This window comes from Sprattus sprattus, assembly GCF_963457725.1.
Source record: "Sprattus sprattus genome assembly, chromosome: 5".
NCBI lineage: Eukaryota > Metazoa > Chordata > Actinopteri > Clupeiformes > Clupeidae > Sprattus > Sprattus sprattus.
The window spans coordinates 41,399,921-41,463,089 of NC_137924.1; the positions used below are offsets into that span (position 1 = coordinate 41,399,921).

Below are 63,169 nucleotides of genomic sequence, written 5' to 3' on the forward strand. Positions count from 1 at the left end.
GCACACTTTTTTATTACGTTGGCAGGGTTATTACGTTGGTGGGAAGTTATTACGTTGGTGGGTGTTACACTGCTGGTCACATTTCTGACTGGGATTATGTGCATTGCTAAAACCGAGGATATTGTGTCTCATGTGTCTAGGCACTGAGCATAAAAAAGGATAAATCTTTTACCATAATTGATTTCTGTTATAAAAAACAACAGCAGTGAGTGAACATTTCTTTTTCTGAAAATGACTACTGGGAAATTTCATCCTAAATGCTAAGCATTCCCCACATCAAGAAAACAAATTAGCTAGGAATGATTCAAAGAAATAATATTTACTCCTTTGTAGAAAAATGTGCTGGAAAGAGCTTTGACAACCTTGAACTGCCTTCTCTAAAATGTCTTACATGAATTATTCTAGATACTTTCTTAACAGTCCCTGATTTACATTGGGCACCTTTAAAGGACAAGGTGCTTATTCCATCCAGCAGGTGGCAGCAAAGCACATGTTCGGTACAGACTAACCTTAATGCAGCCACAGTGCAAGAATCCTATGAGTAACTATTTCCTCCAGGTCAAAATCACATATTTCCACACACCGAAATTGGAGTGACTACGTATAATACTGCCTTCTTAAGGTCAGATAAAACTCTTATAACTATATAATAATAATAATAGTAATAATAATAATAATAATAATAACAAATAATTTTAAACATTTTTTGACAAGCAGCACCCATCTAGGCCATGAGAAGTAAGGCATGAAGCAGGACCTCAGTGGGAGACTGACAAGAGCCTCATTCTTGACGTCTCCGTAGGGAAGACTCAGTTTGAAAGTGGAGCGAGACCCATGCGAGACAGTGAGAACTATGAATAAAAGGCCCCGCGACAGAAACCCTTTCAGTGCCAAGGCTACGTTCAAACGCCACTGCACTCTGCCAAGCACAAAGGATTGCTTTCGGTTTCTTTGGGGAGAAGTTCTCAAGTTCACTGTTGGCGATGGCAAGCACAGGTGTTGTGTGCGAAGGGATAACGATGAAGTGAAATAGACCCCTCTTTTCCCCCAGGGTGATGGTTGTTTACATTAACGGATGTTTCTACCCTGCTGGTTTTCCAGTCATAACAATTTGTGCAAACATGGGCAAGCATGATGTGTGCGTCGAATCACAAAATGAGGAACACCTCAAGCTAACTTCTCCAACTGTAAACAAAATCAAGACCAAAAAAATTTAAAATAAACAGCAAAAAACAGCATGCTCATTTGGCACATGGCCTCCCATACAGTTAGCTGCCTCAAGTTGACCTCCCCAGAAGTGGGTTTGGTTAGGAACAGTACCTTTGATTGCACACAATGGCTTGGTATGTCTAATCCTGACGAGCCAGTGTGTATCTGCTGAGGACGAAGGTGACCTAAGCCTGGAAAAGTAGACAGACAGTCAGCTGCCACAGGCTAATCTTTTCCTGCCCACAGAGGACTGCGGCACACTGGCCTGCCTGGCACACAACAGCCCTTTGAAGGCTGAGATGCCCACCTGTGCTTTACAGCAGCAGCCCCGTCTTTCACCCCCTGAGAACTGATCTGATGACAGGAAGAGGAAGGATGAGTCGGTGAAAACGTCTGTCACCAGGGTTGTAGCATCTTGCCTGTTTTCAGATCAGCTCACACACAAGCAAAATGGGGACAGGACTACAGCTAAGGAGAAAAAGACAAAGATCAACTTCCTGTCAACTCACAGTTCCTCCTTCTTAGTTAATGTAAATGCCATTTTGTCCTTTTTCTTTTCAGATGAAAAGTGTTCGACCGTTACGCGCCCGCCCGCATGGTGCATGCAAACGCATATAATTACGTGTCGGCCATTTTCACAGTGGTATGAAGAGGACGAGAGTGATACGAGTTCACGATAACCAGCAACACCTGGAGAACTCTCAGGCCCATGCAGGGACTGTGCGTCTACACGTCTCTCTCTGGGAGAGGGAGCGGGGAGGGAGCTGGGCTTGGCTGGGGGATAGTGTACATCTACACTACAGGGAACGCTTTCACAAAGGCCAATGTTCATCCATCTTGGTACCCCTCAAGACTAACCTTGATCCTCTTACAGAGGACGATAATAAAATAAATAAACTTGGCAAAGTGAGGAGGTAAGGGAAGGGGAACAGGGGGGAAGAAAACGAAAAAAGAAAAACAGGACTGGTACCCAGTTCTAAGTGCTGTCGGTTTTCCGAGGCATGGAACTGCTTCCTGCCCCGGAGATTCATGCTGCCCACGGCTTTCAGCATGTACCTACATAGACATACTGTCAACAGTCCACGCTGTACCATCATTCGGTTTCTGACCTTCTCAGTCCAACTTGTCCTTGTTGCCATCTATAGTCTCCTGTTTCACCTCATGACTCTCCGCCTCTGATGTTCTTTCCAGAACAGGGGCTTCTTCTTCTGCTTCCACCCCGGAATAACTCTCCTTCTGCGGGCTAGAGTCTCCATCCCGCTCCCTTGAGCAGCAGTCAACCTTGGGGTCGACTGCCCTCTCCTTCTTCCTCTCACTCTGCCGGGCCCACCGGGCATCCATGTAGTTGCCGAGGTAATCGGAGTTCTGGTATATGAGCATGCCGGACAGGGTGAGGGCGGCACCGGCACAGCTGAGCCCCGAGAGCTGGCTGTCGAAGAGCAGCTGTGAGAGGAGGAGGTTGCCCACCACGCTCAGGTTGCCCAGGATGTGCAGCGTGACGGCGGAGGTGAGCGTGATGACGCAGCAGCTGGCCAGGTTGTAGAGCACGGAGCCCAGGCAGCTGAGCAGGATGAAGAGCCAAAGGTGGCGGTCGTAGTGGAACGGCGACTCCAGGACGGCCCAGTTCTCCAGGGCCAGCGCCGCCACGGCCAGGATGCAGAAGCTGGGGATGGACATGAGGTAGAGGAGGAAGACCGAGTTGATCTTCTCCTCCTGAAGCAAGATGCCTGGGGAGTGGGGGGTCAATAAAACCAAGATGAGACAAAATACACTTGTACGGTTGAATTTGACACTTGCCGATGTATAATTACTTTTAGTTTGCATAATGCCAAGAGGAAAAACTAGGCAGTTCATATTGTCTACATAAATCTGAGGATTTATGGCTGAACGGGAACACTGTCAAAACCGACACGTGTTCTGCCAAAGTGTGCCACAGAAAGTAAACAACTCAGGTCTTTATGATTCCAGGGGCGAGCCAAAATAGAGCTCCTTAAACATGACACTATCAGGCCGACCTACATGAGTATTTCAGGCTGGCACTGAGGGAGAAACACACGTGCAAATGAGTCAGACCATATGGGGAAACTCAACCGGAGCACTCTATGAACCACTGACCAAAAATAGCAAAGGAACCGGATTTCAAAAGGTTTTGAAAAAAATACGCCCATCTTATGTTCTAAATCAAAGCACCATTCTGGCCTTTAATAATTAGGTTAGATTCCAGTTACTGGCTTCAATGAATACTGCATTGGTATGAAAGCGGAAAAAGGGGTTGAATACACAGCACTGATAACTTAATGCAATGTACCCTGTACCACACACGTCACAAGTCATTATGCAACTAATAAGGACTGAATGAACCAAACAACCTCAAGAGTATGTATGCATTTCAGTTGGTAACTTTTAGCTCTGGTATGTAAGAGGGCTTTCACTATGTGGGCTAAATTATAAGCAGAAATTCAGTTAAATTTAGCTCGTAATTCTCCTAATCTATGGAGCATAATGAGGGGCAGCTTTCTTCAGTCCTCAGATTAGCTGGTTTTCACCTAAATAGGATAGTATTATGGAGAGAAACTAACAGCCAGCTGGTTCTTGACAGTTAATCAGAAGGCGAGCAAAGCTTAACTAGTTAGTGTGACTAGCATTATGTTTACACATATATGATGTCACTGTAACAACCTGCTGACGGGCCACAGTACAGACAATTTTTTCAGAAATGTTGTCAGCATTTTAACTGATGAGACCCTTCAGAAAGCACTACTTGCCAAGCCTAATAAAATCGCTTATTCAGTTACGTGTCATTTCACTCAAAATTCAAACCTCAGCCAAATTATTTTGGAGGAGGCCATTTAGAAATAAGGCCCAGCTGACACTCATTCTATGAAGTAATACGGAAACAACAAAGCAACTTGTACGTAACCTTCTCCACTTATCAATATGCTATATTAACCTGTTAGTATTTGGCAATACAGGGTAATTAAGCCAGAGATTGGAGCATTAATATGTCTAGAAAACCAGCCGAAAGCAAGAGCTGTTGTTTGCCCACGAAGACAGCTGTACCCGATGACTCAGGCGTTACTGAAATGTTCCAACTATGGATACGCCTACCACAGTGTGGGAAGTTGTGGCAACAAGGACAGTATGAACTACGTGAGAAGTCAAAATAGGGCTGTGATCTCACTTCGGAAATGATGCAATGATTTTTTATTTTCGTTGAGAAAGAAAACGTTTCAGTAGTTTACAGAAAACGTTTCACTATAGTTAAAGTGTAGACCATGACAAATGTTTTCATGATGACTAGTTTTGTTGTGTTTACACCATCACTAATGTGGACAAAGCGTACCGTAACATTACATACCGCTATGTGTAGAGCTCAAGGCATCATTATTTGACTGATACATGTTAGGTAATTCATTTATACTCACTCTGTTGAATGGACTTAACGCCTCGTAGCATCGTGGCGGCGACAACGAAGAGGCAGCCTGTCTGATCGAACTGGACCTCACCCATAATGCTGAATGAGGCTCCGAGGCAGATTGGCATCATAGCGGTGTATTTTATAATATGGTGATGTTTTCCAAGGATCAGGGAAGATATGGCCAGAGTGAAAATTGGTGTGGTGGTATAAATCATCTGTGCGAAAGACAACTGGACATAATTGAGCCCCAGGTTCCCAAACGCAATACTTGCGCAGAAAGTCAAACTCAGTAGAAACACCTTGAACTTGGCACTGGCTGTCAAGTCCTGCTCAATTCCTCGGTGACGGATGAGTTGCAGCTTGATAAGTCCGTAGTCAACCACTATTGCGGTGAGCATGTGCAGTGCCGATAGAAGCAGTGGGTACCTGAAGTTGTACACGGCAAATATCCATTTGTTTAGGCTGGATATGGTCGTTCCCGTCACGAGCCACACGAAGACAGCGGATAAGAGGTGCAGCATCTGGGGTGGACTAGTCCCGGTGTCCCGCCGAGTCGCCTCACATTTAGAGAGGCCATCAGTGTTGATCATGTTTTTTGCATCTTTGCGTCTGTAAGGTAAACACATCCTAAGTTCATATCGCAAAAACAGTACATTCATTTTCGACAGATAACAAAACCATCAACACTGACTAGGCTGCAGTAGTCCCTCTGATACCCTAATCTTACGGTATCGTTATAGTCCTTTAGCAATCACTCTGCAGTTAAGATACTTCAATCGTCACAATTTTAACAAAGTTCGATTCAAATCCTGCGTCTCAGAGACCGCCTTTCTTGTTTTGAAGGTCTGGCTGTTGCTCAGAGGTGTACACACATATGTTCCCTCTTAGCGGCAGACACGTGTTATTGTGTGCAGTTAGGCGCTGTTTTATAACGACTTCTCCCAACATTTGTCTGGGCAGGCGCGCAGTGACGACTGGATTGCTAGGAAAATTACTGGTCTTTCCCATTTGCTCTACGACTGCTCTCGTGATTGGTTCAGTTCAACAACGTTAAACAACATGCTCACATGAACACGGTTAAAAAAACCACAGCCACGCCAATACATCTATAGGCTAGCTATATGAGCCACTACCCTAAATGTAGGAAATAGACTTGACTGTCGTTTTCAATGACGTCGCCTGAAATAGACGGGCAGTATCCCGTGCAGCGCCCTGCTGTCTTGAATAGTGTTCGTGTATGGGCTTGGGATCCTTAGTTTTTAAGGCTAGCACAGTTGGCGGTAGCCAACACAATTCAGAGGCGTACGGTAGATATCGTCCTGATTTCTCGTTTAGTAATTGATTTGATTGAGCCGGAGTTACCACATCACTAGAAAAGATAGACAGAAAACAATCACGTTACCAGTCATTCTTCGAAGAAAATACGGGAGACCTAATGGAGGGTCTATTCGTAATCACAATTTCAGGATTCCAAGCGAAGCGTGTCCATAACACTGCATATTATTAAACCACCAAGTTCTGACGCAGGGCTGAAGACTGCTCCGATTGGAGCTAGCGTAACATTAGCGAGCTATCAATACAAACAATAACGGGCCCAATGAACTCGGTCTATTCCTACAGCCCATCACATGTTAGTCTTGGTAAGGTTAGCTTTCAGTAAACAAAGTCCCATCTGTTTTCTTACAGAGGTCACCTGAAATGGTCGATTGTCTAAATCGGGATACAAACCCAGACAACAACCCATGAAAAGAGACACCGATGTTCAACCAGGCAGCCAATTGACAGCTCCGCATGACAAAAATACACCTCTCAGCAAACGTGAAGGACTAGCATACAAAACTATTCACCATGTAACTTTTATGACGTTATTAGCCTACCTCCATATGCGCTTCTGAGTAATGAACACCTTCACGCACATACATCAGCTTTTGCTCTCGTAGTCTCAATTGTTGCCAGATCCTCTCCAGATCAGCTGTGATGCGTCACCGCGTACAGAGGCCGATGTAGCCCATCTATTCACTGACTCTGTGACCTAGCGCCAGCATATGGCAAAACGTAGGTCAGCTACGAGTGCAAAGTTCACAGATTTAAAATTGTTTTCATGTAATTTACATGTCCACAATTAAAATTCAAGTTAGACAATCGGGTTACGGTCCTTGATTATAATCCATATTTTTGTCGAATTCAGACAAATTCTCCTCGCGTTCCTCTAGCTATCAGTCCTGTGTCGTTTGTGTTTACAGTTTTTCTCGATTGCTAAAAGTATTTTTTTTTTTTAAAGCATGACTTGTTTTCTCTTTACTCTAAACACAAATCCCAAAACCACTCTCACAAAATGCAAACCCCTTTATATCTCCTGCAAAATGCTACTTTGCTTTCAAAACACTATTATGTCACCTCAAAGGGGTATTTTGTTTTCAAATGACAAACACAGACCATTATATGAGTAGATATTCTAAGCATTGATTGAACACTGATGTGCTCAATGAAAAAAATATTAATAAGCTATAGCAAATGTTAAATATAAAATGAAAAACAAATCCATAAACTGTAAGATGTTATTCGTGTCTGCAGGAGAGCAGCAAGACATAACATGTTTTACATAAACAGGCGCGAGATTGGTGTTTTTTTTAACGCATGGCACATTTTCATGGGAGCGGGCACGCGCAGGACTGAAACATCCATCCCGTCTCAACGACCACCTGCGGGATTTTGTTAGCGGGAACGGGACGATACGTGAAAGAGTCGAGCGGGGCGTATCGGGAAAAATATCAGAAGCCTACACACTGTAACCTGTAAACCTACATAGTTTTGCGGGAGCAGGACAAGATCTATGCTGGAAAGGAAATGAAAAATCCATCCCGTGCAGACTGTAGCCTTCAAGATAGCACATCAATAAACATCTTTCCAAAATCGCACCAGTTACTTTTGTGGGCGATGTTTGCGATGGCATAGTTATCTATAGGTTTATTGGTTAGCCTATCACGGTAAATACTTGATTATGGTTGGATACACTCTAAATCTTTATGCACGTGTTTGTTGGGCCTTTACCTGCTTTATCGGGTTCAAACCTTAGGCAAACATACTAAAACTTTTCGACCAGCTTACCGGTTCGAAAACGTGCGAAATTCAAGTAAACAAAGAAACTTTGCACGAGAACACGGTGTTCGCTGTGTTATCGGAACAGGCCACGGCAAGGTGTGTGCATCACACCTCAGTGATAACTCACAGATAGAAACTTGCTGTCATTCTCTATTCTCATCAAAGCCAGCCATAGACGACCTATGAGGTTTTTTTTTTTTTTAAATGTAGCTTTACATAAAACGACTAAGACCGATCTAAAGAGCTATTGTATTTGTTTTGAACTTTGAGATCTCTCCAGTTGCTCTATGTGCGACGGTGAAGCCTATTTACCATGCAAATACGGTTTGCTGCTTGCAACCATTGCACCAGCGTTCCAACTACCCCAGACGAGATAGGCCTACGGAAAGCCGGCCCTATAAGGACCGAGTTCAGTTTGGTTGAGTAGAGTTTACGAATCTTTCATTTAGTAAACGTACTAACCTTGACTGAATAGAATAACATTTGTAATATTAACAGGGACTCTCTGAATGGGCGCCAAATGTTAGGGTTGTTCTTACAACCCGTTTGCTTTTTGTTGGTCGAGAAATAAAAACACATAGGCTACCGTTTAGCTCAGAGTGATAGCAGTCGTTGTAAAATGCGCTGTTTCATCCGCATGAGGAACGCGAGTTATCTGTGAGACCGTTATCCCATCAAAAAGAACTGCCGACACCATCATTGCCCAAGGGCAGAGCATTCAGCCCTCATAACAGTGCAATGAAAAAAACAAATGTCAAGTTTTTTACTCCTAACAATTAAGAAGTAAGCATAGGTAATAGTTATGTTTGTGGTTGGAGTTGTGGTCTGTATGAGGTGATGTGTCCTCCTGTGGCCCTAACACCTCATACAGACCACAACTCCAACCCTTTAGCTGACTGTGAGGTGACATGTAATTGAATGTTATAGATTTAGATCGTTATATATACAGTATATATATTTTTTTTACTTTGTGTAACTCAGACAGTCAAAATAAAATTGAAAGAACAAATACAGCATGTGTAGGATAATTTACTGATAAGATTTCCCCAAGGCAAATGTTTCAATTGAAACATGCAGTAGCTTCAGAGCCAAGCTCCCCAAGAGTAGTGTAGTTCAGAGGTCACCACAAAATGTCTGTCAGCATGATTTTGACAGGCCTGCTATGGCTGAAGTTTGTTCATTTCCGTGTTAATCTATAAAGTTGATTGATTTCCGTGCTACAATAGTCTTGGGAAACTGGGGATAAATGTTTTCAACAGAGAACCTGCTTCAAAACAACACTTTAGTGATCACATAACACTCCAGCACACAAATAATTTACATTTACAGATGTCATTGCATGTTTCTCATACAAATGTAAGAAGTAAGTCTTTTCTTATATAACTTTGGTGAAATTAATTTACCTAGATAAAATGCATATTAACGATCACTCTGTTCTCAATCTATATAACATTTTCTGAATTTGTAATACCATTCACTGTAATCAATTTCAAAACACAATGTCAGATGTGATTTAATATACCACGTGAAAGTGTTTTACGTTTTCTGAATGTGCTGAATCACAGTGTTTTTTTTTTTTCATTTTCAACTGTGGTGCTTCACCCAAAACAGTTCATATGTATTGCAGCCACACAGATGTTACACTAATGCAAATATGGGAGCAGGCCCAGAGAATTGCACAATTGTGTCGTCCAAGTACGATATGAAAACATTCTTACGTGGATATGAGGACGTCTTTTAACATTCACGCGAGAGCTTGGATCTGAGGAGAGCTGAGGCAGCAGGACCTCCGTCAGCAGCCTCAGGCATTCACACATTCCACACTCTCAGCTAGCTGCTTCTGGCCGTGCAGTATATGACTTGTACTGTTTTTCAGTTGCAGTGAATTAAGGTTTAAGTAAAGTGCTTGCAGCTGTCATCTACAACTTATTTTCATGCAATATTTGTTGTCTTTGTCACACACACACACACACACACACAAATGAAAAAAAAGCACAACCATACATCCTAAAACCTTCACAGACATACACACACACACGCACACACACACACACACACACACATGCACAGGCACACGCACACACAAACAGTCAACAAATCAGTCACACACACAGTTTGTGTTTGTACTGTACATACGTAAGAGAAAGCTAAAGAAAAAACAACACAGAAGTCTTTTCTCAGGTGTTTGGAAATGTGTTTGTTTCGTTGGAAGTGGTACGCTGCTTCTAGGCCGGGCCCAGTCATGTTAAACACACTCACACAGGCCCAGGATCAGCTCTCTGTGCCGCGGTGTCCGAGTAACTCCATGGCCGCTGCATGTGTGGCTCCTCTAAAAGACCTTGGGGCACTGGCTCCAGTCCTGGCTGTCTTTGGCCTCCCAGTAGCCTCCCCGGTAGACATAGCTGCTGTCCCCACTGTCAGGGTCTGATCTCTTTTCAAACCAGAGGGGCAGGTAGCGCTCGATGTCTCGGCCTAAGGGTGCCAGAACAGGGACGCAATCAAAGGGTTGTTCCTATGGACTGTAGTGATGCAATACCCACTTGGTTCTGTATGACTTTAAAATGGAAGAGAATTACTTGGACTATACAAATCACTCTATTTCCACCAACCCCCCGCCCCCCAAATACACAAACAGTCTTTCTTCCCCTCCCTCTACTTCTTCCCTTCTTACCTTCTTCTACAGCCAGGGTGGTCTGCGCTTCCCTCTTCCGTCTATCCAGCCTCTGACCCTCCTCCAGACGCTGTTTCTGGGCGTTGGCTTCGTCCCAGAGCCCCTCCTCCATCAGGCGCTGGTCGGGACGGAGGCGGCTGTCAGTGGGAGCCACGGCATCCTCAGGCTCGTTCAGAGTCAGCGCCATCGACGAGAAGTAGTGCATGTTCTCCGCGTTCTCTCTGGAAAGACAGTTAAAGAAGGCTGAACAGAGATGGGGGCAGTGTGAACTCTCTGACGAGGATTGTGGCGAGATGCTATAGTTGGAATTTCCTGGAAACAACATGGATGCTGGTTCTTGCATAATATAACATACTTAAGGCAGAAATGAAAGCAGTTTTTGCAGAAATAGTGTAGTTTTAACAATCATGAGAACAACTTTGGAGGCCTGCTTACGGAAGTGGGTATTTCTTCCATAGTAGTTTAGGAGGAAGGGTCTGGTACACGGTCTTCTGCCTGGCCTCAGGGCCTCCACAGCCACCACTTCTGTCCACAATCTTGGCATATTCCATCTTATCATCCCACGTGCCTGACAGGATATAGTGGGCCGTGTCCTCAGCGTCCATCACTACCCCAGTCACCTGGAAGGTGGGAAGGAAGGAAGGAATAGAGAAATGAGAATGCAAAAGGACCCAACATCATAGGGAAAGTCATACTAGTATGATACTGTTTCCACAACTCCCTCAATTACTCTTCCTAATATCTGATGCCAAAGGAAGGGGATGACATTATTGCTCATAGGTCAGCAGTTAGAGCTCAATATGTTAACACAAATGCACAAGTAGGCCTACATACAGGCATACATACATCTGGACATAACAACAGTTTTTGCCTGTGGGGACATAAGTGCTTTTGGGATCTTTGTGATGTTAGGCATGCATGTCGCTGGTTAAACGGGTATATCTTCATTCTGTTGTACTTGCAGTGCTATACTCTGAGAGGGCTGCACTTTCAGGCTCTTGTCGGATCCCAACGTCCTAGTATATATTTATCTGTTAAGAGTTTAGTGTGTTGTGTTATATGATGTGGTCCTGCCATCTGATGTTTATGATGGTGGAAGGGCATAAGTCATTGAAGGCCTGTTCTAAAGACAGGAAATTAAGCTTGTATTGATCACCACAACCACTGCCTGGTCTCCCTATTTCTCTCTCTGTCACACACACACACACACACACACACACACACACACACACACTCACACACATGGATCTAATTCATTTCGAAACACTGTTCTGACTTAAGAATGTATTAATGAAGTGCCTTGCATTAATAATTAACCTGAATGAATTATGTGCTTAGGTAAGCAGGATCATGGCTTTTCTGTGTTTCTGTGTGTGTGTAACTAATTATTAGGTGGTGACGCCACTAAGTTTGTATATATGTAAGAGCTAAATGCGTAAGAGAAGGAACTTTTTGTCCATGTTCGGGTGAGCTCAGAGTTGATAAGAAGGGTCGAAATATGCTTGTTCGACCCTGTGAAAAACTGTCATCCTTGCATGACAGATAGCGCAGTTGGAATGACACAGGAGTACTTTTAGTCGAGCTCAGCTATTATTGCTGACATTAGAAACATTTATGGCGTCAGAATTAGATAAATCTGAAGTATATAAACCCTGTTTGTGAAATTGCTTTACTCTCATCTTTGTGCTGTGAGTGAGGACGACAACTATATCTACAACCCCGGAGTCCTGAGATCATTTGAATGAATTTTCACCTAACATAAACAAACACATACACACAAACAAACAAACACGCACACACACACACACACAGACTGACCTTGCGAGGCGAATCCCGGGAGAAGTAACTGTAGGGGGAGAACTTCAGGTGGCAAGTGTCCTTCGTCCGATGATTGACTATTTCAATGTCTCCAGACTGGAAAACGAAGACAAGTAATACATGTTTGAATCATGTTACTGCACTCATCCCATGTCAAAGTAAGTAATACAATCATTGTTTGTGGTTATAGAGAACATTCAATTCCTTTTAACATTACTGTGTCATTTTGAATTTCAAGGTTAATAGTGGGACATGGTAAACTAATTCCAGCACAATTGAAGTAGATGTTGCCCTTTTTAAAAGACAGTTGGCTCACTTAATTCCATTGGATTATAATTAGGGGTAATTCATCTAGACATTTATCCAGTGATCAAATTGAGAAGTGATCAAATTTAAGGGTATTTAAGCGCCGCATGTAGGCCAATGGGCCTGGGCCTCATTAGCAAACAGCATGAGCTAAAACCAGCCACAAGGGGGAGCTGTGTGAAAACAAGTCACTGGAGGCAGCTGGAGACATGGTGAATCATGTCACATACTAACAGAAAATTCTACACATGCACGCAAATACACACACCTACAAGTTTGCCTGCATGTGAATTGCACTCTCACTCTCTCTTGCTCACAAACACATACACACTCTGGGAAAAAGAGGCATACTTGGTCAATCCAAAGCTTCCCCACGATGATGTTATGCACTGTGGAGGTGACCTTGCCCCAGACATAGTGGTTTCCACTGGAGTGGAACTGCAGATGGATATAGCCTGGAGTCAGGCAGAGGAACAGAGGGCAAACAATTGGCGAAAGCTTAGAAGCCGCACATTGTAACTGCATATTTAAATACAGAACCCAAACATCATGTGGCAATCTACATGTCCCATTGTTAGAAATGTACTAAAAACACCTTTACAGTATTGTACCAAAAGAAATAATCAAAAAATCACCATCAAATATCCCCAAAAAACAACTAAAATAAATGATTTATCCATAAAAAAAAAAAAAACCTCGTGGCATGACGGAGATGTATTTCCCCCGGAACTTGCTGTCAATGGTGATGTCCTGCCACAGGGTCCAGCCCCGCTGGGAGATCACATGATGGGCTGCTGCTGGGGGGTGGTGGCTAACCTGCAGAGGACAACATAAGGTCACCACTAACATGATCTTCACACACGCATGCACACACGCACACGTGCGCACAAGCACAAAGACTATGTTTCTGTATGAGAGTGCATGTGTGTATGTTTTGTGTGCACATTGACTGCACATGTTAACGTGTACGAGTGAGCATCATGTTTATTTCTCCTGAACACACGTGAACGTGTGCGTGTGTGTGCACACACACACACACACACTCTCTGACCTGCTCGCAGAGGGAGCGGTAGCCGTAGTCCTCGAGGCGGTCCAGCTCGTAGGTCTCCCCCAGCAGGGGGTTAAAGGGCTTGCCGGTGCGGTGCACTGTGGTGGAGTAGGAGGAGACGGAGAAGGCCGACACCAGGCACATCTGCTCCACGGAGGAGGAGCAGTTGGCCGCTCGGTCCAGCAGCTCGGAGTACTCCAGGTCCTCCGTCAGCCTCTGCAGCATGGACAGCGGCTCGTTGAAGTTTACCTGGACAGAAACAAGCGTATAGAATGGAAAAAACAATTAGTGGCTAAACATAAAGAACATACCTTTCCATACATTGTTGTCGATCATCTTGTCACAGCTGCAGTTTTGGGGGATGTATAATTACTTAAACTGGAGAGATATTTTGCCTTTTATATTATGTTTTCTAAATGTGTATAGCACGTATTAACGTCTTACTGTAGACCATGCTGCTGTTAAAAGTAGGGGAGAGGGGAAATGACAGAGAAAGACGAGAGAGATAGATGCACACCCACACATGAACACAGAGAGCAAGCTGCTTACGGGCATGGGGATTTTAGACAGCTCCTTGCCAATGCAGTTCTTCATGATGCTCCAGAGGTTGAGGGAATAGTTAGGCTTGTCAGGGATGCAGGTCCGTCGGGCTCTGCGCAGCTGGCCTGAGGACTGCAGACACACACACACATACACATTCTGAAATCAAACTTCACAGCAAAGGCCAAACACTTGGTGGAAGTAAACGAATCGTCGCCATAGAGATTTTGCCTGGATTTACACAGTGCAGTTCCTGTTGGACTGCAGTGCTTCACTTAGAATAGTTAGCATATAAACAAACTCCTAATGAGGTGCAAATGCATTTTATTTAGATTCAGGGGAAACAAATCCTTGACCAAAAAGAGACAGTGCGTGGGTATAAGTCAGCATGAGTGAAAAAAAAGAAGATGCTGGTGACTCACATTCTCTTGATTCCAGTCGGTAGCTAACACTCCACTCATGCTCTGTCTGCTACTTGAGAGTCTGTGATGGGATACACACGGTTTAGTGGAGTAAAGCACTCTGAATCACACACACACATGCACACACATGCACACACACACACACACACACACACACACACACACACACACACACACACACACACACACACACACACACACACACACACACACACACACACACACACACACACACACACACACACACACACACACACACACACACTGGCTGAAAGGCTGGGTGCTGTCAGGAGAGAAATGTCCTTGAGATTGAGCAAATTTACTTCAAAATCCTCCAATGCGGTCCCACCTGTAAAAGCGTTACAGAGCACCCCAATTCTACTAGGTCTGAGCTTCCGTTTGCTGTTAGTCTGATGCCTTAATTCGGGTTATTCCTGATAAACTTAGCTGTAATTGTTCCTCCTGTTCCTTCAGAGAAACTCTTGTGGCTCTGTCGGCTCCGGGTTCTTCCCCTGTGACTCACCTGTGCTGGTTGTGCTCTGAAGAGGTCACTGTGATAAAGGCAGGGGACTCCTCCATGGCATCAAAGAACTCTGTGTTCTCATCGTCATCACTCTCATCCCCCTCGGTCTGCTCAGCCCCCTCTATGGAAAAACACACCAGTAGAGGAACGCAGTCAAACCTGTGTGTTGGTGTGATTTCACACAATACGGGGCACGAGGTCATGGCCCTCATGTGTTTTTTCCCATCAAACATCTGGATTTGCTAAAGAACGCAATTCCTGAGACATCAAATAATGAGCTAAAACAGCATAGTTGGATTTTACTTTTTCACAGCTTCCATTAGGTTCTAGAGTCTATCTAGTTTTTCTAGAGTTGAGTACATCTCTTATGGACTGAGGGTGGCAAGACAGCTGTGTGTGTGTGAGTGTGTGTCCTCCACCTTGGCGGGTGATGGGCGGGTCTCTCAACGCCCGCTCCAGGCAGTTGTGCTGCTTGGCCAGCTGCTCAATGGTTTCCTCCAGGTGGTGGCGCTGTTCCCTCTCGTGCTGCAGGGCTCGGTGCCACCGGCGGCTCTGCAACTCCGCTAGGTCCAGGAAGTCCCGGCATGCCTGAGGAGCAGGCAGGGAGAGACAGGGGGAAGGAGAAGGCAGGGAGAGACAGGGGGAAGGAGCAGGCAGGGAGAGACAGGGGGAAGGAGCAGGCAGGGAGAGACAGGGAGAAGGAGCAGGCAGGGAGAGACAGGGGGAAGGAGAAGGCAGGAAGAGGGAGCAGGCAGGGAGAGACAGGGGGAAGGAGCAGGCAGGGAGAGACAGGGGGAAGGAGCAGGCAGGGAGAGACAGGGGGAAGGAGCAGGCAGGGAGAGACAGGGGGAAGGAGCAGGCAGGGAGAGACAGGGGGAAGCCTTAATCACATTCAAGTCCTAAATGCTCAGGTATAAATGAGTATGGATAACCCAATTAACAGTGAGGGTGCATATTAAAGTTGTTTGCACTCTGAGAACTGAATCCATGGTGACAGATGGTACCTTAACCACTATTAGGGTGATTCACCACTAGGTGCATGGACAACATCCAGAAAGTGGCTGGTGACTGGTATGTAGTGCCATAAAATAATCCTTCACAGCTGAGTGGATTTTCCACATGACTGAATAAACAACAATATGCCCTTGTTGCCTAATTGTACGGTGAATCTAGTTACAGCACTCACAGTGCGTACAGCACAAAGCCTCTTAGAGCTGCTGCAAGCAAAAAGTCCTGCAGCCACCTCTGTTCGGAAGTCCGCAGGCAGAGTTCCAGAGGCACATAATGCAGAATCATTGCGAGAAGGTTAGGTGAGGGCATGGGCACAACCCCCAAGCTTACGCCAGTCAGCCTGTGCCAGGGTACTCACGTTGACCATGGCATTGCAGGTGATGCGGAAGAGGGCGGCCCGCTCGTTGACGGCCTTGAGTTTGTCGCTGGTGCCGTCGGTGGGCCCGTGCAGCTCCTCGAACTCGCCCAGCGAGCGCTGGAGAGCGGCGCCGTGCTTGCCGATCAGCTCGTTGCACGTGCTCAGGTCCTCGAGCTTGCTCACCAGCGTCTTGAGAGCCCCTTGCGTCAGGGTGCGCTCTGCCTGCGAGATGGGACCCTCGTCACCCGAGTCGTCTAGAGCGGAGGAGAGAAGGTCACAAAAATGCAGATAATGTCATCGCATGTGAAGCTGAGGAACTGAGGCGCGATATTTACTTTGATGTAAAAACACTGGTAGTGGATTGGACGATCATTTCAAAATCATAGTAATTTAGGGTGTCATTGCATAGGGGTACTGAATCAGGCTGCATGTCTTTTGGTGAAGAAAGGGTTTCTAATTAAGTATGACTAGATTCTATACCAGATTCTATTTCACACTGTGTGTCAGATTTGTATCATTTAGGGTAGTGTTAGCCATCTTTGGTAATTTCTGGATACAGATGAAGCTGCAATATTAAGAAAAGCTGGCAATGGAATCCACCATACACTTTGGATATAAGTTGTGTCTGTGTAAGAAGCCTTTCCTTTCAGAAACACCACTTTTCAACTACAATGCTGCAATAAGCCCCATCATTCAGATGTGTAGAAGAAAAAAATTGAAGAAAGATTGCAGTGGTAAACAAGGGCAGAAAACACCCATGTTGTTGTCTGCTCTCATTCAAGCAGAGACCCCCAGCCCCCCACTCCACTGTGCACAAATTCTGTGAATGAAACATGGTTGCCTTGGAGACACAACACCACGCAATAAGCAGGCTGGACTATTTTTAGCTGCAGCGAAAAAAATGACGCATTTCACTTCCTCCCTCCCTCCCTCCCTTTCCTCTGTGAGAGCAGCACAATCACTAGGAAATGCAGCACACACTTAGAGGGAAGGGAAAAAGAGAGATGCATCCTTGGACCATATTATTAGAGACCACCAGAGTGTGGAGAGAGAGCCGCAAGCTACCTATTAAAACAGCAGGGTGATACTCCAGCTGTGGATTGGCACAGCCTGCATGAGTCACTTAACCATGGTGGGAAGTGATTGCACACTCAGCTTTACAGGTAAAAACTTCAGTCTCTCTCTCATTTCTCTCTCTCTTTTTCACACACACACACACACACACACACACACACACACACACACACACACACACACACACACACACACACACACACACACACACACACACTCAATAAATATGCTCTTGAATACTGATCAGCATTAATCATGTTCTCCCTGATGAATGTAGTCTTCCCCTTTCTGGCCATTTAAGACTCGCCCAAAGATATTAGAGAAGAGTACAACAGAAGCCACATGGCGTTTTACCTACAGTGTGATCCACTGACCTGGAGGATGGGCATCAGCTGTGCATGCCATAAAATGATGCCTTCACAGTCTTTCCATAGATCTATGACAGAGTATAGTCCATAACATCAGACCATGTTGTGGATGGTCACCAGTGGAATAGGTTCAAATGCCCCTGGAGTCATGAAACCTATTTTTTTCTATGTTTGTCTTTTTACTTAAGAGGGCCACTACATTTGGGAGCAGAGGTGGTGTTCTACATGAAAACAATATGGAAAATCAATAACTGCAGATTAATTTGACCTTATTAAACAGCCCTCAACACAACTGCTGAAAAGTCTGATCACGGTGAGAAAGTAACAATATAGATTACATCAACACAGTAATGACATCACACTGATACTGTGATGACATCAATAAGAACACCAATTCATTGTATCTCCCAACTTTCCCCACAAAATAACGATCTGGGAAATGAAGATTAGTGCGGTCTTAGAGGAATAAGAGTACAGACAGACAGGGAGAGTGAAAGTGACAGAGAAAGGGAGATTCTTCACAGCTGCCTCAGTGGTCTTGTGACCCATATACAGTATAACCAAGGGACAGTGCAATCCTGGTCTCGTTCCACTCTCAGTCTTTCACACGATCATTGCTTCAGGTGTCTACCCCATGCGCAGACCTTAAGTCTTGCAAATGTCTCAAGGGGAGCACGGAAATTAATCTGGCAAGAGTTGAATCATGCCTGCAGGGTGATTGTTTATGTCTTAGAGATAAAGAAAGCGAGAGAGAAAAAGAAAGAAAGTGTGTGTGTCGGGGGGGGGGGGGGGGGGGGGGGAGGAGAGAGAGAGAGAGAGAGAGAGAGAGGGAGAAAAAGAGAGAGATAGCTGTTGATTTATACAGTGCCAAGATTGAAAACACAAACATCACTGATGAGAGGTCTCACCTTCCTGAACCTCACTGTGGTAGCTGCATGAGTCATCTCTGACTAACTCTGACTACAATCTACTGTCAGAAACGTCAAAATGCATAAGGAATGATACAGGGAAACCACTGGGAAAGAACAAACTTATGTAGACAGTCTTAAACTATAAATGAATAAATAAATAGGCACATGGTTAGACAGACAGATGGATAGGTAAACATACATACATGCAGATTGGTAGATATGGTAGACCAATTGGTAGACAGACAGACAGACAGACAGACAGACAGACAGACAGACAGACAGACAGACAGGCAGACAGGCAGACAGGCAGGCAGGCAGACAGACAGACAGACAGACAGACAGACAGACAGACAGACAGACAGACAGACAGACAGACAGACAGACAGACAGGCAGGCAGGCAGGCAGGCAGATAGATTGATAAACAGACAGACATATCTATAACTAGATAGATAGATAGATAGATAGATAGATAGATAGATAGATACACAGACAGACAGACAGAGACAGAGAGATTGATAAACAGACAGATAGATAGATAGGTATGTATGTAGATACATAGACAGATAGATTGATATATTGATAAACAGACAGATAAATAGACAGACAGACATACAGACAGACAGACAGACAGATAGCTTAACAGATGATCCATGGAAGTGCCTGCTTATGTTGGCTAAACAGACTATCCACTTTAGTACCTCTAATCCAATAAGTATGAGGCCCTTTCACAATCATCTGTTATCAGCCTTGTTAACGCCCACAAAGAAACACATGTGCCGCTTAAACTAAAAAAACTCCCTGGCCAGCCACCACAAATCAGAAGTTTGCTGAACCCACAATAGCTCTTGCTGTTCTACCTTATCTGTGTGTCCTTCTAAAGGTAGAAGCTGATGCTTAATTCTCCCCGATTAAACAATAGGAGTCCTGTCCAGCTCCGAGGGCCAGACGACTGCAGATTTGATGGCATAACTGCAAAAACAAAACAGCCAGTCTTCAAGGAGCCGTACAGTGCCATAAGCTGCCTTTCTAAGGCTGCAGCGTGGCCAGAGAGAATGTTAAACCATCTAAATAGATTTTCACCCTTCAAATCCTGCCGAATGACATACCTGTAATCTCTGAATGTATTTGGCCAGAGAAAGGAGCAAGGGGAGGTTGGCTAAAGGAGGCAGCAATACAAAAACAATGTGGAGAAACACAAGCTCAGGATTGACTCAGACACAATTTCTGTATTGGTAGAAATTCTCATAGAGGACAGTGATGAAGACTAATTAGCCAGAAGGTTGGCTATAAAATGCTTTAGCATTGACAACAGCATTGGACTCGAGATAGCATGTACTGTAATAAGTGTTGAGCACAGCTGTATATTGACACAGAAAATATCAATTAATTGACATAGTAGAAATTTTAACTTTCAGTTAATGATCCTGCTGATAATCAAATTATATCATGTGCAAATGTCCTACTGAGACAGACAGACAAAACACATGCAGTGTTGTCTGGCTACAAATACACACCCACAAACCAAACCAGAGACCTCCCTCAAGACTATCCAAATGACAAATATAAGGGGGAAAAAAAATACTCACAACAGAGGATCCTTGTGGCTTTCTGAACACTGGAGAATCTGCTGAATGAACGGTTGGAGGATTGCTTTCTCTCTCTTTTCTTCCTGTGCTCTCACTTTTGCTCCCTCCCTCCTTCTCGCTCACTCACTCACTGCTTCCTCCTCGCCCTCCCTCCCTCCTGCTCCCTTGCTCGCTCCATCTCTCCAGTCACCTTCATCTGCCCCCCCCTCTGTGTTCCTCTCATTCACAAGCTCACTACCCCCACCCACCAAATCAGCTCCTCGTCTCTTCCGTCACCACGAAATAGGTGGAGTTTTATGTAGAAAGGCCATTTTAACGTAGTGTGATAATTCCTAGACAATCAGTGTAAGATTTATGAGAAATAAAATGAAGAATATTAAAAAGACAGAGAGAACAAAATACAGGGTGATAGAGATGGGGAGAAACTATTTGTACACTTGATGGGGGAAGGCATGACACAAACAATGTCAAATATATAGTTCTGTTTGGCCTGCTTTTTTGTTAAGAGGGCATTGTCGTCAAATATCAATATATAATATCTCACCAACTCTCACTGGCTTATTGTCAAGGAATTGTCACCCTGATAGTCTTATTTTGTTAAGAGGGCGTTGTCGTCAAATATCAATATATAATATCTCATCAACTCTCACTGGCGTATTGTCAAGAAATTGTCACTCTTATAGTCCTATACACTCCAAGTAAATTCAATGGCAACAGGCAAATGATAAATATCACCACCACAAAGCTTAAAATATCTACCAAATATGTGGACTGTGTAAAGAATGAGCAATTATGAAGCATGGCTTTACAACATTGTGTAGAATCTCTCTACTCATAGCAAGAAATAAATGCATTGTTAGAGTGCCCTCCTGTGGTGGACAGAGGTACTGACACGAGAGTAATCCTCCAACATCCAAAAGGAATTGTTATTCCTCCAATTTTCTTCCTGTGTCTAAAAATAGTCTCTGCTTCCGGAGTCAAGGTTAGAATAGATTATGGATGCAGCATACATGTGTCTCTATTACAGCAGTAGTCCTGTCCCGTGCAGGGTTGCCTTTGAAGGGCAAATAGAGTATTTGAGGCCTGAGAAGGACAGAATGCTGACTGTGTCATTCCTTCAAGTGCAGTGATACAAGAATAGGATGTCTGTAAACATACTAGCACTGCCTTTTCCCAATTCATGATCACTGTCATTTGTATTTGTGATTTCTACTGATCTCATACAAGAATAGGATGTCTGTCTGTAAATATGCTAGCATTGTCTTTTCCCAATTCATGATCACTTTGTCATTTGTATTTGTGACTTCTACTGATTTTCACTTGTTTGTTGGCATGACAAGATACACAAGCAGAATGGCCACTTATCTCATGAAATCATAAAGCCACGGTTTCAGAGGTCTCACCTGAGTGGTGCATCATGTGAGTGCTGTTAGCTTTGGCCTGTTGGAGGGCAGAAATCCAGCGTTGACACTCCCCCTCAGAGCTGGCCTTCAGGTAATAGCTCCGCCCACCACTGCTCAACACCAGATGGCAGTGGTCGCCCACCTCGATGTGCGTCGTTGCCAGGCTGAGGGTGCCACGACAGGTGTGTGCCATGTCTGCCTGAGTCCTGCAGGATAGGCATGCACACGCACAAACACACCAGGGAAGAGAGGCATCTAACTAGTACTACTTCTACAGACACACAAAAGTATACAGTTACTTTCTAAGCACAAAAGTGAGCTTGCTAGGCACACATACACGCTCACTTCTTTATTTCCAAATACAATAGCACCTAAGCATACACCCAATGCTGAGATTATGCAAAGAAACCAGTACTGCTGGTCGCAGTATTGTGCAGTCTTAATTAATTGTTAAATGTTAAGAAGCAGGTGCAAGAGTAACGATCCTATGGTTTGAGAGCTTGTTATATTTATACATCATACTGTCATGTTAGATCCGACTTCTCAAACCAGCCTCACCACACAAACACAGCAAAACTACAGCAATACATACAAACAATGACGCACGTTATAGGCTACACTATAAAGAAGCTGATTACTTCCCCTTCAACACGATATACTACATTCAATAATTGGTAGGCCTATTTCTGTGCCAGGAATAGGATACTGCATCATCCAGCTACGACCAGGCTTGGCCACGGCTACTGTTCTCTAAATGAGTGGAGTTTCTGAAAAGTATGCTTGAAAAGCAAACATAAACCATACAACAATAGCTTGGGAATTTTCTGTAATGCTAAGACTGGGCGATGCAACTTTCTAAGTTTTAATTCATTTTCAAACGACGAATATTCAAGGTTATATACGTACAAGGCAGCTACAATGATAAGCACATAACATTATGCTAGCACACATTAAATAAATACGTGACCTCTGAGAAATATACGTTAGCAAGCTAACCCCAAACTCAACACTTTGAGATCTGTATATGACACTAGCAGAGCTAAAATAGCCTCTTTCAGCTATCCTACCTGTAGTATGACAATAGGCCGTTGCTAAGGACGAACCACCGTCGCTGATAGCCCTTAAGATAGTTGGTCCACTTGAAGAGCCATCCTTTGCAGGTCCCTAGCCCCTGAACTTGTGATCCTGATAAGGTAGGAGATGGCAAGCTCTTCCGTGGTTCGCACATTTTCAAACGATACTAACTAGCTAAATGTAACCAGCAGTGGATGCAACCGCTGTTCCCTCACCGACACTACCGAGCTGCAGGGGAACACCTGCTCTTCACGTTATTCCTTTGGTTTATTTTAGGGAAGCCAAGCAAGGCAGGGCTGACTCATCGAAGGAATCAAACAGACAGAAGAACGCCCGCTTCTGCCCCATCCTCTGGTTTGATAGGCGGGCGGAGCCTTCAGCTAGAAAGATGGAAAATGTATGGGACTGGGAAACACGGTATGACGGAGTTTGAAAACGTTGCGAAGTTACGGTGGGACGACGCAGTCGAAGTGACGTAGGCGCACAACTGAAGTGATATGCGTTATCCTAGCTAAACGTGATAAATACCGAAATGTAGATTATACTGGATTTTGAGTAAACTGAATGAGTAGACATACGTCGCCCCCCCCCCCCCCCCCCCCGCAGATGTCACTCCATTACTTACGCCTGCAGGCTATTGAATTTCCTCAACGATTAAAAATGTAAGTCTAGCGGTGGCTGTGCTTTAATTACCACACAGGCCACTGCAATAACTGGCGAAGAACAGATGATGGCGGTGGTGTCAAAAGGTGCCGCACTAAGTGTCGATGCTGAGGGTTTTCTTTTGACCTAGGCGTCACCAGAAGGCAAATGTAAACATTTACCAATGAACATGAATCCATCCAAATGCATGTTCCCGTTTTGACATTTCTCTAATCTTCCTGTTTGCACATAAAGCCCAGGTTACCATGTGGGTGCCATCGGTTAGCACAGAGCCTACAATTACAGATGTCTAAATAATTTAGTAATGGCCTGCAACATTAACGTCCCTTGAGGTCTCAAATTACCATATCCTAAACTTGAGGGACAACATGGATTGGTGAAACACACCAAGGACATAACAGTTCCAATACTTTAGGTTCGCTGACCTGTTTACAGATGAAAATGCTACCTTTTCAACCTTGTATGATGTATGACGTTACGCAACAGCTTTATTGAACTCCCTCAAATTAACCTTTTTGTGAGACGGAGCTTGCCTGAAGACTGAAATCCACTTAAGACATATTTATATAAATCACACAATTGAAACACAATACCATTGAATGTTACCAAAGAGAAGACTGCCAACATGGCCTGCAAAGAATAATTCAAGTCAGGAGGGGACAAGGCGACATTTTAAACGCATGTTGACGATTTTGTGTTTTGTTGGACCATACAAATGACATGGGTATATTAAAAGGCAAAACACTCCAAACTCATCTTTGTCATTTTTATTGAACATTTTTACATAGGAGATGAGTAAAGAGAATGGTGAATAAAGATTTAAAAAAAACTGCTTGGGACAAAATTCCACAAAATACATCTTCCAGAAATCTGATTTGCACACAGAACAGCATGCACCTGCCACTGGATTTACTAGACGTTCTGCACCAACATAAAAAGACAAAACTAAACGTTTTAAAAAAGAAAAACATAAAATACAAAAGGTCACTGTAGACTAGCTGCAGAGCTGACAGTTCCCATACTAACACCTGTTATAAATATGGAATTCTGTGATAAAATCACTTAGGACAAATCCTGTGGGGATTTTTACAAGCGCAGATTCTTCAGTAGGGTCTGTCCCGTCGCTCCTGGCGATGCTCTCCTCTGCGAAAACAAGCGTGAGGTTTTTCAGTCTTTCAACCAGACGTTGTAAAATGCAACACCTCGCCACTACCTGAGATTCAGTGACATACTGAATTACTAATTTCAGATTTGTAATGCTCAGGATGAACCTGTCAGTTTGGTCCTGAATGGAAATTACGGTGAACAGAATAAAACTCTTCCAAATATTTCTGAGGTGCTTCTCCACGCAGACAGCAAACTTGCATGCATTTTAGATATAGTTTTAGCAACCAAGGTCACACTCACTTCATGTCCATCATCTTGCCAGGTGGCCCCATGCCTCGCCTTCCACGACCACCCATGTCGTCCATTGGAGGTCCCCCTCGCCCTCGGGGGCCACCGAAACCGCCCCGGTCCATCATGCCACGCCCACCGCGGAATCCAGGACCACCTCGATCCCCTCCTCGCCCCCTGAATCCACCTGGTCCTCCAGGGCCTCCTGGTCCACCGCGGTCCATGCCACGACCCCCTCTCATGCCAGGGCCACCACGGCCTCGATCACCACCTGATGAAGGAAACAACACTAAGAATTGTACTCATTGACAGCCTGGGCGATTAACGTTTCATTTAAACCTGCTGGAATTAAACTACGTGCCTGACCTTGACTTCAAATTCAACAGACCAGAAAAATCTGGGAAAGCCAGACATCCCCAGCCACATCCAATTACTTCAGCATGACTGTGCCTAAATGTAATGAGTGGATCTGGCAGATTGAGGCATCCTGTCTCTGCCACAGAGACGGGGCCGGAATGACTCACCTGGAGGTGGGAAAGGAGGGGGTCCAAAGCCCTCTGGTTTGGGAGCTTTGCACTGATTGCACTCAGTCCTCCATGCAAAGTTCTGGTTGCCACAGCCCCTGCAAACAGCATCAAGGTCATCATTAGCACATCAACGCAAATCATTCATGTAAGTTTTATGTGAGAGAGATTCAAGGAGCTACTTACGCATTGGGGCACTGCCAGTCTCCTGCCCTCGGCTGCATGTTCCCACCGGTGGGGCCACCTCGTCCCATACCACCACCACCCCCACCACCACGATCCCCCCTTGGGCCTCCACGGGGCATAAAACCACCACGATCCCCACCACGTCCCATGCCGCCACCACGGCCCATCATGCCTGTAGAAAAGAAATACTAAATTCAATAACTGTCCAGCAGTTTCCAACTTTCAGACCACTCTTCTTAAATGTCTTTTTGGAGGTTTTAAATTTTATGTTTAGTGAATATATTTCTCCTGAATGACCACGTGTACACTAATATAATAGACTTTTAAGTCAATCTCTGAGGACAAATGCATGGCATCGTGAGCAACCCATCGCATGGTTGCAATAATAAAAAAAATGCATTAGTACCGGACTCACCTCCCCGTCCCATCATGTCTCCGCGGCCTCTCATTGGCATCTGCATCCCCATGCCCATCATGGGCTTCCTGCGGGCCATCGACACCTTCAGCTTCTTGCCTTGGAAGTCCTTTCCTGCAGATAAGGAAAATAAGTCAATAAAATGAATTAATGCGAACGTAATTAATGCGAACAACTTAAGACCGAATAACAAAGTCAATGTGACGACAGTCACATTATTTCTTAAGGTACTGTAATCAATTAATCCTCAAAGAATAGCTTACCATCAAACCACTCCACTGCAGCCTTGGCAGAGGGGGGTTCCTCATAGGACAGGGTAGCATCTCCTTTGTTCTTGCCACTGTCCTTGTCTCTGTAGATGTTAATGGCTGGTAGAGCAGTGCGCTTGTTAATCTGAAAACAAAAACACGCCACAGTTCCCGTTAGACACCATATACCAAACTCTACTATGACACAATCCCAACTACGCAGAATACAGCATTTCTGAGGGCATTACTTCCAGTACAGTCACCCTTACCCTGATGATACCGCTGTGCTTGAAGAACTCTGCCATCTCCTCCAGAGTAGCACCCTCCGTCAGGCCTGTGATGTAGATGGTGCTGTTCTCAGAATCATCCTGTTCTTCGGGTCGGCCTGCGCACAAAGAGCACTGTATAAGTGGCAACTTCGAGGCTGTGGATCACGGCAATTACTCTAAACAGTGTATTTTATTACAGCTTCAACAAAAGATGTGATGACACTTACCATTGTCTGAGTCAAATCCTGGCATCCAACGAGCAGGAGGAAGAGGGTGGAGAGAAAAAAAGGTACGTTAGTTTGCACGTCTGCTTCTCCCATCAACTGGTGCTCTACAGCTCCTGAACAAACATTAACCCAAGGCACACTCCTCTTAAACTGCTTTTTTAAATTGATATAACCATGAATGCCATAACCTTGACATTTTCTGCAAATGCAAAACTTGAGTTAGGAGCTACTCAGAGATGACTACTCAAGAACCCCATTTCGGTAGTGTGCCATAGTTCTAGCAAGTAAATGCAGAAATATAAAAAACAGTATGGTTTGAGACCCATTGGACAACCAGAACCCAAAAAAATGGAATCCACACCAGAATTTTGTCAATGTGATTAAAAAATGAACAAAGGAACTGACTATATGTGTGTAGCTTTGTTAACCAGTAAGATTTGTGGTTGTATTTGGCAGTACATTTTTCCTTTTTTTGTTTTGAATGCGATTGGTGTCAGAACAAAAAAATACATACACCGTGTAATTTTGCGTACCAGTTCCATTAAAACACTGAGGTCAATCTGTGCTAGAACCCCTTAGTGAAAAAAGGCAGACTATTGGCCGGCAGTAGCCTTTTTAAAATTGTATTTGAACCCCCTGAACTATAACAATACCCATAATATCAGTGATGGACAAAGAAACAAATAAATCAGTTTGCAAATCTAGTGTATGCTCTTGTAACTCATTTAAACTTACCACCGGGCTTACTGAAGCCACCTCTGTCTCCAGTGATGCTGAGGGGAGTAAGCGAAGATATGAAGGCGATATCCCTTTAAACAGCCACTTCTGGACCACAATGATAGGTAGGGGACTGAGGCGACCACACTGCTAATACTAAACCCCCAAACCGGGGCCTAGGTTACCCAGTCATCATTTGACACTCTTAATTCACAAATATACTGGGGTGGGGTAGTGAGGTTTGTAGTTGGCCCTGTGGCTTGTCCCTCTCTACATACATGTTTGTCATCAGGTGGTGGCTGTACAGTTCTGGGGTTATGTCTATGTTTGTAAGGAGAAGGGGTAAGGGCAATCTTTATTACCAAAGGGGGAGAACAAAACCCCCACACTTTTCTTTTACAGAATTAGATGAGGTGGAATTGTTTCAGAAGCAGCTCTACTTGCATGACATCACCGCTAGAGCAGCATAGGGCAATATGATCCTGCTGCATGAAGCACATAACCAGTAGAGGCGCCTGCTGCTAAGTGCTAGGGGCCTAAGAGGGTCACGTTAACATTGTGTTAAGGAGGAACACATTTCATAGCATTCGAGATACTTCTGAAACAATTGGTTTACACAGAGCTGTTACATGCAGATCATTCAAATGAAAGACAAATTAAATACACCATTCCTTTCTTCTTACAGATTTTTTTCAGCAAAAATAACAAAGTATAAGTTGTGTTTGTAGCAAAGTCCCATTAATATAAATTACATTTTTTTTTTTAAACAAAGACAAAATATGTGAACCACATTGAACCACACTTTCGAACACCTTTCTTCACTTGTTTAAATGTTGTCCCCTCTTTCTCAAAAGGCTGCCGGCCCACACTCAAACTGAGCTGTGGTGCTTGTAAAAGTATAGACGTGTTTACATGGCTCTCACTTTGTTACCTGTAGCATATAAATGCGACAAAGCATGTTAAAGAAAAATGTTCATAATACACTCACAAAAAGACAAGCAATCCAGTTTATGTAAAATTGAAATCCACAGTGTATAAAAATCATTGCTGTACCCCTAACCTTTGTCAGGGGGAAAGGAAGGTGAATGCAGTGAATAATAAAGTGTTGGTACCAACCCATAAACAATTCCTTAACCCATTCAAAATACAACTATATATAAACTACCATACACTACACATTTCAGTTATAACCATCTAAGATATGGAGTTACCATTATGCCAAAACCTAAATATTTTACACCACCACTGCATTCACCTTCAAAAGCAACTCTTATAAAGTTCACTTTCAAAAATACCCCACTGAACCCCAAAGAACCATTTATTATAGATAACTTGAGATAAAAATGTGTACCCCAATAAAAGAAGAAAAAAAAGACCTCAGTTTAGTTCAATCCCACCCATTATGTGAAAAACGCAGAATTTTAGGGGGTGAAACCATAATGTCTACACCTTTGAAAACACAAGACATTGTGTGTTTTTGTGTGCTCTTTCTATGTGTGGTCTGCTTGATACTACATATTTAATTTACCTTGGCCATTACCTCAGGTTTAGGATTCTACAATTTAAACATGGTTCATCTCCAGGTCAATTATACATATGTAAACCTTGGTGGTAGTCAATATCTAACCAGAGACCCCTGAAAGGATTTTTGCACTCCATTGAAGTCTGTGAGCACTTGTTAATCTTCCGAGTTAAGTGCCACTATAAGAGCAGTGACTGCACAAGCAGTTTCTACATACTCCTTCTTCCAAAACCCTTCAATTGGTAAAACATTTTTAAAAAGTTATTCCTTTTTGAAAAAGATTTTGTATGTACTAACCCAGAACAAAAAAAACTGAGAACCTTAAGTAGAAATAATAATAATTAAAAAAACCTCCCATCCCATTAATGTGACTCAATACCAGGTCTACCATCTTACCTTTAGCCATTCTTGGGCAGGGCTGAGAGCAAAAACCTCAACAATTTATGATAAGACTTGAAAAATTGCCAGGGTGTCTAATCCAATTTACCGTGGTCCATATAAATGAATAAAATTGTATTCCATTTAAAAATATACCATTCTAGTTGTAGATTGTATTAAATACGGCTACTGTACTGTTATAACAAATCTGATGCATTACATGTTTTAATGATTAACTTTGTAATTTGTTTGTAGTTTGCTCTCAGCCCCATGCGATGGCTTCACACTGCACCTTTGGGAGAGAAAATGTGAGGCTGAGAGGGCCAGACGAGCACTTACCCCATTCCTCCTCGGTTCATGCCCCCTCGCATGCCTGGTGCTCCGCCACGCATCATCCCGCGGTCAAACCCCCCACGGCCTCTGCCCCGGTCCCCCCCACCCATGCCACGGCCCTCCCCATAGCCACCGGGCTCCCCGCCTGAGTAGCCACCTCCGCCCATCCCGTTGGAGTGATCCTGCCTGTAATTACCTGGAAGACAGGGGACAGTTTTCCATTAATCCTTGAAGGAATTTACAACAACAACAAAAACCAACCACAACAGTAATGGGGTACAGTTACTCACTGTATTGGCTTGGTGGTTTGTAGTCGGTCTGCTGGCCGTAACCTCCTCCTGCTCCGCCCTGCTGACCGTACTGGCTCGCAGGTGGCTGGCCGTAGGAGCCAGTGGGCGGAGCATAAGAGGGTGGGGCCTGCTGCTGTGGGGGTGGGGCTTGCTGCTGCTGGTAAGCTCCATGCTGGCCATAAGATGACTGTTGGGGGTAACTACTTTGCTGGGTCTGCTGAGAATAAGCACTCTGAGGGGGCTGCTGGGAGTATGAGCTCTGATCGTAGGCAGACGGTTGCTGGCTGCTGGCACCGTAACTGCAGAAGGAAAGCAAGACATAATGTAATTTAAGTTTCTCTCCTGGTGTTGATTAAACCCATATAAAATCTTTGTTTCACAAAAGGACATTTTAAAAAGTTGTTTTAATACTACATTTTGTTTAATCCTGACATTGAATGCGGGAACAGGAAATAAGCATAGCTAGTTCTTTTGCCAACATTGCTTTAAATAGGGAAGGGTAAGTGTGCACATACACTTGTGCTGACCTGGGAGGTGCTGTTGATGCTGCCTGCTGGCCATAGGCAGGATAAGCCTGTTGGCCCCCATATCCAGACTGGGCTCCATAGCTTGGCTGGTTGGTATTGGTGGTAGAGGAGGCAGAAGCGGAATCATAGCCCCCAGTTCCATAGGACTGCACTGGCTGCCCATAGCCCTGGGGAGCCGCAGGAGCAGCATTGTATGCAGCTGAAGAGAAAAGAACCGCAATAGTTTAAACATTTTTTGCTATACAATATTTTTCAGCCAACAAGAGAGAAACATCACACATAAAAGTAGACTTGACAATAAGTGACAAACTTCAGTTCAGCAGTTTAAGACCGAGGCAACCAATCCCTTTAAAAGTTCCTCCGAAGGGGGAGACTCACCAGTAGCTGCTGGCTGCTGTCCATATGAAGACCCATATGCCTGCTGGGAGTATCCACCTGAAGTGTTGCTTGCTGGGGGGTAGGTAGATTCAGCAGGCTGGCTGTAGGAGCTGTAGCCCTGCTGCTGGCCATAAGCCTGCTGTACAATGAAATTCCCCAGTCAATAAAACATCCCAGCATTTTCTCATTAACATAACATTTCACAAGCTATCGTGGAATTCAAAAAACAAAAGGCAACATGGGCAACCTACCTGCGTGGCCTGCCCATACGGCTGAGAGGGCTGCGCCCCATAAGAGCCATACCTATAGCGAAGAGGAATCACCGTTAACTCTACAAATGAGCATGTTCTCCTTTGCAAAGGGTTTTTATGTGTCTATTAAACAAGCCATCGAAGATATTATGCTTCACATTAGGCTAATGCTAAACATACCTTGAAATTATTTCAGACAGTTTGCTTAATTTTTTTTTCAGAATACTCACCCTTGTTGGCCCGCAGGCTGACCATAGGAACTGTAATCTGTTAAGGAGGGAAATGTAGACAATAATTCAGTCCTGAAAAGGTCCAGAGTGAAATACACTCACTAGCCCTTTCTTTGTAACTTTGGATTTGGCGGGTTGATAAAATGTAGCAGCTGTTTGGATTTGCCACCGTCACATTGGCGAGCAGTGTGCTGCAAACACCACCAGCAAAATATGACCACTTCAGTACCTGATGAATGCGGGAAGATTAGGTTTGTTTATTTTGAAAATAAAGTGTACAATGGTAAAGGGGAAATTATGCATGTCCTTCGACTGCCTGCAATCTTGGCGATAATGTACCTTTCGTGTATAGAGTATATCTACAATTGAGTACGAATGCCTTACCTAACCTTTCAGGCTGAACTTGTACACAGAGCTAACTGAACACGTTTTCTCTTCCGGGTTTGTATGAAAGCACATAATAAATACATCGCATTAACCAAGAACCATGCGAATAAATTCATTCCCATTCATTTCATCTCGACACTAGTCGATTCCCAGTTAAATTTCGCCAGGCTAAATGGCCTCCAACCTCTATCTCGAAGTCAAAGAAAGTCACGTGTTCGCCCGCCATTTCAGTTTAAACACAAGCCGCTCGTGTCCCAAGACACAATTACCACCTAAATATTTAAGCATGAATATAGTATTTTACTGGGTATACATTCAATTGAAACGAGGGAAGCATAGCAAACGCAACCTCTTAAATAAGTGCCGTTCTTAATGAAAGGGTTCTTCGTTTGCTAAGACCGGTCAGCCATTAGACAAATCAACTAGCCCGGTAGCTAGCTAAAGTCACTTTTTGCTAATCGATAACAAACAATAACTCCATCTGCTATGCTCGGTAATTCACACCATACATATGGTTTTTACAAACCAATAGCTCACGTATTCTTTGCCAGACACAAAATTCACCGCTTGCTTGAGCGTGCAGCTGATATATCTTAACAACTTAGAGTATCCGGTTAGCTAACAAGCTAGGTAGTAAACCTGGCGTTCCTATGGCTATGGTTCCCCCATCCCCCATCCACACGTATGCAACTGACTTGCATTAGCTCACTAACAAATAAAATGGGCAAATACAACTGCACATCAGAATCACAACACTCAACTTGAAAATTAAAACTTACACATGACAACAGATTAAGCAATTGTGTTATATTCAATACATCGTCAAAAACATGCGTGTAAAAGCCCTATTATGCTTACCCGCAGCAGACGCCATTTCGCGTGTACTCTGAGTGGCACAACTCAAGCACGAGCTTCGCGCATGCGTAGTATTTCCTTGGACTGTACCAACAAAAGCAATTTGATATTTTATCAATATATCTTAATACTTAATTGTAGTGTGTAAAGGCTCCCTCATATATCAGAAAATATCTTATACATTAGCCTAAAATATACTATCATTAAGGTGACACTGAGACATACGATGTGAAAACCTAAAATAAAAATATGCTGGATACACCCACACAAAAATGAATTCTTCCAGAAGAGGTAGTGGCCTACTCAAGATGGCCTACTTTCGGCCGGGTAGAGGGTAATCGGGATTATTGAAGACCCACAAATGTGTGTCAAACCACTCAATTTGCTAATCGGTGGTGTTTCAGAAGTTCAAATAGTCAGAGTTCATCGTAAACACATATGATGACAGTTCATTTAAAAATAATTTGGAATTCACAGCATTGTAACAACAAATTACATTAGATTTTTATTATCACAATTACCCTCTGTGTCTGCCGGGTTATGCCACACAAAAAAAAGAAAATCCCTCAAAATCCATAGGTTGCTTCAGTGTTTGTTTTACCCTATTACGTTTCGTGAACACTGCCATTTCCTTTGTGCAAACAGCAAAATATCATGTTTTTAGTTTGCTTCTTTTGAGGTGTACAGTCAAAATATGGCAATCCAAAAGAAACTTCTTCATTTTCTGAAGTACAATCACATTCAAAGCAGAACTGAAGCCTGCCCATTAAATAACAGGTAGGCCTTTATGGCACTTACTTTAGAGTTTGATATGACCACACAGAATAAATACATTAGCCTGCACCCCATTACTCCATTATTGTCTCCCACATAGAATCTATTTGGGAAATAATCGAAATATTTGTTTAAAAGCGAAAATATTGTAGCAATCTAAAATTCTCTGAAGAGTATGCCATATAATTGTGTGGCAACTGACACCAAAACTGTTGACATCTGGAACAGCATTTGTTTATCTGAACTACTGGAGATAATCATTTTCCAAATAAGCTTGATATGGATGCTTCTGTCGAAGGCGATGGTGCAGCCGGTGGTCTTAAGTATAAAATGTCTTGATGGTAAAAATCTGCAGCATGGTGAGAAACCAACAGCCTTAACCATACATTCATGGCTCACTGTTCATTACAAAGACCAATATCACAGCAGTCCATCTTGTTCAAAGACAGAAGGTAGCAGAGCAAAGTCAAACGGAGCAAACTTGACTCCTTGTCCACTGTAGAACTTGTTCTGAAACTCAACCCTGAAAAAGAGAATAAGAGGGGTCGTGAGGTGACATTAGCATACAATTGGAAGAGTAGAAGGAACACCACATTCGCATAAAGTAGTGCGATGAGAACTCACCAGTGCAAACGTAAAGCATGGAGAAAGGCAGAGAGTCCCTCCATGATCAACAGGATGGAGACAGTGAGCACAGAGAACACAGTAAACGCTGGCACAAGAAACAGCAGACCGATCCTGGTGGAAACCCTGAAGCCTACGCGTAACACCATCTCCCACAGAACCTCAGACAACTCTGAAAACACACACACACACACACACACACACACACACACACACACACACACACACACACACACACACACACACACACACACACACACACACACACACACACACACACACACAGGAACACAAAAAGAACATAAAAATATGCAAGATTAACACACTGCTCTGCTCCAAGGGTAGCTGTTCTGATACTTGTTCTGAGAATGTCTGGGCTCTCTCAAAGCATTTTATAGAAGCTGAGGCAATGTTGATAGCACTCTGTCAGCATCATTTAATTTAATTAACTGGTGGATGTTGGCACTCGACTCACGGGCATGGGCCAGACTGAGAGCCCACAGGCGCAGGTAGGAAGCCGTGTTGGAGATGCAGCCGAGGCAGTACTCGATGGTGTGGATGGCCTGGTTCAGGAACACGTCCCCAAAGTCAAACTGCTCACAGCAAAAGCAACACAGATGGACATTAAGATAATGTTTTCTTTTATGTCGTTCATCATTCTGCAAATAGATGATTTAGTCTCTGAAACACTATGTACAGTGCATTCATTGGTAGGTCAGCCAAACACTGCAATAGTCTACTTTTTTTTTTAAATTCTTATCAAGTGTAATTCTTATCAAGCTGAAACTGTGTGGACATTGATACCTGGCGCCAAATGGCAGTATAGGAATGCAGGCTTGCCCAGACAGCAAATTAGGAAACACTACCTGCTTGGATCCCCCGTCTCTACCAGACATGTGGTCACCGAGGCCCTCCTCCTCATCATGAAGCATGGATGGAGACAGATCCTCCTCACTCACACGCCGAACTCTCTCATAGCCCTGAATGCCACAAACGCACACATCACACATAAAGATACTCGGGCACAGAAATAGACATGTAACCGAAAGAGATAAACTCATGTCATATATGGTAAAGGTCACTGGCACGGGACTGACACGTACCCTGTGCGCTCCAAGACTCTTGCCTCCGTGATGGAGCCAGTAAAGGTAAAGAGGTTTCCCTAGCAACATCACTGGTACTGCCAACAGAGCCACTATTATCAGAAAGATCTGAAGCCCCATCTACAAGAAACAGTCAGAACGTTAACGATAATTTGCTAAATGGATTTGTCATATCCACTAGGTTTTCCTTGTTTTTATGTGTTTATAAATATATAGTGTTTTCTTCCTGAAACCTTAACTGACCTGGCCAGGATAAAGGGGTTTGGTGCCACTGTCTTGCATCAAGAACATGTTGATGAAGTGGATCAGGATGCTGGGGGCGGAGCGTGAGTTCTCTGCAGAGAAAGCCAGCCACTTATAAAGGATTAGGATGACCAGGTAGCCAAAGAGACAGAGCAGGAAGAGAAGTTCAGGCAGGAAGAGCAGGTAGATCTTATACTTCTGTCGCAAGTGCCTGGAGAAAGACAGAAGTATACAAATAGGTATCAGGCTATCCCACAGTATAAATTCTACTTGTAGACAATTACAACAGTTTCTTTAAATACAAATGTGAAATGCTAACTATTTTATCCATCTTCTATTTAGCTATGCCATGTTGCCTTTTCTACAAAGAATATCAAGAACGTAAATAAAGATGAAGTGCATGTAAATGTATGTAAAGGTTTATTTAAACTTGTATTGTAAGACTCACAGATAGTTAAAGACACTTAACACCACCCCAAAGCTCATGTGAATGACTCCCAAGATAACGGACATTTTCATCTTATAGGAGTTCAGGAAGGACAGACGATTCACAGCTAGATTCCAAATCTATGGACCAAACAAAGTACAAACAAAATTGAAACCATGCCTTATTTTGTTATCATCTAAACATAATCAGATAAAAAAATGTAGGTTGCAAAACTGGACAGGAAAAAATATAAAGGATGTGCATTACACATGTGATTGTATATACCCACCGGATCTATTCCAAATGGATACGGTCCATTGAAAACCCCAGATATATTTGGATCGAGAGTGAGCAAAGTATTTGTTCTCAAAGTTTCATTCCTGACGAGAAAAGGACAAACAGTTTATTGGAAGGTTTGCAATGACCACCTATGCACCTATTCCCTTAAGATGCTCCATGCTATCACACCAATGAATGAACAATTTGCAAATTTCTATTTTCAATATGTATGTTTTTCCCATGTGTTTTGTCTTTGTGTCTGTGTGTCTGTGTGTCTGTGTGTCTGTGTGTCTGTGTGTCTGTGTGTCTGTGTGTCTGTGTGTCTGTGTGTCTGTGTGTCTGTGTGTCTGTGTGTCTGTCTCCATGAATACACCAGCATCTATGCTCACATCCACTGCTGCTCTGTGAACATTGCTTTGACGCTCCAACTTGAGCCGAAGATGTTGAGGGACTTGGAGAAGCAGTCATTGTAGATGAGTCCCGTGTAGATGGAGAAAAGCCCCATCATCAGGATGATGTAGCGCCCGTCAAAAAAAGTATTCCAGATCTGAGCAGAGAAAGCAAAACAAGAGACCATCAGTGGTTAATCCTGCAAAAATAGACAACCTTTTTTTTATCTGAAAGAAACAATCTGCCCATACGCATGCCCAAATCAAGAAGTAACAACTGAAAGAAAACAGTTTGGGAACTCATTTTACAACTAACAGAAAGCAAAATCCTCAAAAAAAGCACGATAAGCTTCTTACCTCGTTCCCTGAGCGCCCCCGTTTGTGGTTCTTTTCGCCCAGCACCATCCACAGGGCGAAGAGAGCCATGATCACCCCATGGCCAAGGTCTCCAAACATGACAGCGAAGAGGAATGGGAAAGTGATGATGGTATAGGGAGCTGAGGGACGAAATACAACGACATTACAAAAGAGTCACATCTGGTTTCTTCCGTCTGAAAACCAGTCTTACAGCATCGCTGCAACACTAGAGTGGGACTTCAGATCCATCTGGAGGTATTTGATCTTTGCTGTGGACAGGGACCCCCAGGGGATGTTATAGTTGTTATATGTTATAACTGGATAGAAACCCTCTTTTTGGAATCATGCTCATATTAGTTACATGCCGTCAGACACAGTGTTGTAAGGAACCAGATATGACACTCCTGTTTTTAAAAAACCTCTGCCACAGTACATTAACAGGGGTCAAAACGGTCCAGAATATGGCTAAACGACATAGGCGGTATTATAGATGGTGTTTATGTTAAAATCAAGAAGATCCCCAGTGAGCCATTTGTATTACACAAGTTCATTTGTCCATTGTACAATAGCCTGTGAGACTGCCTTTGCAACCTTCCTCCCCTATGTACATGCTACTTAAATGGGTCAAGTCTTTCAGTTGACTCACAGAAACAATGGCCAAGAGACGCAGGGGAAACAGGCCGATTGAGGGAGAGAGAGGGAGAAACAGGGTGAGGAAAACTACTGATTATCAGGCGACACAGCTGGGAGTAAGCAGGGGCTGTGGAGGGAAGAGATCTTTTGTGCCACTGTCATCACAAGCTTTGCTGATGCAGTTCAATACATCAGAATTGGGTCACTGTGAAAAGAAAGTGTCCTCAAAAGGAGATGTGACTTCATGGAACTGGACAGATTACAAAGTACTAAGCCACATGTCTCTGTGCTGCAGTGAAGGCATATTTGATTATTCTATTCGATTAAATAATGACAAGGACAGAGGTTTCTTTAAGGAACCAGAGCCTCAATTAAGATTTTAAATTTAGCGGTGTTAAAAGGGGTGCTTAGAAAAAAATCCAATGAGAGATGGTCAACAACATAAAAAGGTTAACGATTTCAGATAACAGCAAAATCCAGTAGGAATTAATTCACTCAATCCTTTGAATGTTTGTTAAACGTTTGAAATTCGTTGTTTGTTAAGCTTAGGAAACTGGCAAGGACAGAAACTAGTGAGTTAATATCAAGACAAACATAAAGTGGACTGTGTCAAAACATACATTTACTGTTTCAATAATAAAAACATCAGTACGATAACCCTAAATGCCACCACATTCCTTTGCTTGCAATTCAGAATCAACTGAATTTAACCCATCCTTCCCTTCTCCCTTCCATCTTGTAGCATCAGTTAACTCACCTGGACTTGCTTCTCTGTAATCTCCAACTCCATAAGCCTCCACGATGCTCTGGAAGCCTGAGGTGAACTTGTTGCTTCTCAGGAGGGTTGGAGGTGTATCATTGCTCGGGATGCGATTAACAAACGACGGAACGGGGGCATCGCCTTTTCTCTGAAAAGTGAAAGCCATAACCATTCAGGGGATGAGCAGTGGAGGTTCCATGTTGATTGAACTAATGAGGTCTCTGTGCAAAAAGCTACACGAAATTTTAAAGCATATTACAAACAAAGAATACAAATTGCCTCTTTTACATGGTGATGGGGGGGGAAAGGGATATAAATGTCTGTATGTGTGTTCCATTTGGCTCGCTTAACAAAATGGCCGCCAATTGCCAATCAAAATTCAGCAGCAAATACATTCCTATGTGAATGGCCGATCTTAATGACATTTTGTAGGGTTATTCATAATGGCATATATAAGTTATTAACCCAATTCCAAACAAATCAGCCATAAGATGTTGTTACACCAACATACATGTTGCTGCATGTTTTTCTCTGACATGATTTGGTCTATCTTCACAATTTATTTTGTCTTTAAATCCTTACGTTACATATACAAAATTCAAATGCTTCACCAGTTCAATGGGTCAAATCATTCCAACTTTCTCTACTTGGAGAAGTTTGCACAATCTGCTTGGACCCCGATGATCACTGCTTGCGGCTGTATTGAAACGTATTATTATGATCGTGTATTGCTCCGTTCTGTTATAAATGTCATTACTTGTAGGCCTATAAGCATAATTTTTCTCTGCATTTAGTATGGCTTTCAAACATACTCTTTCCTTCAATTTATAATCCTACATTAATCTGTGCACATTTTTCAAAACTTTGTAAATAAATGGCAAGTACAGTTATACAATGAAGCTCATATTGCTGCTTTTGTATACACGTAAATTTACTCAAACTTATAAAAGAATATATATGTTATCAATCCCAATCATCCATATTCACTAGACTGGTCTTAAAACTGTAGAACGTAACTCACAGCACATCCACAAACCATAGTTCCTTAAATTTTCACTCAGAATAATATATATATATAAAACAAAACTATTGTTGTCAGAAATGTAATAATTCAAGATAAGAATAATTCAAGAATAGTAAATATCTTATTTCACTTAATTCTTGCTCATTCTCTCACTTTATGCAGCAGTAATATTATACACGACTATGCGGTATGTTTAGTATTTGTATGCATGATTGATTTAAGCAGACTGAATAGCTCAAATGAATGATATTGTAGAAATATAATAATACATAAAAAAAAAAAAATTAATACGACTATGAAAAAGACTCAGCACGGAATTTTAAATACTAAAAGTTCTACATATGAATTGCAATTAAGTATATTACAAATGTTTATTTCAATGGCAAAGTATTTGAATGGAGAGTGAATGGCTGTGGTAGTCCCTCACCGAGCCTTCCTCCAGCGCCCTCCTTAGCTGGGCCAAGTCACTGACTGGGCACCAGACCTCTGCTATTAGACACTTGTTTGTGACATCGAAGCTGCAGAGGTTAAGGATGTGGTAGATGGCCTTCATCTTCTTCACCTGCACCACCCAAGAGTAGGCCGTCTCCGAGGCTTTGAGCAGCACTTGCTTCAGGTAGTCGTCAGTGCGGTGCAGAACCTGGGTGGGGGGATGTCATTTCAAAGCTGTCCAAGTTTCTCATTGTTCACATGGCAAAAGTGTAAAAAATTCATTCGCAATTAAGTCTCTAAAGGGATAACGTATAAAGCTAAATTGTACTATTCACCATAACACATTACAGGAGGTTGATATGTTTGTTAAAAGCAGTATATTACACTAAAAGAATAAAAAACATAAAAACTTGCAGCACAAACACAGGGTCATCTTACATTATGCAAGTCCTGAATGCGTGTCTTCAGGCTGTCCATCACATCTGCCCTGTCCTCATCAGACTCAGGGTGGGGGTAGAGGTGACAGTGGTAACTAGGCAACAAACCAACAGAGGACACCTGACACTACATTCTTTATGTTACGACATTATTATCTACACAAGTGGAAGCTGCTGAGATTTTAAGGTTATTTACAAAATAGATCACTTTTTTCTAAAAATATATATTTTTTTTTAAAACACATTGCTCATGCATCATAGATTTACAGGTGTGAACACCAAACACCATCTATTTTTCAATTTGCTTAAAATTAGTGTCTAAAGCTGGATATGGCAGTTAGAAATCACTCACCAGTCACATATTTTCTGAACTTTTTGGCCAATCTGGTCACCCCAAAAAGAGATCAGGAAGACTACATTTTTACTGATCTCACCCTAAAACCAAACACAGAGAGAGAGAAAGATAGAGAAATAGAAATATATATATATATATATATATATATATATATATATATAGATAGATAGATAGAGAGAGAGAGAGAGAGAGAGAGAGAGAGAGAGAGAGAGAGAGAGAGAGTGAGACACATAATAAAATCATTCAACTCTTTCAAAGTTTAAACGTAACACCATCCGACAATTTCAGCATTTGACACATCCTGCCACAAAGAACATTGGGAGATGATCTTTGTGAATGTTCTTCTTGCTTTGGTTAGTGTTTTCTGAATGTTCTACTTGCTTTGGTTAGTAGTAGTTTCAAATGAGGTCTCACAAATGCCACATTCTCCTTTCTGTCTTGTTTTCAAATGATTTGGCAAGGGGGACCTTGAATGGAAAATAGCTATGGTCCATTTGGTGAAAGAAAAATTACATGGAAACCTCTTTATAAGGTAGAAGACTCAGTTGAAAATACCAGCTCAACAACACTGTTACCAACCGTATCTAGATCAGCAAGGCTCTCATCCACCTCGGCGTAGCTGACAATGGTGTAGCCTTTGCACACCCTCCACAGCATGCGCTCAAAGGCCTCCATTTTCCCCCTATGGATCAGGCCAGACACAAACCTGCAGCACAGGGAACCACAGGGAACCTCTCAGACTGGACTTGGGCATGGGTTAGTGAAAACCTATAACCTCCATCCAGAAAAACAAACATCCTTTACTTTGTAAAGTAACAAGTGTTTAGTTGTTGCCCAAGGGTTCGGCATGAGATGTACATCATGTTTTGTTCAGGTTCTAATTTCCGTCTGTCCCGCTGAACATCGGTAAATATAAACAGTCATGGACGTTTTTCTCTGCTTTTTCGCGCTGTTCCAATGCAAACAAAAGATAAACATGTGAATACCAAAGCATTTGTAATTGCAACCATTTTCTGCGAGAAGTGGTGCATTATCTGCCAGAAGTGCAGGGATGCCAATAATTTTGCCCATGAATGTAAGCTTTATTCACTAATAGCATAGCTAGCTCTTAATGTAACAAAGCCAAATCCTGCACTCAGTTAAATATGCAGTTATGCGGTTGGTAGGATATCAAGATTTTCTGAAAATTGTCTGCGATAGGCATTCATGGTCCTGTGACCCACCCCAATTTGGCTCCTAGTCTCTGCATGCCGGTGCAGCCGGTCACGGTATCGGTCTCGAGGGCCGGAAACTCCTCATATTGAGGCCCCAGGGCTTCGTGCTGCAACACAGAAACATGACAGAAAACCAGAAAAAACATGTTTACTCAGTGTGTTTACTCACACTCTCATTTCCACAGGACAACTTCGTTCCTCACCTCCCTTCCTTTAGAAAAGACAACACTACGTAAACATCACACAAGTATGGGGCAACACAGGAGGAAGTGGAGACAAAGCTCACCCTGGAGCGGCTGTGCACAAAGCTGTGTGTGATCCGCAGCATGTGCGTGTATTCCGTGAGTTCTAGAAGGTTCCGCTGGAGCTTCTCCTTGTTTCGGGTCACCTCACTGAGCTCTACTTCCAGCCTCTGCAGTTGCTCCTGAGGTAAAAATATCAACCAAAGCGTTATCCATACTTAGATTAATATTTACGTGTCTGTGAATTCCATGGAATGTTGAGAGATAAACATCTCTCAACAGCAACCTACCATGATCTCCAGGACATGCTTGGGTGCTGGAGCCACTGGACTGTCATCACACTCAGGAACAGGGATATTTGATTTCCTGATCTCCCTTAAGACATAACCTGTGCAAAATGAACACAGAAATAAAACTCAGTCATGTGAATATCTCTTCAAACAGACCTTCCATTCGACAGCAATCCCAAATAATTTATGTTTATCCATTCAAAGCTACAGGGGGATGTGCCAGGTTAACGTATACACCCCACTTTCCTTAAAGCAAATCACACATCTACCCCGTTCAGCTTCTGACTATATATACTATATATAAACACTACATATAACTCAACCATCTATCTCCTCCTATACGGTTCTGTGGTGTCGCTCTTACTGGCAAACCCCTACGCTGTCCAACTGTAAGCTCTCAGATGCATATGGACAGATAACAGCACAGGCAGCAAGACAGGCAGCAAGTTAGCTGATTTAAGAATCAAAAGGATAAGAACCATAGACATACCTATATGTCTATGGTTACCTATCTGTATATGTCTATGATAAGAAGTCCATGCCAAGACACTGCTGGGTTATTTGGGTTACTGCAGTGATTAGGGGTAAATTAACAAGCCCGGTAACTCAACATGGCCATATGTAACAAACAACAGCAAACCTACCAACACAACACAAAGTCATCTAGGGTAGAAATCACATATTATTTGCAAAAAAAATGAAAATGAGGCTTTATGTTATAGTGCTTAGCATATTTATAACAGATCAAATTCAGAAGAGAGGAAAACACAAATTTAAAATTAGACACTGTAGACACAAAAGACTTAATCTGTTGTTTTGGAGTCACATCCAGATATGGCTGTAGTTGTTTCCGCTCAAACCTGCTGCCATGTCGGACAAAATAGAGTTGAAATTGAGGTCCTCTGTGAAGGCCTTACCCAGAATCCTCTCCATCTCCTCACACCTCTTGATCTCACTGACAAAGCGACGCTGGAAGGAGCTGACACTGGGGTTGAGCTACAACAGAGGACATTTCATCAAAATGGTGATGGATATTTCTAAGACTTGCTGCTTCAAGTTTTCCTTTTAACCCCCCCACCACCACCACACAGAAATACAGATATTCAAGTGCACACACAAACAACAAAGCCTACTCCTCCCCATTCCCTACTGCAGGGGTTCCCAGAGAGTGGGTCTGGCCGCAAAGTTTGAGCAAGGAGGGCGCAGGCTGAGGGCAAAAAAAACTAGAATGCTAAACTGAATTGAAAATGTTAACCGTCCTAGTGTTCAAAGAATGTTCCAGAAAAGCTATGCAACAACTTCTGTGAATCTGGTTCTTTGGGCTATATGAGCACCACAATCTCTATTGTGGGGGGGGTGTGTCATTTTCAAAGTGGGGCCTATCATGTCAAGTCTGAGAACCAATGGCCTGGTGTAATTTAAGCATGACAAAACAGCCATGACTGAAATGTCTTGGGTGAAAAAGACACATTCATGTCTGTAATAGAAGGCCTTTTTCGCCAATACTCACTTTAGCTGCACTTAATGAGGCCACCTCTACTTCGCTTGGACACAAGGCCTAACATGGATATATGCTGGCACACACCACCATGACAAGTGGCTCTGTCATGTTAACAGGAGGGGAAATATTACATGAAATCTTGTTGCAAGCTGCCATTTATGCAAAGCTTGGCTATGAATTATGCAGAGTAACTGATGGTGTAGCTGGCTTGACTTTAAAAATAGCACTCTTCACTTTGTCCCCTTTCTGGAGAATTCCTATAAATGTGAAGTTGCCCTGTGACCCACGATGAACCCTCTATCTGTCCAGTCAATATCTACTGCTGTAGGCAAAATGAACAATAAATAGGCTTTTAACATCTTAACAGCCCGTTTAACAAGTTTGTGCTGCTTTTTTCCACAGGCAATTGATCCAATTGACTGTCATTAACGCCACAATGGACATTTAGCTCAGACACATATACAACCATAGGAAGGGACAGGCAATTTTCCCTTTGCAAGAGGTTTACTGGTCATTGTGTGCCCCCCTTCCCTTTCTCTCTCTCTCTCTCTCTCTCTAATTTTCTCTCTCTCATAAACGCATGCACACAAAGAGAGAGAGAGAGAGAGAGTGACAGAAAGGTTGCATCCATTGCCTTCATGCGCTACTTAAAAGGTATATTGACAACAAGACCAAAATAATATTCCTCCACAGGAATACGGACTCCCTCAGACCAGTAGAGTGGAATGGCCGATATCGCACTGCATACATAAGTGTCCCACAAAAAAAATGAAACTTATGTAAATGCACATTTCAGGACTGGCAAAAATACTCCTGTAGTCCACTGGTGGTGTTAAAATGGGCTATAAAGACAAGAAGTGTTAGCCTACACAATGCTATACTTACATCTCGGAATTCAACCAGACCCATTTCTCCAAGCTCGCAGATGCAGTCGTATGCTGAGCCGGACTGCAGAAACAACTGCGCCAAGCACATCTCTTCACTCCGAAATCCCGACCCCATCTTATCTCCCGTTTATCAGCCACCTTGCTGACCAAGTCCGCCTTCGGCCTTCCGAATTTACAAACCAGGCCACCCTGCAACCATTACATTTGGCGTCAAACTGGCAAGAATCAATGGCATATTTTGTCACGGAGACCAGAATAAGCTTTGCTGTAGACTCAGTTCGCTAAGAACATCTCTTTCTTGTCTGACAATGCTCAGGCTGTGTCGGCTTCATCAGCCGCAGCCTATATTTAGATGCACGTTCGAAATAGCCTACTGTAGTCGTTCTCTTGAAAATATAACCTAAAATGTTTAAAAAGACTTCATTTTAAATGCAGCAGTGAAACATGAAACATGCATTGCTTGCCAGCGGCTTACCTATCTGACACGATAACAAAGTGACACGCCGTTGTAGACTAGGCTACCTTTAATAGATGTCTAGCCATTAATAGAGGTCCAGGCGAATAATTTCCAAAGCTTCGTGAGCAGGCAAGTAACAAACCACGTTTACATTGCACTTAAAGATTGAAGAAATACTGAGTTTTTACGGTTTCGTATTCCGAAAAATCCGAAGTCATCCGTCCTTTAAAACATTCACTCTGCCAGCTAGTGTCACAGGCGCTCATGGGTTGCCAAATGCAGTCCCGTTGTTCCTCCCTTTCATTGAGCCGGACATGGCCTGGGGAATATCTGTGCGAAGAACCATAGTAAACGGTATTGGTATAAATCATTGGACACTGGAATGAGACCATTATAAACGATTTATCACAAAACTCACACAAACCGCCACTGGCATTATCATTTAAAATTATAAATTGTGTCGCCCATAAAATAAATAGAAAATCGCAATTTTATAGGCTGGCTTTAGCCTACTTAGACTTTTAAAGAAATAAAGTTTGTGGGGCTCTCCACCATGAACAGGCAAGTGTGCCTGCTAACTGACAGTCATTTATTCTAGACACATGGTTATTGCTCGTTTAGTAGCCTATTAGCTGGGACCTGAATGCGGGATTGATTTTATTTTAAAAACATTAATACCCGGTCATTTTAAGTACTGAAACCCATATGTAGGTTGATTTATACTTCAAATATGCCCTTGTGCCACATGATTCCAGCAGGGGATTAATCAGTATCTGGCAACCATCGACTCATATTTATTCAATTCCCAGTTTTTGAAAAGGGACAGACCATCTGCCCTTCCTTTGTTTGACGATGTACAGACATCCATAAAAAATACCAGCATATACAATTAAGTTTATGCTCTTAAGAAGTGACTTTGTCATGTTTATATGAGAGGAAAAATGAATGTCTGTACTCTGTTCATCATTAACTCATACAAATGATTGGCATGACACCTTTGGACTTGATCACTATGCAGATATTCTTTGTCCTACATTTGACACATTTTTTCACAGAAGCATTGTTGTTTACATAGCAATATGTCTAACCTTTCAGAGGGGCATACTGGTCAAGGACGGGGACTTCCCTGAGAAGTGAGAACATAAGGAAACTGAGGTGCGAGTTTAATAGCTGAATGCTGTTACAGCACTGAATGTGCTGTGAATGAGGTATGAATAGCATATCTGCTGTACATCTCCCATATAGTTATTGTTATGTTATGGTAGACTCTTAGGCGGTGCCTTGTCTTAAGAATTTCAGTGCCCTGTCTGACCCTGTGTCATTTTGTGCATCTGACAAATAAAAGACTTGTAACTTGTAGTCACAATATGCCTTAGGGCTTTAAAATGAGGGCTAGTCTGTTTCCTACCGTTCTAAGAATGACAGTGTGGTGCCTTCCAGGTCGCCCAAATCAAGTCGCCCAATCTTTGAGCCCAACCCAAAATGTTCAACTCAAGACTGTTGATGTTGACATGTACTGCACAGTAGATGTAAATATGTCAACTGTATTGGCAGAGTTTAATTTGCTATGCTCAGGATCCGCAGGCATAAACATTGTTCACTGTACGATACTTTATATGGGCCATTTTTATCTCCTGGTCATAATGTGTGTTGGTAATTCTTTTAGTAGGAAGAACTAGTAACACAAGAACCTAGTAACCATATGGTGAGTATGGTGTTATATGGTGGTATTAATCTGAAAGTGAAAGTGTCCAGAATAACTATCTTGGCAACCCTATTGAACATGGTGTGCAATACTTGCAACTGGAAACGCAAGCATGAATAAACACTTCAACTGTCCTTACAAAACAGCTGTCTAAACAGAATATGTACTTCATTATTTAAAACATAATTTCATACTACTTACTTCTTATTACTTTCTAACCAAACATTACATTTGGAATTTGTATTCGACACAAAGAGTGTTGTACTTGTGTCATTCATGGTTTATTTCATAGCTGTAATGTGAAAGGTAATGCTTTGATAGATATGTGTTTAAACAAACAAAACCTCTTGCAATATTGCCAGGCAACAAGTGAGAACAAACTGGACCCTTAATCAAGAAACAATGTAACGCATGAATAACTACCTACTGTAAAGAAAGCATGAGTCTAGGAGGTGGTCATTTGGAACTCTGCTTTATGGAATAGACTTTGTTTAAAACATATTAACAAAAAAAGCAAACTAACCGTGGGGTTGCACTAGGCTTTCAATAATAATCCAAACTGGTTGAGAGCCTAGTTTATATATAAACCATGTACATGTGTTTTCCAGAAATTATGCCTTGCGCAAAAGGGGGTTTCATCACCTCTGGTTCAACTGACAGTGTTTGACACGCATGTCCTCCCTCAACCTCTACATGTTTTGTCTTTCAGTTTCTTGTGAACAACTCTGTAGATAAAATAGCCATCACTGCAGGGCAAAATAAAGTTGTCTGTTTAAATATGAGACTCCTGACTCCAATGCCAGTAGATGCATTGCATCATCACTAAAAACAGTCAAATAACAACATGGCACATTCATTTGAATGATGGATCACAAATTCCTTTTAGCTCCAACTCTGCACGTTTAGGCTTCCTTCGCCCTGAGCCAATCATGCAGTAATGGATCCTGAGTAAGCGTGTAAGGCTTCACGTGTCCTCTCCTCACCCTATCGGGGCGGGTCACCTGAGACTCTGTGCTAGGCTGTTGAGCTCCTGGGAGAGGGCAGTGACAGTGTCCAGAATCCTCTGCTTGTCCGCCTCCTCCAGGCGCTCGCCGCAGCGCTGGGTGAACCTGTCCGGGTGCCAGATGGCCTGCTGCCTCTTCAGAAGCTTCCGGAAGGCCGGCACGTCGGCCCGGTCGGCACCGTGCAGCATGACCTCCAGCATGTCCTTCACGGAGCCGTGCTGGGCCGGCCAGGGGATGTCGGCGTAGCCCAGCTGCTTCTGGGAGGATCCGCTGGCGGCACTGTTGGAGGCGAAGGTGCTGGCGCAGCGCTCCTCGTAGCGCTGCTTCTTCCCCTGTCGCGTCTCCTCCTGTTTCCGCGCCGCCCGCTGCAGGTACTCCATGTGCTCCTTCTGCAGGCGCTGCAGCTGCTCCTTGTGCTTCTCCTGCTCCTCCTCACTCGCACCCTCTCTCCTCCTTCTCCTTCCGCTGTGGGCTGCTGCCTCCCTCTGAGCACGGGCGTGCTGCTGGGCCAGGTACTCCTGGCGGATGCGGTCAGCCCAGTCCATGAAATCCTCCTTAATATCCTCTTCCTCTTCCTCTTTATACGGGATATCATCTGAAACAGAGACATGAGAGAGAGAGAGAGAGAGAGAGAAAGAAAGAAAGAAAGAAAGAGAGTAAAATACACACATCAGAGGACAAAGGCAAAGACATTTGCAGGAAAGTTACAAAGTCAAATGCTATATTCTTACTACTAGTCTCGCTCTATCAAATTTAAGCAAACGTGTAAAATGACTGTTACAATAAACAATGCGGCCAAAATACAATGCAACAAATTTGTTCAACCACCTTAAATGTGCCGTAATACAATGTACTTTTGGGGATATGTTGATTTCAGAACCTAATGTTCAGTTTCTTCATTTATTAGTATTTACATGAAATCCAACTAAATTCAACTTCAATTCTACAGTGAAAATTCCATTACACACAAAAAAAATCTGCAGTAACTCAACCAAGACAATGAAGATTCCCACCCAAAGCACAATTAAACCCTTGTATTTCTAGTAGTGAAGTCCCACCTCGTTTGTGCAAAAATGTATACTGATGAGACCTGATGAGTGGGATACACTGTATGGATATATTTTGATGGCTTACCATCATACTTGCCAAATGTCTCAGTGAACTCATCTTGGCATTCTCCTAGGAGTTTCTCCCTCCACTCTCTCTCTGCATTCATTGGTTGAGAGAGCCTTTCTTCAGGTGCTTTCTAAAGATACAAAAGCATTTCAGCAATGTTTGTCCTCTCAGCTTGTGATTGAAATCAAGACAACCAACACTTAACTTGACTTGACTTCTTGAGTATACCACGAGCTTTGCATATTCTTACTCACCATGCCAAATTTCACCCACTGAAGCATATCCTTAGGCGTTACACCAGCTTTATTAGGCACATCCATGGCGTCGGGACAGTGTTTGCGCAGGGGAACAACCAGGTCATCATAAGCTGTTGATAGACAAATAAAGGGCATTCAATCTGACACTTACACCAAACTGACCTTGTAAGCGTTAAACCGACAACAGCTTACCTCTTTTCCCGTGCTTTAGAGCTCTCTTGACGGCCGTATGCAAGGCAGTGTTTCCATGTCTGTCTTTTTGGAGGGGGTCAGCCCCATACTCCAACAAGAGCCTGAGAATAGCGTCGTCACCATGACAGCATACTAGATGGAGAGGTGTCCTTATCCTTTTACCTTGTGAAAAGTTTGGCGTGAGGTCAGAATGTTTCCGCAGATAGGACTTCAACTTTAAGAGGCTTCCTTCTTCCACATACTTCCATAATCGCTTCTGTCGCCGCGAGACCATTTTAGTTTGCAGTGCTTTTAAAAATGACCTGGAATTGTTAAAATTCAAATGTAATGTTAAGCTTTTTTCGTCTGAAATCTTTTGGATCTGGCCGATGTCTTTAATCGGATAACTTATTATAGCATCATCACGGGTGTGTAAATGTAACGAGTTTACCTCTGCTAAAGTATCACGGACGAGTATAAATGTTACAAAAAGAGGAACTTCGTCCTGCCGCAAAAATACTCGTGTAAATACAAACACCTATATCACTTTAGTTCCGTAATACTTAAATTCCAATATTTACCTAAAGGTGTCGCGATTTCCTTATTTTTCACATGTGAATTATTTTATTGAGATCCTTCGTGTTGATCCTCATAATTAAGTTGTTTGATTAGGTATTTAACAATTAAGTTTAATTAAACTTTGTGTACCACAGGGTATTTTTTCTTTTTTTTTTTTAACCAAGAAGAAGCTTATTTTGGAATGGATAAGGTAAACAATTGGGAACAGGACTTGGAATTTAAAAGGTTAGGACTGTTATTGAACAAATATGGAAAACACCGATTGATTGGCCTGAACCAGCTGGGGGGCCCAAACACCCTCTGTCTTTCACAGAAAGTGCGGCCCTCAAAGTCCCTTCAGTGTTGCAATACATGGCAGTGCAATATAAGTAACCCATGATCCCCTGGAAATATATAATGGGACATTTTTTTACTTTATTTATATAATAATAATACAATAAATTAAAAAACACAGTTTGGCTGTATTTTCAAAGTAGGTCAATTTCCCAAACACCTATTTGTGCCACCAATTTCAGTACCATGAAAAGAGTGAGACGCAGTGTGTGCCAGTGCTGAGTCAGTGCTTTCCACTGAGACAAACCCCATCCTATTTTGACACCTTTTAATACCACACCAAAACCTTACAGCCACCAAAGAAAAACACCTACTCACCACTTTTAAACCATAGCATTTCATAGATGTCATGTTTAGGCTATAGAACATTTGTGGCACCCAGAGATGGGGTTTAGGGGACTTCCCTAAAAAGAGTAGAAAGCTGAAAATAATCAGGTTGTCCTTGCACAAAAACCCATGATCCTGATCAGCCTTCAGCACAATGATCCTGATCAGCCTTTTCTATTCTGCTAGGAAAGCTGATAGGGTTACCCACACTCCGTCAACACCATGTTCACAGATTGCCCCAGATTGCCCCTTTCATTCACAAGTGTTTAATACATGCAGCAGTTAATCGGTGCCCACTGATTTTAAGGTCATGGACCTTTGATACTGTCAGCAGAGCATCTGTTGGGGCCTTTCAACTAGGCACCTGTCAGGAAGGGGAGGCTGGTTGCGTGAGCGGCTGTTTATGTCTGTGTGTGGCAGTGGACTGTTGTTGCAGGCCAGGAATGTTGTTGCACTAACAGCATCCAAATGTAGCAATGCAGCAAAAGTGAATAACGAGGCCCTCTCCCTCTCTCACACATTCCTCTGCAGTGCCACCTCTCTCTCTCTCTGTTGCTAACCTCTGGGTCAAAGGCCAGCTAGCCAATGGGTAAGGTATGAAGTCTCTCAGTGGCTAAATGTTGGTGATACTAAATGCAACATGCACATTACATTTATTAAATTAGCAAAACACTTTTATCAGAAGCAGCAGACGTACTCTTCTTCATTGTACTAATTGGGAATTGATCCCGTAACCTATGAATGGACCCGTTAATTCCTTGCCCATCTTGCAGATTAAACCGCCAGGGTTTTATTTAGCATGAACAAGAGAGAAAAACCTTGTATTCCATCCATTTAAACTTTCATTTTTTGAAATGTTTGATATATTCTTGAGATAAACTAACAGGCTCGATTTCTTTTAAGATCACATAAGTGGCAAACTAGAAAAAGGGACATACTATACCAGATGAAGCGAATGTTTGAAAGGGGCATGTATTTATCTGAAATATATGTAGATATTTCACTCTTCTTCATGCCAGTGATCAAAATCCCCAATGCGAACGATAAGACACAGAATGCACATTGAGAAAAAATACTACTCCTCTAGGTTTTTTACACATTGGGAATCCTTTGTCTTATGCCATCAGGCCTATCATTCGTAGTGTTTTGGCGGGAAGATTTCACTGATGCAAACAAGCATTAATACAGCCTCCGGCAAGCCTTTCACAAGTAAACCTCCCACCTGCATATGCACATGCACATGCACTCACACGCACGCACGCACGCACGCACGCACGCACGCACGCACGCACGCACGCACGCACGCACGCACGCACGCACGCACGCACGCACACACACACACTCACACACACACACACACACACACAGACAGACACCTGACCATCTATCTGTCTGCCCGTTCATCACTTCTCTAAGGGCCTGAATGGACCCAGCTGAGTGAGCAGCAGTGACAGAGGTCTTTATTTCACTTTGTGACAGCACTGCAGATGAGAGTGCAGGGGGAATGGGTGGACAGAGAGAGAAAAAGAGAGAGAGAGAGATAGAAATAGAAAGAGAGAGAGAGAGAACCTCCACACAATAAGGAGGATAGAGGGAGCCATGAAGGAGTGCTTTGTGTTCGATCGCTGCTCTGGGAGATCCGGTGGTGCCCCGTCCTCAGGCCCCCCTCCGTTGGCCACCAGCGGAAGCAACGTGCTCCTCCTGATAATGTCCCATGCTTGCACATTCAGGCAGGATCAAAGGTGATGATGGCCCAAAGATAAAGAGAGCCTGTGTCCCAGTATGGGTGCTATGCTAAAGGTGCGTGCCTTTGGCCGTCCCCCACCACTCCATACACACACACACGTTACACGCACTTATTGGGAGACTAACAACTTGCATCCCTCATAGATTCTTCAGGTGGTGTGTGTATTTCAAGCATGTGAATATATTGTTTAGGGTGTGAGAGCATGACTAAATGTTGACGGAGACAAACCACATCCTGTTTTACTCAACACTTTAAACCATAGGTGTCATGTGTAGGCTATGGTGTTATTGTGGCACCCAGAGATGGGGTGTGGGGGTTTAGATGGCTTACATAAGTAGAAAGCTGAAAATATATATTTTTTTTTCCTAAAGAGAGAATTTTGTTTTCTGAATGAAGCATCAGTATTCTGCTGATGTGTGCGAGCACACCCGTGATCGTGTGTATGTGTGTGTGTGTGTGTGTATGTGTGTTTATGTGCACGTGTGCATGCATGAGAGTGTGTGTGTGTGTGTGTGTGTGTGTGTGTGTAGGTGTGTTTATGTGCACGTGTGCATGCATTAGAGTGTGTGTGTGTGTGTTTATGTGCACGTGTGCATGCATGTGTGTGTGTGTGTGTTTGTCTTGTTTAAGACCCAGCTTCTGCCCTTTGGCCCTAATTTCCCTCCGGGCAGGAACTGCATCTTCCATGTCCGCTACCGCTTGTCCGTGTTTGGGGCAGGGCTGGCCTGGAGTGTGTGTGTGTGTGTGTGTGTGTGTGTGCGGTGGTGGTGGTTAGCGTGGGTGTGATGTGTGAAGGAGCGACGGTATCCCGTGCCTCCCCGCCGTCTTATCAGATCGGACTCAGTGAACAAACGGCCCCGTCGAGGGTCAGGAGGGGGTCTGTCAGAGGTCCCGCTCTAGAGGGGGGAGGGCCAGAGCTGCGCCACTGACAGACAGGATATCCCTGGACAGGAACCTCCTCACAGGGGCCCCTATGGGCTCCTATCCTGCCTGCTCCCCGGCTCCCAACCCTACTCCTCGGACGCTTCTGGAGAGTGGGTGAGGAGAGATGAGATGGAGGAGGGTGGAGGGAGGAGGGAGGAGGGTGGAGGGTGGGGGGTGGAGGTTGGGTCAATCAGCAGTGGCAGGAAGACATCAGAGTTGAAGAAGTCTGAAGTTCTGGCCACAGCTCCAAAGGCCAGCCGCACCCGCCATTGTCCTGGTTAAGAGGCCACACCGCCAATGCATAAAAAGTCCTATTTTATTCTGTTTGCTGATTTATGAGGGACAAGGTGACTGACTTTCCTTATTCAGCATCTTGACCTCATTCCTACAGACACAATAGATGATAAATGTCCAAACAGAGGGAATTTTGAAATGGAACAGATCATGCATCTGGCCTGTGTGAAGTCATATACTGATTAAACTGCATGACACACATTTTGGCCAATACGTTCGATACAAAACACTCACATTTTTAGCAAGTGTCTTACAAAACAACACAAAAATATTTTGTCATGTCTGAGAAGAAAAGCTGTGAAATTAACCATCTGTCTGAATATGAACATTGTTGCAAGAATGTAGCATGTGATGATGTCTTTCAGCACTGAGTAGTGACAGGTATTTTCAGACAAAATACCACGAGACATTTGATCATCTCAAACTGGCAACAACCGGCTCCTGGAGCTAAACACCAGGGACCTGTGGCCCCAAACCCCCCAGCCCCAGAGCCCACTCCCGCATGCCCTGAGCTGGCTGACAGTTAAGGCAGGGAGTGCGAGGGCCAAGTGCCTGCCCATGAATGGCTCTGACTGTTCTTAATGACACTGGAGATGGCTTGTTTTGACTTCTATTGATATTCCCAGCACTGAGCACAGGCAGGACTCACACCTCAATGCCTTAAACACCCGGTGCTTTAGCGACAATGGCAAAAGATTTCCCCTAAAAAAACACGCCCGCACATGAAGAAAGGCATCTTCCACCCATCATCTGTTGGAGAGGGATGTAAACATTAAAGAGTGATAATCATGACATTCAGCATACAGGTGTGGCTATTGCGCATTCGAATCAAAAATGTCCTCTAGGCAGTTAGCCATTCAGATCAGTTTTATAGTCAGTACTTTACTTTCCTTAGCAATCATACATCCCATGTATGTTTGGGATTCCTTGTGAATAGTGTGCATTAGTCCAGGGTGAATTGGTAACCAAAGGGGTATGTGTCTTCAAGTGTCCTTTGTCATGCCTTGCTAATTTGTAGGCTCAAGGCACATTTGGGTAAATGTCTTCCTGTGGCCTGACTAATGGAGAGATGTGGATGGCACGCTAGCAGTGCTCATAGTTGGGTAAACAAAAGCCAGAAAAACAAGGATTTATTGAACAGAGAATGGATTGAGGTGATACATACTAAAACAATACATTAAAAGACTGGCAACGATTCATGTGTAAAGTGATACTCACCCTGTGTTTCTGAGTTTTGTCTTACACAAGGAGGCCCGTTTTTCACTTTTTTAGAGACCTCTTTATTGCCTGACCCTGCAGGATGTGATAAAGCGGCCAACATGAAAGGGCGGTTTAACCTGGTGTGAAACGCCGGCCAGCTTGAGTCAGGGGGCCCCTGATCAAAAGTCACAATATACGTGGACAGTGTTACAGTTGTCACCTGCAAGGCTCCTGGAAGGAGAGAGGCTGTCTGCAGCCAGCTACTACAGCTTTTGATGGGCCCTAATGGCCAACAAGGCCGATGGGCCCCAAGTGGCTCAAGTGCACTCTAGACTTCAGAGGAACCTTGGGACCTTTGTCTCACCACTCAAGTCTTACACCAGACACGGACCTCCATTTAACATGCGTGTTATGCTGAGATGTCCCCTTCAAGGTCTCTTGTCATGTCTGTCCAGTGAAGGGGAGGGGTTTCTGGGGTTGATCCAGAATGGCAGGGAGGTATCAAGGGAAAGTCCCACCCGTCTCTGAAGCGCCTACAGAAAGACATGCCATTCATCAGACACTGTGATCTACAAGGAATGTAAATTATCGTGTGTGCTAGAATCTGCTTTCCAGCTTCACACAGAAAAGCTGCAAGGGATTACTTTGGGCACCATAAAGGACAGGGGACACAAGATGGAGAATTAAAGAGAGTTTCGCTCTGGGTCCTCAGTTTGGTATCGACTTCTTTTGCAGTTCAAGTCTCACTTTGATGTCTGACACACATGGCCTCGGCCTGAGGCGCACCGTGAAATCGTTCCAATGAGATTGGATTTCATCTCTAAATCTATCTGGACACTTTCGGAAACAAGCTCCTTTGAATGACAAATACCCATTCAGTGCTTTTTGCATCAACTTCAGAATTTCTTTTTCTTTGATTTTTGTTTTAGGTTTTAGATACATTGTAAATCCCCTGAGGGTAATTAAGACTCCCCTTAAGGCCTTTATGTCTTCTGCAGTAGTACATCTGGACTATGTTTGTCATTAAATTTACGTTAGTGTCTGGCTATGAAATTAGTAGCTGTGCTATTCAATCTAATTTGGTGGAATACATTTTTATTTGAATCATGCATATGTGCCAAGAAATACCCAAGACAAAACATTTTAATAAGAGAAAAAAAAAATCTACTGCACAACTTTTTTTACCTATAAATTAAAACATTTTATGACTGTGTAGGGGGATTTTAGAGACATTATATTTTCTGAAAAGAATGTAGGTTCTTGTCATGTTATTGTTATCTTTGCAAATCGATAAACACAGACTACATTTGAGTGCATAAAAAAACAAAAAACTTTTTTCAGTTAGAAAGACATCAAATGTGCATCTGCTCGAGTAGAGAAAGACGTCGTTCAAGGAGTGTGTGTGTGTCTGTCTGTCTGTCTATGTGTGTGTGTGTATGATTTAGTTGCCATGGGTCAACTCAGCTGTGTTCAGTTCTCCGTCCACACACCCGTTACCACTGAGTGTAAACAAGCCTAAATAAGCACAAAGGTGCTCCCTGAGACCACACACACACACACACACACACACACACACACACACACACACACACACACACACACACACACACACACACACACACACACACACACACACACACACACACACACACACACACACAATTGAAACACAAGCACAAGGAATTCCCTCTTAACACCTCCAGGTCCAACACATGCAAACAAATGCACGCACATGTCGGTTTGGTCTTTTCCACGCCTGGTTCTGTCTGTGTCAGTGCCTTCTTTTTTCCCCTCTGTCTTTCTTTCTCTCTCTATTCCTTTCCCCTCTTCCTCCCTACATGCCAGACAACCATTCTGTCCACCCAGTAATCTCAGACACATTACGCCCCACACAGTCTGTCTTCTTTGTGTGTTGTTGCCTCAATGAGGTAATCTGCAGATTAGGTCAAATAACTCCATATGCTTTGTTTATGGCCATTGGTTATTGCACGTTTTCCCCTAGGTCTGCTCTCAGATGTGGCATTAATTGGCACTCACATCACCACGTGTGGATTCTTGCCAATCTTTGGAACATCTCTTAGGTGCCAAAGGGATTTATTTAAACTCTAAATGCACTTGAAAGAAGTCTTGTTCACACACCTACACACACACACACACACACACACCCAGCCGAGTGTTATCACATAGGCATACATGGGTAGTCATTAAATCCCCTGGCTGGCTTACTGTGTCTGAATGCAACATCCCTGTGTGTGACAGCCTTATCAGAAAAGCCAAATATTGCCCCTCGATGGAACCATGGCAAACCAGAGGCCTCAGATTAGCTCCTCGTCCCCTGTAGTCCCCTCTGCAAGACCCTGATTAGATCCAACCAAAAGCTCATTAGTGCCAAAATGACTTAATCAAGCGAGCAGCTCTTTAAGTGGCCAAGGGGTGCTTTATGCAGTCTATTTGTTTGCAAATGGACTATTAGAATAAGTGATGGTCTTTACACATAGACCTGGATTGCAAAATTAGTTCAAATTGAGATTAAATACAAGTTTGGATTAATTACATGAATCATGACAAATCAAGTTCAGATTAATTACTGTTCTTGTGCAGATAATGAATGGCTCGAATGCGGTGAGAATTATTTGCTTTGTAACACGTTGGAGAACAGTGGTAGTATTGAGAGATACTAAGCTTAAGTTTTGAAGAGGTAAAGCACACTCTGACATGCATTTCCTGCGAGATTTCTTGCTTTGGTTGAGACAGGACTAGAGGACAATGAGAGCGAGAGTGACAGCCCTCCCCACTCTGGTAAACAGGAAATGAGAACATTTATGGAATGTTGAAACATAGGTTCAGGCATTGGGTGTAAAGTCACAACAAAAGTCCCGGAACAAGGTTGTTTTTCTTCAAATGAAACATGTTTTATTTACAGATGAAAACATTAGAATTTTACACAGCTTTTTAAAAAATATAGGCAAGACAAACTCATGACTTTCATGAATTCATGATCAATCACATAATTCATTTACATTCTTGAAAAACACAAACACAGAGACATACACACACACACACACACAATTAGCCTCTCTCACACAAACACACACAAAACCTTCTCCAACAACTAATTGCCCCCCCACCCCCCCACCGCATCTCAGCGTTTATCAGCGGCCATCTGTCTGTCTGAAGGCCCCCCTCCTTGCACTTGTCTCACTTGCCCCCCTGAAAGATACTTTAATCAGCCTGCAACACCTCCTCTTGTCTGAACCCCCCACACCCTCCATCCTGCCTTCGCCCTACAGTCCTAAGACACTGGGTCCTTGCTTCTTTCTCATCAGCCTCTGCATGAAGAAGTGCTTGCTAAATATATAAAACAACAACCAATGAAATGCATGGCAAATGAAAGGTTAGAGCAAGAACACATGGTGGGTGAAGCAAAAAAAAAACTGCAGCAACCCCCCCCCTTGGTGTGTTGGACCACCCAACGAACTCCTGTGTCGCTCCAGGTACTCCATCTTAGTAACTACAGTGGATCTTCCTGGCATCTGCCAGACACACATCAATACTGCAGGAGTCCAGCCTCGGCCCCCACCCCCAGAGAAGTCTCAGATGTATTCAGCTCTGCGCTCAAACGTCTGGAAAGCAGCTGTCAAGTTGGGGTGGGGTGGATGTGAGCGGGGGTGGGGGTATCAGGGGGTAGTTTCACTCAGTCACAAATGTCTGTGTGGCAACTCTGAGAGCTGGATCCTGGTCCCCCCCCGGATGCAAAGAGCATCACGCTAATCCGCCATAGCATTGCTCCCAGTAACACCCACACAAGTCTCACAAGTCAACCTGTGAACAAAGAGTCTACAAAGGAGCTTGTCTTCACACTAAAAGTGACGAGGGAACATGGTGTTCTGACTCTGGCTCACCTCTCCCCCAGGTTCAAGTTCTCCCTCAAGTCCTCCCTCCCAGTCCTGTGAGAGGTTTGCTGTTTGCCTCCACCACATTGTGTCTCATACCTTGGTGGCTAGAGACTGCTGCTCGGTCTTGTGCGATGAGAGCGAGCTGGCAGGGCTGGAGTGCAGGACCTTCTTCAGGTTGAGCAGGAAGTAGCACTGCGAGCGAAAGCGCTGATCGAAGAAGGCGTAGAGGAAGGGGTTGAGGCAGCTGTTGACGTAGGCCAGGCAGGTGGAGTACGGGTGGGCCAGCAGCAGGAAGCTGAGGAAGGTGCAGGAGGAAGGCGCCAGGCCCAGGTAGGAGAGCGAGTCCATGCTCTTGACCACGTGGAAGGGGGTCCAGCAGGCGCCGAAGACCACCACCAGTATGGTGATGATCTTGAGCAGGCGTCGCTTACGCTTGTCCTCCTTGCGCAGGCTGTTGAAGTGGCGCGTCACAGTGCAGCCAATGAAGCCGTAGCACACCATCATGGCCAGCAGTGGCAGCAGGAAGCCCAGCACTGACGACGAGATGCCCAGGCCGGCGATCCACATCGCCTGCGTGCTCTCGTTCCCTCCGGCTACCAGGCTGAAGTCCATGATGCAGGTGGTGGTGTTCCCCTCCAGGCGCGTGGTGCGGAACACCAGTGTGGGCGCCGCCAGCAGGCCCGACAGCAGCCAGATGATGGCCAGCGAACCGTGCATGTGGCCGCGGGTGCGCAGCTGCGAGCTGGTCAGCGAGTGCACGATGGCCAGGTAGCGGTCAAAGCTGAGGCAGGTGAGGCAGAAGACGCTGGCGTACATGTTGAGCAGCACCACGTAGCTGCTGAGCTTGCACAGGACCATGCCAAATGGCCAGTGGTAGCCCAGCGCCGTGTACACAGCCCACAGGGGAAGGGTCACCACGAAGGTGAGGTCGGCGAGAGCCAGGTTGCCGATGTAGATGTCCGCAGCGCGCCGCTTGCCTTGGGTTCGCCACACGGTGAAGATGACCACGCCATTCCCAGAGAGGCCCAGCATGAAGATGATCATGTAGAGCATGGGGATGAGGGAGTAGGACGGCTCCCACTCGTCGTAGGTACACATGGAGCCATTCTCTTGCTCATAGTAATCATCTTCATAGTAGTCGTCGGTGACGTTAGCCATTTTTCTTCTGCTTGTTGAATTGAGATTCAGAAGTTGAAAAACAGTTTTTGTTAATAGTAAAAACAAATTAGAATGTCAATAGATTTGGAAAAAAATCCGTTGCACCAAATGCACTTGGAGCGTCTGTTCGTGTGCGCAGAATTGGAGCGTCTGTTTGTGTGCGTCACCTCAGGCGGTGGTTGCAGTCTGTCTCTGCCACCACACAGCCGGCCCTTTTAAACCCATGTGAATTCATACACCCCGCCCTGTCCTCCCCCACGAGCAACTCCCTTCAATACACTCCCACCTCGGATTATTCATGGACACAACCGTCTCACTAACGCGCCATTCTTCAGTCATTTCGCGGTCACTTAAGCGGAAAAAAATTGCATTTTTAATCTGCAACAAACACATTATTTTAATCTATTTCCCTGTGTAAAATATACAGATAATGTAATGTTTCTGTTAAGGTCCCGAAAACATTCCTAAACTAATACAGGTCACATAGGCTACAGTTATTCATTGCTTTGAGGGAAAGGAATGATACATTACAGTTACATGACATTAACGCTGTGGGCACGCTATGCTGTAGGCTACAAAATAATAGTCAGGTATAACTCCCGTAACTACTGTTGCTGTCAAAACAAGTCGGGGCAAAGTAGGGCAAAACTTCGGAGAAGTATTATAATTATAAAAGGGGTCTGCAGGTGAGAATGGTGGGCAATTAGACTATTAACAATCTGAAAGGACAGGGCCATTCTATGAACTGAAGTGACTGGACAAGTCAAAATAAACCATAGGAAATGTCTGAACATGTTCCTACCCGTCTACTCAAGCTTATCATTAATAGCCTAATATCTGTTTCTTGGAATGCACAACATGTTTTATTCACTTTCCCCAAGCTCATGCCTTGGAGAAATGTATAGCAAATTTGCTATTTTATTAAATCCTATTACAAACGTTACTGTTTGCCAACGTCTTTTAGATTGTACTGCCGGATAATAATGGCTCAGTGATTTAAAGCAATTGGTTTCTCTATAAGGCAGTTAAACTACATCGGTCTGGGATAACTCGGTTTCGTCCAGGACTACATTGTCATGGTGAGTAATATCAAGATTAATCTTTCATAGTCTGCGTAATTAAATACAAAAAATATGTCCGCACTAAAAATATTTAAAAAAAAATTCTTGTCGAGACTTCGGGCGCTGTTGTTACACTTAGGAATTTTGTGAACATGGCGACGTTAATTATTGGCAGCATCAGATTGTAAATAAACATCATCGTTTTGGTAAGGCACCATCAATCGTTTCAACATTTCAAGTAGGTAGACTGCCAAAAATACAACTTTTATTTGGGAAAGGAATTTTTTTTTTTTTTACCATATCACGCGGGGACGCTTTTTAGCTTTATTTATATTTTGTACCTGTTCTGTGGTGAAGTTTTCCCTCTATACATTGTAAAAACTGATGAAATAGAGAATCCGCAGCTCAGAACAACTGTTTAAGATATAAGAAATTACAAAGATTCACCTAATTTACATATTTTGAGACATGCTGAGACAGGCAGAGTATGACCTGTGTATACCTTGGCCAACTTTATTAAACAAAACGTACCTGACTACCACTACAACATACAGTAACACATAATCAAACGTGCATTGCCTACATGCAGCTAACAATAATGAACTTCAAACGTAACTGTGATGTACTTTATGGTACTGAGAGAGTACATTGGTATTTTCCTCCCACTAATCTTATCCTTAGGGAGCAAGATGACTCCCAATCCAAAAATTGCATGCTGCTTATTATTATGGCATGACAGTTTAACCTTCTATTTCCTTGACTGGATAATTGGAATCTCTAGCCTCGAAGCTTTTTTGAACATTTTGGTTTGATTGTTCATGTTGGTGCAGTTCATGGTCATGATTCAGCATGACCATGAGAAAGCACTGGGGCATGTTAATGCATACCTTTATGTATATATACCCACATGTTGAAAGTTGTGAATTACTTGAATCATTTTTATGAATTCTCTCCGACCCCCCTAAAGACTATCTTACACTCAGAATTAGCATTATGCTGCATGTTTACCAACTTAAGCTGACACATGGGCATACAGGGGATGGTGACTGTCGCCTTGATGACTGGGGCTCAGTTAGAGAAAATCTGTGAGGAGAAGTGGAGGTCCAGAGTTCCAGGAGCTCAGGGCTCCTCCAGACGCAAGGCTTCACTTGGCACCTCCCTGCTCCATCTCTCAGCATGTAGGTGTCACTGGCGCCGAGGACCGAGCCGCTCAGACACAACTATCCCCCTCCCCAATAACCCGATCCACACCCCAACCCACCCCTGTGTCCCCACTGACGGACCAGCAAGGGGAGGTTTGTGGCCTTCCTTGGGTCCTTCCATGCTATTATAAAAAATGTGGGTACTCTGAAGATATGAGGTCAAGTAAGTTTCAAAAACAGCAATTTTGAGAAATGTCAGCTGGCTGATATCAATGTAACTTGTCAGTGTAGACATTAGTTATATTAATGAGGTCCTCCCTATTTTCTCTCAGTTTCATCCAACTCATGCTCTCTCTCTCTCTCTCTCTCTCTCTCTCTCTCCCTCTCTCTCTCCTTCCTTCCCTCTCTCTCTCTCTCTCTGTCCTTTTGGCAGCTTGAGCATGGAAAGTCAAAAGCTGGCTTCCCCTTGTTTTAACACTGACCCTATTTATACATGGGGGAATTTTTTCCCCTTTTTCTGTGCAGTACACATAAATGGGAGAGGATGTCCTGGACTGTGCTCTGCTTATCTAAAGCGAAATCACAGATCATCAACCCCTCCCCTCTCCCCCTCCTCAGTAATCACCTGGCAACTTTCCGTATCACCTCCATCTTATCACTGTCCTTAACATATCTTGACGCACTTGTAGTCACAAACAAATGGTCTTGATAGGCTCAAATTAAATTAGGAGAACCATAGTGTCAACTGAATCCATCCCTGACACGTAGGCCTATATGAATGCCTTCTAGTTTATTCTGTGCTCACTTGTGGCAAGTCTTGTTTTTCCAACTGCTCCGTTTGCCTGTTCCAGGTTTACAGTGTCGCTGTTAGGATTTTGCACCTGCGGTGCGTCTGTGCAGTAAACCACACACAGAGCATTCTCTGGCTCAGGTAAACAGAGTACATTTGATGAGGTGGGTTGCGTTCATCTCTAAAATGGCCACCAGAATGGGTGGTTAGCGCTGGGTGCCATTTAAGGCTCTAATCATCCCATACTCCTCTTCATCTTTAGCGGATTGGGTGGTTTAAGTAGAAAATAGTCCTTTAATGAGTAGGTAGTGTCAAATGGAGTGGCCCGTGGGTATGTCATGACTTGTGAGACAAAAAGACACTGGAAAAGTGCATAGCTATCTGACAAGAATAACAATG

At 43.6% G+C, this 63,169-nt stretch overlaps 6 protein-coding genes across 9 annotated transcripts in view; all 6 read right to left on the reverse strand.

Annotated features, from left to right (window-relative positions):
• The window catches only part of slc35e4 (solute carrier family 35 member E4), an 8,707-nt gene extending 2,080 nt beyond the window's left edge, over positions 1 to 6,627 (reverse strand). Inside the window, exons 1-3 of the mRNA XM_080839255.1 lie at positions 6,505 to 6,627; positions 4,635 to 5,236; positions 1 to 2,936 (exon numbers count right to left, since the gene is read on the reverse strand). The exon at positions 1 to 2,936 is cut by the window's left edge and continues 2,080 nt beyond it. Coding sequence (XP_080695381.1) covers positions 2,323 to 2,936; positions 4,635 to 5,236; positions 6,505 to 6,545 — 1,257 coding nt within the window. The 5' untranslated portion in view covers positions 6,546 to 6,627 and the 3' untranslated portion in view covers positions 1 to 2,322. The remainder of the gene's footprint in view (positions 2,937 to 4,634; positions 5,237 to 6,504) is intronic.
• A 2,115-nt stretch (positions 6,628 to 8,742) lies between these two features.
• On the reverse strand, positions 8,743 to 23,412 carry osbp2a (oxysterol binding protein 2a). The gene is made up of 14 exons (XM_080839249.1): positions 22,837 to 23,412; positions 21,770 to 21,975; positions 16,427 to 16,680; positions 15,477 to 15,645; positions 15,058 to 15,178; positions 14,535 to 14,595; positions 14,122 to 14,244; positions 13,576 to 13,821; positions 13,220 to 13,340; positions 12,876 to 12,979; positions 12,219 to 12,314; positions 10,836 to 11,020; positions 10,401 to 10,621; positions 8,743 to 10,201 (listed from the first exon to the last, which is right to left on the reverse strand). Exons 1-14 carry the CDS (start codon positions 22,995 to 22,997, stop codon positions 10,059 to 10,061), a joined length of 2,211 nt encoding a protein of 736 aa, XP_080695375.1. The 5' UTR covers positions 22,998 to 23,412; the 3' UTR covers positions 8,743 to 10,058.
• An 846-nt stretch (positions 23,413 to 24,258) lies between these two features.
• Positions 24,259 to 32,669, reverse strand: ewsr1a (EWS RNA-binding protein 1a). 4 transcript variants are annotated; one of them, XM_080839253.1, is made up of 16 exons: positions 32,642 to 32,669; positions 31,397 to 31,433; positions 31,167 to 31,218; positions 30,916 to 31,054; positions 30,538 to 30,736; positions 30,011 to 30,309; positions 29,727 to 29,916; positions 27,506 to 27,543; positions 26,771 to 26,788; positions 26,544 to 26,659; positions 26,290 to 26,419; positions 26,027 to 26,140; positions 25,612 to 25,783; positions 25,426 to 25,523; positions 24,914 to 25,172; positions 24,259 to 24,649 (listed from the first exon to the last, which is right to left on the reverse strand). In XM_080839253.1, exons 1-16 carry the CDS (start codon positions 32,655 to 32,657, stop codon positions 24,610 to 24,612), a joined length of 1,917 nt encoding a protein of 638 aa, XP_080695379.1. In that variant the 5' UTR covers positions 32,658 to 32,669; the 3' UTR covers positions 24,259 to 24,609. The 4 variants fall into 4 exon arrangements, with proteins under 4 accessions (XP_080695379.1, XP_080695378.1, XP_080695377.1 ...); XM_080839252.1 differs by having other exon boundaries at positions 26,018 to 26,140; XM_080839251.1 differs by having other exon boundaries at positions 30,526 to 30,736.
• A 1,163-nt stretch (positions 32,670 to 33,832) lies between these two features.
• On the reverse strand, positions 33,833 to 44,730 carry atp6v0a2a (ATPase H+ transporting V0 subunit a2a; the record flags this gene model as incomplete). Its single annotated transcript, XM_080839118.1, has 20 exons — positions 44,608 to 44,730; positions 43,139 to 43,217; positions 42,222 to 42,319; positions 41,976 to 42,113; positions 41,699 to 41,796; positions 41,055 to 41,181; positions 40,473 to 40,555; positions 40,122 to 40,215; positions 39,679 to 39,891; positions 38,225 to 38,375; positions 36,835 to 36,974; positions 36,478 to 36,635; positions 36,099 to 36,189; positions 35,831 to 35,949; positions 35,383 to 35,593; positions 35,140 to 35,259; positions 34,903 to 35,016; positions 34,512 to 34,629; positions 34,037 to 34,208; positions 33,833 to 33,935 (listed from the first exon to the last, which is right to left on the reverse strand). Exons 1-20 carry the CDS (start codon positions 44,722 to 44,724, stop codon positions 33,833 to 33,835), a joined length of 2,544 nt encoding a protein of 847 aa, XP_080695244.1. The 5' UTR covers positions 44,725 to 44,730.
• Positions 44,731 to 47,371: 2,641 nt separating this feature from the next.
• On the reverse strand, positions 47,372 to 49,614 carry nfkbil1 (nuclear factor of kappa light polypeptide gene enhancer in B-cells inhibitor-like 1; the record flags this gene model as incomplete). The annotated part of the gene is made up of 4 exons (XM_080838514.1): positions 47,372 to 48,370; positions 48,910 to 49,021; positions 49,146 to 49,258; positions 49,341 to 49,614. 4 exons carry the CDS (start codon positions 49,612 to 49,614, stop codon positions 47,769 to 47,771), a joined length of 1,101 nt encoding a protein of 366 aa, XP_080694640.1. The 3' UTR covers positions 47,372 to 47,768.
• Positions 49,615 to 58,709: 9,095 nt separating this feature from the next.
• LOC308365665 (apelin receptor B-like) lies at positions 58,710 to 59,906 on the reverse strand (the record flags this gene model as incomplete). The annotated part of the gene is made up of 1 exon (XM_080839168.1): positions 58,710 to 59,906. Exon 1 carries the CDS (start codon positions 59,775 to 59,777, stop codon positions 58,710 to 58,712), a length of 1,068 nt encoding a protein of 355 aa, XP_080695294.1. The 5' UTR covers positions 59,778 to 59,906.
• Between the last annotated feature and the right edge of the window lie 3,263 nt (positions 59,907 to 63,169).

What these genes read in the sequence shown, in the direction of transcription:
- osbp2a (XM_080839249.1), bottom strand. Translation starts at nt 22,997, where the DNA reads ATGTGCGAACCACGGAAGAGCTTGCCATCTCCTACCTTATCAGGATCA. An exon ending in TCAGAGCACAACCAGCACAG is followed by an intron (nt 14,596 to 15,057) that starts GTGAGTCACAGG and finishes ATCCCATCACAG; the next exon opens with ACTCTCAAGTAGCAGACAGA. An exon ending in CCGACTGGAATCAAGAGAAT is followed by an intron (nt 14,245 to 14,534) that starts GTGAGTCACCAG and finishes GTGTGTCTGCAG; the next exon opens with TCCTCAGGCCAGCTGCGCAG.
- ewsr1a (XM_080839250.1), bottom strand. An exon ending in CAAACCACCAAGCCAATACA is followed by an intron (nt 29,917 to 30,010) that starts GTGAGTAACTGT and finishes CCTGTCTTCCAG; the next exon opens with GTAATTACAGGCAGGATCAC. An exon ending in ATGAACCGAGGAGGAATGGG is followed by an intron (nt 27,544 to 29,726) that starts GTAAGTGCTCGT and finishes TACTCCCCTCAG; the next exon opens with CATCACTGGAGACAGAGGTG.